This window comes from Pseudorasbora parva, chromosome 8 (assembly GCF_024679245.1).
Source record: "Pseudorasbora parva isolate DD20220531a chromosome 8, ASM2467924v1, whole genome shotgun sequence".
Taxonomy (NCBI): domain Eukaryota; kingdom Metazoa; phylum Chordata; class Actinopteri; order Cypriniformes; family Gobionidae; genus Pseudorasbora; species Pseudorasbora parva.
This window is the reverse complement of record NC_090179.1, coordinates 14,984,612-15,056,700: the sequence shown is the minus strand read 5'-3', so window position 1 is coordinate 15,056,700 and position 72,089 is coordinate 14,984,612. Positions and strand designations below refer to the sequence as shown.

Genomic DNA, 72,089 nt, shown 5'->3' with positions numbered 1-72,089 from the left:
TAAAAGCACAGGAAGTGGCGAAAGTGATGTCATGCGTGGAGAAACTAAATAGCGAACGGAGACCAATGATCTGTAGACGTGTTTTCAGAAATCGCCTGGTGCATTTCATTGTTCTTTCTAGTTCCTTGTTTGTTTGGTGATGCCCTTTGTGAGTTTAAAATCTGGATCTGTTCTAAAATCCTAGTGAGCAGCCTACGTAGACAGCTTTATGTTGCCTTTTAAGATACCCCGTTTCTGTTTACATCTCTATTTGGAGTTTCTCAAAATGAAATCCTTTGTAATTGCACTTTTTAAAGACAAAACGACAATTACATCAAATAATGAAAATCAATAATATAATAAAAAATTTCCAACGTAAATTAAAATAGGACCTAAAAAAACAGCATAAATACAAAACCTTGAACTTGTTCAAATTTGTCATTATACAAATATACTTCCCAGAATGGATTGCAAAAAATATATATCTACAATAATCCAAGATGGCGGAAAAGTCGCACATATAGAGTGTCGACTATAAGTGTAATTCTATTTCATTCAATATGGAAAAAAATCTTTAAAAATGGTTGCATATAAAAAAAAAATTATGTGTGATACATACAACTTAGGCTGGTTTGTTTGAGCAAATTAATATTCAGTTGAATTTCTCTCTTCGTTCCAAATTCGCTCACTTATGATGGACCATTTCAGGTGGGAAGGCAACTCGCTAGGTTTTGGAACAGAACATGAATATGAATCCGTTTTCTATGAATGGACAAAAAAGCACATGTTTTCTGTATCTTCCCAAAAGGTAGTTTTTTGTGTTTGTTTTTTTTAAATGCATTGACTTTTTTGCACTAAACTGATGGATGATACATTATGTTCAGATTTATAGCGGCCCTGTCTGATGCCACATTTGTGTCCCTGAACTGGTAGCATTAATCGGATCCTGAATAGCACTATTTTTCAAGCTGATAATTTCGATGCGTGTGAGTGTTTTAATGGAACGTGGGCGACTCTCTTCTGTAAGTTACGTCTCCCCCTTTTTTGTCTTGTGAAAACATCACGATTGCATATCAGAAAGCCATAAGCAGAATATCATCGCGGTGTCCAATAATGTTTGTGTGTTCACAGGCACTTACAATGCAAGAATGACACATGCCTGTAGTAGCATGCAGTCCAAACCTCCTCCGGTTCTTTACCGACCCAAACCAGAGAAAGGAGCAGAATGAAAGAGAGAAAGCAATAACAGCAAGTCAGAGAGAAGGGAAATGCCAAGTCCTGAAACGGAATACTGAATAAAAGATGCAGGGAAAGAAAATGTAAAGAAAGTGAAAATCAATAAAATATAAATCAAAAGGAGAACGAGGGAGAGAGACGCATGATACTGTGGACCAACTTTGGATTGGAATGGCATTTTGGCCCGAAGGGAACATGATTGAGATGTTTGCCGTGAGCTGATTTAAGAGCGTGCACTGTAATTTTGAATGCCATTGGGCGGATCATTTTTTGTAAAAGCTGTAATTTTGACAAATTGTTGTACAGTGTATATAAGTAAGTTGTTCAAATCCAGATTTTGTAGATATTGAACTGCAATCATGGCAGGGTTTGTGCATCCTGCGAGGGTTTGGCGCAGACGAAAAGGACAAAAACGCAAACTCACATACTTTTGCTGACATTTTTAACAGATGTGCCCATACATGCTTTTGCTTGTGAGCATTTTTATTTTATTTTTCGCAGCTCCTTTTTCACAAAAACTGCTTTACTTTTTTAAAATATTTTCTCCGCCCATTTGTATTGAGTTTATATTATAGAAAATGGATTTACTCTGCTTCGGCCATCTTTGTGCAGGGGGTTTTATTCATGTTTGTCGGTTTCTTTTTAATTTTATATTTGATTCATGTTGTTCTGTTGACTGTGCAAAACAGTATTAAAACATGCCTGTTATATGTGTAAAATGCTTTTCTTCACTCCTGGATTTTTTGTTTAGCTTTTGTTTTGTGTTTTTTTTAATCAATGCTAAAAATAAAAAAAAGAATATTGATCAAACTGAAAAACACTTTGACGTTTATGGGTGATTTTGTATGAGAAAAAAGACTGCATACAAATATTTTATGTATTAACCCTATATTTACTTTCTTACTGTCTCATCTTATTTTTCATGATCTTTTTGGTTAACATTCCTAAAATGTTCTGTTAGCACTTTACTTAAAGCCTTTATACAGCTCTGGAAAAAATTAAGAGACCACGTAACATTGATTTCTCAATGTTAAGTAGTCTCTTAATTATATATATATATATATATATATATATATATATATATATATATATATATATAGTTACGAACTTTTAAAGGTCTAGGGTCAGCACGTAACATTTAGATATTAGTATTGCTTTAGTGGAGCGGGCAGCAGAAGAGACCAGACACAGAAATGGATAATACCAATTGGTTTATTAATTCCAAAAGCCGAAGCCACTAATCCGTGTGTATGCGCTATAATACAATGCATTAAATGGAATATAAGGTAGAAATACAAATAAACTAATGGGGAAAAAGGAACGTGGTGGCGCCAAATTAAAGAAAAGAATAAAACAAAAAGAGTTCCTAAACTAAATTCCCCAAAACCCACTAACCTTCTAACCAAAGAAAAATGTAGAAAGTAAAACCGAAATCTTCAGCGTGTCCGATGCCATAACTAAACCTACACTAAATAAGAACAAATAAATACAAAGAGGGCGCTCACCTCTTACCTGGTGTGTTTAACATTTGATAACTGCGGGCAAGATGTACATCGCGCGACCTGCTTACCTGTTCTCTATTTCCCCAGAAAATAGGCTACTAAATTACTCTTAACTCTCAACATTTCACAGTACAGAATCAAGTGTGGAATCAACACAAGATAACAAGAGGTTCAAACTGATACGCCAACTGAAACACCTGGCACGCACACACACTGCCTAATCAGGACACGCTGGGAGAATTTATCCACCAGGGCGGCACTTGATTGGCTGCAGAGACGGCACCTTGATGAAGAGTGACAGTCGCTTCCTCCAATCAGCAGAGACCTAAGAGCAAGACAGCACAACCACAGAGAAGAAAGGCAGACAAAACATCTAATACACTCGCAGCCCGTAACATATATATATATATATATATATATATATATATATATATATATATATATATATATATATATATATATATATATATATATATATATATATATAAATATATATATATATATAAATTTTATATCTGTTTATTAAGCGAGCAGGGCGACCACCCAGTAGAGCATTACAATAATCTAGCCTTGAGGTGCATAGTGCATATTTCAATGGAAAACTATTAAAAAGCTTACTGTAAACAGTGCAGCGTATTCATGTAATCTCCATACGAACTTCATGATTGGCCCAAAGAAGAATTCTTACGTCAGCGTGTTCTGACCTCATAGGTTCTCATTACCAGTAAATCTTGGGTAATGTGCTCTGTGTGAATGCAGAATGAAGATTTCTGGTATATTACAACTTACCTTACTAGCAAATTGCCAGAACTGATTTACCGGTATTTTTGAAAAGGTCTTGTTCACACATGATCTCATACCGGTAATTTACCAGTAAAGTCTGTGTGGCAGGAGCTATTGAGCGCCCCCAAATGGCATGATACTCATTTCATAACACACCTGCGAAGATTCTACTTAGAGATTGGTAGTCGAAATAGGCTCCTCCTATTGGACAACATTAAACTCTGCCTTATATTTTTTCCTGTTGAATAGTCTTTTACAAGGTAATGCATCCTGTTACAGAATTTTCTTTCATGTTTTACACATTGCAAATGTCATATTTTGAGTGGTAATTTATTTTTTGAGGGTTGATTCTTCAGATGTTTACAATCAGTGTGTGTATAATAAGAGATCGATAGTAACTCGTCAGAGTCTTTCTACAGGGAGGAGAACGTATGCGGTTTGGTATTTAATCAGGTTTGTATGGTGGTGGTGTGTGTGTGTAGTTAGAGTGTAATCAGACTCTCACTTTGAGAGCTTCTCAGGCTCATTATCTTCTCCACTGCTGTGGCTTTTCAAGTGGACAGGGTGCTTCGATTTCTTGTCCTCAATCATTTTTTTGCCTCTAACTTTAAGGGCCTTTTCAGCTGAACTGATGTACATGTCCTCTCAGAGAGCAGAAAAATTGGCGCTCTTTTACACGGTGACTCTCAACCTCTTGATGGGCTTCTAATGAGAAAATCACCCGATTAAACCAGGTGGAGGGTGGATGGTGCAAAACGTCAGGATAAATGTTTGATGACACAAGCGGTTCGGATCTGTTCTAAAACAAGCAGTTTAGAGAAAAGAGATCCTGTTCTTATTTTGAGTCATCATGAAATAACTGAGTTTGGGAGAGTCATGGAAATGTTATAACAGTGATGTTGATCCAGTTAACATATTTAAATTGATATCTGTATAATAAAATTGGCTCAAAAGAAATAGTGATGGTCAATTATTAAGGGTGCAATAGGTGATCTGGGAAATGCTAACTTTAGCCTGCTAGCATTGAAAGCATGCGATTCCGACCTCCCTGCAAATCGCTGTCCAAAGCCACGCTTCCTCCAAAACATGAATGGACCAGAAGCGAGATGACCAGAGACCACGTTATTGGATTACATCATGTGTCGCTCACAAGTGAGAAAACTTTACAGTACATGAGTAACAGTACTAAAATAACGAACATGAGCTACTGTTTGTCTACCATACCTGCTCTGTCTGCACAGCGTACCTGAACACTGACGTATGATGTCTGTGTAAACTGGCTGCACAGTGGTATGCAAACACACATTGACTGACAGGGAATATATGCTTCATCACGGTCCCGGTACCTGTTAGTGAGTGGGATATATTTGGCAGCAAGTGAACATTTTGTCCTCAAAGTTGATAGGCAAAAAATAGGCAAGCGTGAAGAACTGCAGCTCTTGTGGGGTGTTCCTGGTCTGCAGTGATCAGTGTCTATCAAAAGTGGTCCAAGGAAGGAACAGTGGTGAACCGGTGGGTCATGGGCGGCCAAGGCTCATTGATGCACGTGAGGAGTGAAGGCTGGCCTGAGGTTAATGCTGGTTCTGATAGAAAGGTGTCAGAATACACAATGCATTGCAGTTTGTTGCATATGGGTCTGCATAGCCGCAGACCAGTGAGGGTGCCCATGCTGACCCCTGTCCACCACCGAAAGTATTAACAGTGGGCACGTGAGCATCCAAGCTGGATCTCGGAGCAATAAAAGAGAAGTTGGCCTGGGGCCGTTCACAAAACATCTTATGGCTAAAATCAGCTCCATGCCGATTTAGGAGAAACTCTCAAAAATAATGGCCGTGTCAGTCCCAATTTTAGGACTCCAACATTTGTGCTCTAAGAGTATTTCGCAAAGCATTTTAGCACTAAAACTAGCTCCTAAATCCATGAAACGCTAGGAGTAGTCAAGAGGACTCCTAAGTCACTCAGACCAAATCATTAAACTATCCTAATGGCTTGTGCCGCAATCCGCCCAAAGACACTATACAACATTGAGGCAAAAGTGATAATTAATGTATCTTTCATAAAATAAAATAAAATAAAATAAAAAATTGTAATGTCAGATTACCTGTGGTAGTTGTTCACAGGTGAGTTCACACCTATAAATGATTGAATAAAGTAAAACAATATAAGCATATTTGACGTGCTGTCCGAAGCGGCAGAGGGCTCAGAGCTCCCTCACAAACGTTGTTCATAAAACGTACGTTTCACTTGAATTCTGCAATCTTTCGAGATGCAGACATAAGAGGCTGACACTTAGCTGAACATATTTAAATAGTGACACTTTATTTGAATATGGCAACATTCTTTTTTTTTATTTTTTTATTGTATATAGCAACAACCTCGTTCAACAAAATGTTTCACAAAATGTTTGACAGAGACCCCTCCACTATCAGCCAATGCATGAGTGCATGAGTGTCGCTTACCTGGGGAACACATGGCACTAGGATGCACTATCGGATGAAGGAAGCAAGCCAGTGGAGGCAGTCTGATGCTTTGGGCAATGTTCTGATGGGAAACCTTGGGTCCTGCCATACATGAGGATGTTACTTTGACATGTATCCCCTACCTAAACATTGTTCCAGAACATGTACACCCTTTAATGGAAACATTATTACCTGGTGGCTGTGGCCTCTTTCAGCAGGATAATGAAAAAAAGGAGGCCTCGCAACTTACAGGAATGTTGTTCATGTGGTCCATTTACATCATGGTCGTGTAAACATGCCCATGCCCAACATTTGATATGTATAACACATATCAAACTGATTCTAATTACATTGAAAAGTGTAAATATAATAAATACCATATAAGTTAAAGCTGGGGTAGGTAGGACTGATCTAAAACACTTTTTTCTAAATTTGTTTAAACTTTCTTTATATGTCAAAACATAATTAAAATGTAAGTACTCTGAAAAGGAGAGTATACAAATCGAGTGACTCTAGACTTTTTCATCTGCAATAAACACCGCTCATTATTTTCGTTCCGGACGAAACAAATGATAGGCTTGGGCGACTGTCACTCTCTCTCGCTACCATGGCGACCGCCGCTTTCGCTACAGGATCCGCCCACATGCGCGCGCTCGTTTGGTTTGAGCAGTTCAAGAGGCAAGAAACCCAGCCTAAATAATGGCAGAGAAAGAGCATTCAAAATTCACAGTGCAGGGTATTACAGTCAGCAAAGGCAAACAATGCAAAAAAGGAAGACAGTACGAGAAAAGGCAATGCACAGAAAGTCTTTGGATAAACAAAGAAATCAAACGTGAGTAAATATCTGCGTGGCTTTTCAACGATGGTGAGAACTGAGGGACCTGAAAAACGACTCATTGCTGGCTGTATTTCTGCTGGACAGGTAATCTTTCATTTTGATTATTTTTTTGGTTTATGTTTTCATGAAGCATGTATCAAGAGCACATGAAGCTGCCTAATACAGGGAGTGCAGAATTATTAGGCAAATTAGTATTTTGACCTCATCATCCTCGTTATGCATGTTGTCTTACTCCAAGCTGTATAGGCTGGAAAGCCTACTACCAATTAAGCATATTAGGTGATGTGCATCTCTGTAATGAGAAGGGGTGTGGTCTAATGACATCAACACCCTATATCAGGTGTGCATAATTATTAGGCAACTTCCTTTCCTTTGGCAAAATGGGTCAAAAGAAGGACTTGACAGGCTCAGAAAAGTCAAAAATAGTGAGATATATTGCAGAGGGATGCAGCAGTCTTAAAATAGCCAAGCTTGTGAAGCGTGATCATCGAACAATCAAGCGTTTCATTCAAAATAGTCAACAGGGTCGCAAGAAGCGTGTGGAAAAACCAAGGCGCAAAATAACTGCCCGTGAACTGAGAAAAGTCAAGCATGCAGCTGCCAAGATGCCACTTGCCACCAGTTTGGCCATATTTCAGAGCTGCAACATCACTGGAGTGCCCAAAAGCACAAGGTGTGCAATACTCAGAGACATGGCCAAGGTAAGAAAGGCAGAAAGTCGACCACCACTGAACAAGACACACAAGCTGAAACGTCAAGACTGGGCCAAGAAATATCTCAAGACTGATTTTTCTAAGGTTTTATGGACTGATGAAATGAGAGTGAGTCTTGATGGGCCAGATGGATGCGACCGTGGCTGGATTGGTAAAGGGCAGAGAGCTCCAGTCCGACTCAGACGCCAGCAAGGTGGAGGTGGAGTACTGGTTTGGGCTGGTATCATCAAAGATGAGCTTGTGGGGCCTTTTCGGGTTGAGGATGGAGTCAAGCTCAACTCCCAGTCCTACTGCCAGTTTCTGGAAGACACCTTCTTCAAGCAGTGGTACAGGAAGAAGTCTGCATCCTTCAAGAAAAACATGATTTTCATGCAGGACAATGCTCCATCACACGCGTCCAAGTACTCCACAGCGTGGCTGGCAAGAAAGGGTATAAAAGAAGAAAATCTAATGATATGGCCTCCTTGTTCACCTGATCTGAACCCCATTGAGAACCTGTGGTCCATCATCAAAAGTGCGATTTACAAGGAGGGAAAACAGTACACCTCTCTGAACAGTGTCTGGGAGGCTGTGGTTGCTGCTGCACACAATGTTGATGGTGAACAGATCAAAACACTGACAGAATCCATGGATGGCAGGCTTTTGAGTGTCCTTGCAAAGAAAGGTGGCTATATTGGTCACTGATTTGTTTTTGTTTGGTTTTTGAATGTCAGAAATGTATATTTGTGAATGTTGAGATGTTATATTGGTTTCACTGGTAAAAATAAATAATTGAAATGGGTATAAATTTGTTTTTTGTTAAGTTGCCTAATAATTATGCACAGTAATAGTCACCTGCACACACAGATATCCCCCTAAAATAGCTAAAACTAAAAACTAAAACTTCCAAAAATATTCAGCTTTTATATTAATGAGTTTTTTGTGTTCATTGAGAACATGGTTGTTGTTCAATAATAAAATTAATCCTCAAAAATACAACTTGCCTAATAATTCTGCACTCCCTGTATAGCTAACATAACATTACTTAGCATAAAGTTACAATATTATACACTTAGCCATTAGTAGAGATGTTAAATACTCAATATGCATAGCTCAAGTTGATCGCTGTCGTGTTGAATTTCGCAAAATTTAACTTTAGATAACAAAATGCATGTGTAAAAGCTAGTACACCGCATCCAGGAACTTTTTTTTAGAACTAAGTTAGCTTTAGCTAGGCTACTAATCAACAATGCTTTCATCATGGAAACTCTTACATGCAAAACACAGTATATGTTATGAATCTTACACGAAATTCATCTTCATCACAGTATAACTGATGTTATTGGGAAAACATGATGCTACCCGTTTTCGTTGCCTTCTAAATATAACTAGCTCATTACCAAATCAAACAAAAATATATTTTAAACTTTACCAGTATCGGTATTCTAGCTTGATAGTGAGTACTAAAAGACATTTTATTTGTTTATATTCATTCTGATGAAGTTAGATGTTTTATTACATGTGATTCTGACATGATGTCACTACATGCACACTGCTCGTCTGAGGTAAATAATGTGTCTTCCAGCTGATTGGTCGGTGATGCGCGTTCATGTGTTTTGGGGGCGTGGCTTTGAAAGAGACCAGAAGGGAGAAGGAGGAGTGAATGGAAATAATGAGCTGTCTTTAAAACAGTCCTGAGAGGTCTACAGACACTCAAATGTTATACTTTCTGTTTCAGAGTACTTACATTTTAATTATGTATTGATATATAAAGAAAGTTTAAACACATTTGGAAAAAAAAGTTTTTTTAAACAATTCCTACCTACCCTACCTTTAATAATCATACGAAATAACACCTTTTTAAAGCTCCAGTAAAATTGCAACACAATTCTTCAAAATTGTTATTTTGCACTCCACAGAAGAAAGTTGTACAAGTTTGGAATTGCATGAGGGTGAGTAAATTATGTAAATGATTTCTTTTAACCCTTTAAATTCAATTATTGCCTCCCGGTGTGCACCTACAGACTGCCAAGAGCACAACATCTGGAAAGTAGTGCATATTTGCATGCAGACATCTAATAAACATCTCAAGAGCCAATTCACGCACATTTTAAATCACAAATGCCACAAAAACAGCTGCTGAAAGTTGTTCTCACATCTAACAGGAAAGTTTTGCAGATGGGCAAACTAAAAAACTAAAAAGTTATACGATTGCAAGCATGTAAATTGTGTTCTTTCAGGGCTGATCCAATGCGTGTGCATTTGCCTAGGAAATTGGGAATATTTTTCATTGAATTATCATAAACACCTAGAAATGTGAATGGCCTTTGGGGAACAAGTGATTGTAATGTCACTGCCTATTTACATGTTCAGTGTTCTGTTACATGTAATGCATAATTGTTTTTCAAAAAATGAAAATAGCTTATATCTGCATTTTCCAGCATGCTGTCCACTTCGATCATTTTTAATCTCTCGACTGTATTTAAAAATGCAACGAGCGTAGTTGTATTTTCAGCACTCAACAGTATTATTCATGTACCTCTGCTGAGATATTCATGAGTTGGATCTAATCATGCACATGAGGCAGATGCGGACATGTTTGATAATGTGTGTTGAAATATGTTGTGGTTTGACACTGTGTCAGAGTGTATCGTGTGCAGGTGGTCTTCTCCATCTAATTTATCTTTATCTCCTCTGTATGCTTCAGTAATCGCTGATGTGTTTTGTTTCAGGAGTTTATGAAGCAGCTCGTTAAACATTAAAGGCTCAGGTGCAAGAAACTTAATAATAATTGTTGTTGTGCTCACTAATGTCATTATAATCACAAACTAAAGGCTTTTTGCAACTGGCTGCAGATTTCTGGTGTGTTGTCTTAGCTGGGCTCAGTTTAGTCTCAGCCTCAGGCGTAACGCCCACAGACCATTGGCTGAAAGCCGTCGTGTTTACAGCTGTGACAATGAGTGCTTATCAGAATCAGCTAAATACTGGAATTTCAAAAGTGTGAAATTCACAGCATAGACTATCAAATTATATAACCTCATTGGTTCTTGCAGCAGCTCAAATGTGCTGCATAACACGAGAATGAACCTCATTGGTTCTTGCAGCAGCTCAAACGTGCTGCGTAACACGAGAATGAACCTCATTGGTTCTTGCTGAAGCTCAAACGTGCTGCGTAACACGAGAATGAACCTCATTGGTTCTTGTTGAAGCTCAAATGTGCTGCGTAACACGAGAATGAACCTCATTGGTTCTTGCAGCAGCTCAAACGTGCTGCGTAACACGAGAATGAACCTCATTGGTTCTTGCTGAAACTCAAACATGCTGCGTAACACGAGAATGAACCTCATTGGTTCTTGCAGAAGCTCAAATGGGGTGCGTAACACGAGAATGATCCTCATTGGTTCTTGCAGAAGCTCAAATGTGCTGCGTAACACGAGAATGAACCTCATTGGTTCTTGCTGAAGCTCAAACATGCTGCGTAACACGAGAATGAACCTCATTGGTTCTTGCTGCGTAACACGAGAATGAACCTCATTGGTTCTTGCTGCGTAACACGAGAATATACCTCATTGGTTCTTGCAGAAGCTCAAATGTGCTGCGTAACACGAGAATGAACCTCATTGGTTCTTGCAGAAGCTCAAATGTGCTGCGTAACACGAGAATGAACCTCATTGGTTCTTGCTGCGTAACACGAGAATATACCTCATTGGTTCTTGCAGAAGCTCAAATGTGCTGCATAACACGAGAATGAACCTCATTGGTTCTTGCAGAAGCTCAAATGTGCTGCGTAACACGAGAATGATCCTCATTGGTTCTTGCAGCAGCTCAAACGTGCTGCGTAACACAAGAATGAACCTCATTGGTTCTTGCTGAAGCTCAAACGTGCTGCGTAACACGAGAATGAACCTCATTGGTTCTTGCTGAAGCTCAAACGTCCTGCGTAATTCATGAGAATGAACCTCATTGGTTCTTGCAGGAGCTCAAACGTGCTGCGTAACACGAGAATGAACCTCATTGGTTCTTGCAGCAGCTCAAACGTGCTGCGTAACACGAGAATGAACCTCATTGGTTCTTGCTGAAGCTCAAACGTGCTGCGTAACACGAGAATGAACCTCATTGGTTCTTGTTGAAGCTCAAATGTGCTGCGTAACACGAGAATGAACCTCATTGGTTCTTGCAGCAGCTCAAACGTGCTGCGTAACACGAGAATGAACCTCATTGGTTCTTGCTGAAGCTCAAATGTGCTGCGTAACACAAGAATGAACCTCATTGGTTCTTGCAGGAGCTCAAACGTGCTGCGTAACACGAGAATGAACCTCATTGGTTCTTGTTGAAGCTCAAATTTGCTGCGTAACATGAGAATGAACCTCATTGGTTCTTGCTGCGTAACACGAGAATGAACCTCATTGGTTGTTGCTGAAGCTCAAACGTGCTGCGTAACACGAGAATGAACCTCATTGGTTGTTGCTGAAGCTCAAATGTGCTGCGTAACACGAGAATGAACCTCATTGGTTCTTGCTGAAGCTCAAATGTGCTGCGTAACACGAGAATGAACCTCATTGGTTCTTGCTGAAGCTCAAACGTGCTGCGTAACACGAGAATGAACCTCATTGGTTCTTGCAGGAGCTCAAACGTGCTGCGTAACACGAGAATGAACCTCATTGGTTCTTGCTGAAGCTCAAACGTGCTGCGTAACACGAGAATGAACCTCATTGGTTCTTGCAGGAGCTCAAACGTGCTGCGTAACACGAGAATGAACCTCATTGGTTCTTGTTGAAGCTCAAATGTGCTGCGTAACATGAGAATGAACCTCATTGGTTCTTGCTGCGTAACACGAGAATGAACCTCATTGGTTCTTGCTGAAGCTCAAATGTGCTGCGTAACACGAGAATGAACCTCATTGGTTCTTGCTGAAGCTCAAACATGCTGCGTAACACGAGAATGAACCTCATTGGTTCTTGCTGCGTAACACGAGAATGAACCTCATTGGTTCTTGCTGCGTAACACGAGAATATACCTCATTGGTTCTTGCAGAAGCTCAAATGTGCTGCGTAACACGAGAATGAACCTCATTGGTTCTTGCAGAAGCTCAAATGTGCTGCGTAACACGAGAATGAACCTCATTGGTTCTTGCAGCAGCTCAAACGTGCTGCGTAACACGAGAATGAACCTCATTGGTTCTTGCAGAAGCTCAAATGTGCTGCGTAACACGAGAATGAACCTCATTGGTTCTTGCAGCAGCTCAAACGTGCTGCGTAACACAAGAATGAACCTCATTGGTTCTTGCTGAAGCTCAAACGTGCTGCGTAACACGAGAATGAACCTCATTGGTTCTTGCTGAAGCTCAAACGTGCTGCGTAACATGAGAATGAACCTCATTGGTTCTTCTAAAACGTGCTGCGTAACATGAGAATGAACCTCATTGGTTCTTCTCAAACGTGCTTCGTAACACGAGAATGAACCTCATTGGTTCTTGCTGCGTAACACGAGAATGAACCTCATTGGTTCTTGCTGAAGCTCAAACGTCCTGCGTAATTCACGAGAATGAACCTCATTGGTTCTTGCAGGAGCTCAAACGTGCTGCGTAACACGAGAATGAACCTCATTGGTTCTTGCTGAAGCTCAAACGTGCTGCGTAACACAAGAATGAACCTCATTGGTTCTTGCAGGAGCTCAAACGTGCTGCGTAACACGAGAATGAACCTCATTGGTTCTTGTTGAAGCTCAAATGTGCTGCGTAACATGAGAATGAACCTCATTGGTTCTTGCTGCGTAACACGAGAATGAACCTCATTGGTTCTTGCTGAAGCTCAAACGTGCTGCGTAACACGAGAATGAACCTCATTGGTTGTTGCTGAAGCTCAAACGTGCTGCGTAACACGAGAATGAACCTCATTGGTTCTTGCTGAAGCTCAAACGTGCTGCGTAACACGAGAATGAACCTCATTGGTTCTTGCTGAAGCTCAAATGTGCTGCGTAACACGAGAATGAACCTCATTGGTTCTTGCTGAAGCTCAAACATGCTGCGTAACACGAGAATGAACCTCATTGGTTCTTGCTGCGTAACACGAGAATGAACCTCATTGGTTCTTGCAGAAGCTCAAATGTGCTGCGTAACACGAGAATGAACCTCATTGGTTCTTGCTGAAGCTCAAACGTGCTGCGTAACACGAGAATGAACCTCATTGGTTCTTGCTGAAGCTCAAACATGCTGCGTAACTCGAGAATGAACCTCATTGGTTCTTGCTGCGTAACACGAGAATGAACCTCATTGGTTCTTGCTGAAGCTCAAATGTGCTGCGTAACACAGGAATCAGCCTCATTGGTTCAAACGGATGAACAAAAGTCTCATATGTTTGGAACAACATGATATAATTTACACTTTTGGGTGAACTAATCTTTGAACTCAGTTTACTGGACCAAAATTCTAATATTTCCTTTAAAAAAATCCAATATATAAAAATGAAATAAATGTGCATACTTGAAATTGCATTTTGTGAACGAGGAATGTGATTATCTCAGAGTGGTGTTATTCATTTTTTATTTGGTAGAGGCCACTTGGATGAGCGGCCAGCCATGTCCCAGAATTCCTTTGGAGCATAAGGTAGCTGATGAAATTAATCACACACATTGATTTGACCTTGCAAACACCGCACACGTAGTGTTGTTATTAGGAAGAATAATGGAGATGAAGTGAGAGATGAAGAGATGCAGGTCAGTGCGAGAGTTTGTGTGTGACTGCAGATGTGCTTCTGTTTTGACTTTTGTCTGTTTGTTTGTGTGCCTCTATAGATTTAAAAGTTACTTCTCCGTGTTGTTTTATTCTGTCTCTCTCTCTCTCTCTCTCTCTCTCTCTCTCTCTCTCTCTCTCTCTCTCTCTCTCTCTCTCTCTCTCTTTTTCTCTCATCTTCTTTAAGAGAGTCTTTAAGCTTCTCAGCAAATGTTTTTAGCTTTTGGCAGACAAACAGAGAGAAATCAAACAAAAGACTGCTGAAGATGAAGGTGAGAGGGGTGTTTAGGAGAAAAACAAAGAACTGATGCGTTATGCGGAGGGCTGTTTTATTAAGGAGATAAATCCAGCCCTGAGCTCTGAAACAGGTCAATAGCTGCATTTCCATTGGTGGATGGGAGTCCCAAAGCGTCCTGGTTCTTCCTTTCTTTCTGGCAGATGACAGGTCAGTTTTAGCAGGCACACCTGAGCCTCTTTGTCTTTGTCAAAAACGAAAGATTTTACTATAATTCTTCCAGCTTTTTTTATCCTACTGTCAGAAAAATCAGAGGTCCTATATATATATATATATATATATATATATATATATATATATATATATATATATATATATAATATACTGTATATTGCGAACCTGCGGTGGATTATGGGGAAGACCTGTGAATATCAGCTGTATTTGCTTCATAGAACACAGTAAAGCATTTGACTGCGTTGATCATGATAAGCTGTGGAATTGCCTGATGCAAATGAGTATCCCAGAGCATCTTAAGGAATTAATATAAACACTCTTTGAGAACCAGGAAGCTACAGTGAGGACAGCATTTGGCAAAATTGACTAGTGATCTTATCACTGGCCCTGTTCAATTTGTAAGCAGAATCTATCATGAGGCAATGTAATCTGGATGAATCATCAATTGGTGTGAAAAGTGGTGGGAGAAACGTCAATATCCACGATATGCTGGCGATACAACCCAGTTTGCGGAAAGTGAACAGGACCTGGAATATCTGGTCCAAAGAGTCAAGGATGAAAGTGAGTGCATGGGGCTAAGCCTTAAAGAGGTGGTGGCATGCAATTTTTCGAACTTTAGTTAGTGTGTAATGTTGCTGCTTGAGCATAAACAGTACCTGCAAAGTTACAGTGCTGAAAGTTCACTGTCTCTGCAGATGTGACTTCTGCCCGTAATGGTAAGGGGCGTGGTGTTTCTGGCAACCTGTGCTTGGCACTTCAGCCAATAAAAATACAGGAAACTACATTTGGCCATCTAACCAATCTAAGACCATTGCGTGTTTCGGAGGGATGGGCTTCATAGAAGCAGGAAGCAAACGAGAAAAAAAAAAAAGTATTAAGACATGCTATACTGCGCCCCATAAACGCCTAGAAAAAAAAACACTGAACCACCCCTTTAACATCAAGAAAACAAAGGTAATGACAACAGCAGGCAACGCACAGTCCATTTAACAATCGACAATGAAGAAATTTAATCAGTACAATAATACCTCTTCCTTGGATCCAAAATTGTCCATAGCTGCGTTTTGAGAAAAGACATCACTAGAAGAATTGCACTTGGACAAAATGCGATACAAGGATACATTACAACAATGACCCGAATAATCAACACAATCATTTTCCCAATCATCATGCACACATGTGAAAGCTGGATACGTAAAAAGGGGGATATAAGGAAAATTGATGCCATCGAAAATTTTGGATCTGGAGGCAGGGCCGTGTTAAGCCTTTGCGAGGCCCTGGGTTAAGCTTTTGCTTAGATCCGCCCCTGCCACTGTCATATTTTCTTACATTTTCATTCCACATGTTGAGGTGACGATGTAGGCCTACTGGGTGTCCGCTGTGACTCAATTCGGGTGTGTGGCAACGATGTTCAACGTGCGCATACCTACATTGATCAAAAAAAAAAAAAAAAAGTATAACGCAAAAGAGAATTGTCTCGGGGGCCCCCTGGTGTTCGGGGCCCTGGGCTGCAGCCCATGTTGCCCATTAGGATAACGTAGCCCTGTCTGGAGGCGTATGCTGCAAGTGCCATTGACATCACAGGTTACAAACAAGACAATCTTAGAGCGTGTTCAGTAAGGGATAATGTACACCTCCACTTCACGACGAGGTCCTGACCTCTCTGTCAAGGTTTATTCTGCGATAACCGGCTGGGTGTGCATTAACCCGCTCATTACGCATTTTGAGTTTAGCTCTCACGCAAAGCTTCCAAAGAAAAACAGTTTTTGATTTGAGTTTTGACATATTGAGAATGTTGTAGGCTCACCCCTTTATTTATGCGAATGTATGCCTGCATTGTTTTGGATTTATTGATTTTTAATTGGACACAAAAAAAAAATGCTCTGAATTATAGTCTCTCCCATTGATTTCCTATGGGTGGCCATCTTTGTCCACAAAGGACCAATTAAGGAGTTTTGTTTTCTTTTCAACCACTTAACATTGTTGAATAAAGTCCAATTTTTTGTGTGTTCAGGTGGCAAACTTAGGAAACGTAGCCAAGTCTGGTTCAGATTAAGGAAATTATTCATTAAAATCATTTAAAAAAATTGCCCACATTTGTTGCTAAGGACCATTTAGGGTTAAAAAGTTGAATTTTTTTTTTTTTTTTTTTTTGCATGATTATATAATAATTTACCATACCATTGTTTTCCCTTTCTGTCAGTGATTCAGAACAGAACTGTGATTCATCAGTTGAGATCCTCATTTTCTCATAGGCTGAATTGGCACCCGGATGGGTTGTTTGTTTTGTTTTGTGTTTTTTATCAATGTATCACTATGTCTGTTTGCGTGAATGTACAGAAAGGCTGTATGCTGTCCTGGTTATGTCAAGTTATGTGTGCATGTTCTCTCAATAGCTCTTTGTAAATTGTGAATGAAGCAATAGATCACAGTCGAAAGTGCATTACTCTGCCTTGCTTGCTCTCTCCCCTGCACAATTTTCACTCTTTCTTTCTCTCTTCACTTTTTAACACTGCTGTGTAATATTTGCTTTTGTTCTTTCTGTCTTCCTTTCTCTTTCCCTCTCATTCTATCTCTGATTAACCAGGCCAGGGGGAGTACTAAAGCATGAACTGACTTCAGATCAGCTCCAGTTCAGCTTCATTGAGTACACAGATGCTTGGACTGACTGTAGATAAATAGAGTTAAACTAAATTAGTGTAAACATAAGTAAAAACACTGTATCATAGATGAATAACGGCAGACATTTGTAATTTAGACATGACTGAACTGTCCTAAATGGCTTTGCAAAGTTTTCTTACATAATTCTGTGGTGAATTCATCCTGGGACACAGATAGTACGTACCCTTGTGCAATGGCAGCATCAGAATCAGTGGAGCGTCACAGAGAGATTGATGTAACATAAAAAATTGATGTAAGATAGTTAAACCTGATAATGGAGACGACATGTCAGCCGGGAGCAAAGCAAACTGATGACACATCAGTGATGCGTGAAGACATGATCATGGTGAAGCCCGGAGATCCAGTGACCTCGAAATAATTTGGACAATAAAGTCACACTTAAAAAATGTCTTGATGTTATTATATAAAATATGAAATATCAATATCAGCGGCTAACAAATGATGTGACTTTTCTAACCACTCACTTCATCTGGGTCAGTAACTGGTGTGTCAGTTTTTGCATTCAGATAAGCATACTTCCATATAGTTATTATGTCCAAATTCATATTAATAGCAGAATTGCTCATTCCATGGACACTCTACTAACCCATGAAGCCACGGAAGAGGATTGGTGAATGACAGTGAAGCGATACATGACAGTGACAACATGGCAGATGTAGTACATTGAATTCCATTCATACTACCCACATTAATACTATAAAGAATGCTCTTTTTAATGGTTATATACACTATTGTAATATGCGATTTTGGACACAGAGTTATTCTTATTGGAAGTCATTTTTCCTTAAGTGTACCAAGGTGTGATTCTGAACTGAATATCTAATATTTTTTTATATTTCTTTAAAATAAGAAGCACATTAATTAATATTTTGATGACACAGATATTTCCTAAATTGTATAGCACTTTTCATTGTTTGTTAAAGGCTATTGTAAATGTCAAGCATGTGAACACACGACTCAAACACAGAGAATTTGTGCAACAGATTATAAGGGAACTTCAGAAAACCTAATAAACATCCAACATGTATAGTGACACACAGACACACGAACAGAAAGGTGGTGTGACAACTCCAGAGCCGTCAGTACAGACATCTGTGGACACAGGCTGTGAAGACCACCTCAGGTGCAATGCACAACAGCTGTATGACTCCTCGTCTAAGAGTCCTGGGCACAGTAGCAGATGAAGGTAAGACACAAGGACGCACAGCACAGGTAAAACCGTACATAAAACAACAGCATGAAATCAACTGACAACAAGGGGCAGACACAGCAGAGAATACAAGGGGGAAGGGAACAAGCGACAGGTGAGGGCATCTCACTCGTGATCTGCAAACACCTGTGCTGTAAAATCAGCTCTGATGGCCTGGGTCACAGGCTGCAGAAAATGACAGGACAACACATACAACAGAGAAGCCGATGAAGCACCCTGAACCTTGACAGGATCCAACCCTCCCTGCATCCCCGGAGGATGAATCCAGGAAGTGATCAAGAATATCATTAGCCAGAACCAAGCATCTCTCCTCCGTATCATAGCTCTCCTAGTCTACCAGATAATGATGACCTCTACCCCTTCGTCTAACATATTAGGAGGCAGAGAGATAGAAGTCTGTGGCTAAAGGGGAGAGCAAATTATGGGCTTGATCTTAGAGACATGAAACACCGGGTGGTAACTGGGGGTTTAAATTGAGTTGAACTGACACTGGACTGAGCACCTTAATGATGGAAAACGGTCCAATAAATGCAGGCCACAGTTTATGTGAGGGGAGTTTGAGAGGAATGTCTTGGGAAGACAACCAGACCTTCTGACCGCACACGTAAAGTGGGGGCTTAGCACAGTGACGATCCACCGAAACCCTGTTATGGTAAATGGACTGCATTTATATAGTGCTTTTAACACACCCTATGGCCATCCAAAGTACTTTACATTCCCGCGTCCCCGGAGGATGAATCCAGGAAGCGGGTGCCAGAATATCATGAGCCAGAACCAAGCATATCCCCTCTGGACCATAGCCCTCCCAGTCTTCGAGATAATGATGACCTCTATCCATTCGTCTAACATCTTAGGAGGCAGAGAGATAGAGGTCTGTGGCTAAAGGGGGGAGCATATTATGGGCTTTATCTTAGAGGCATGAAACACCAGGTGGTAACTGGGGGTTTAAATTGAGTTGAACTGACACTGGACTGAGGACCTTAGTGATGTAAAACGGTCCAATAAATGTGGGTCTCATTTTATGTGAGGGAAATTTGAGAGGAATGTCTTGGGTAGACAACCAGACCTTCTAACCGCACACGTAAAGTGAGGGCTTAGCACATGGACAATCCACCGATACCCTGTTATGGTAAATGGACTGATTTATATAGCGCTTTCAACAGACCCTATGGCCATGTAAAGTGCTTTACATTTTTGCCTCACATTCACCCATTCATACACCGGCGGTGATGTCAGCCATGTAAGGCACCATCCTTACAACTGGGAAACTGGGCAACCCCAGCAACTGGGGTTAGGTATCTTGCTCATGGACACCTCGATACTTGGTCAGGTGGAGCCAGGGATTGAACCACTAACCTTCCGGTTTGTAGACAATCTACTTTAGCCACTGTTCCTGTCACCAGTCCGAGTGAGGGCTTCTCTGGCGATCCTCTACGTACATTAACATCTTAATAAACTAAACAGTAGCTGGTCGCCTAAATAGCACTGGAAGGTGCTATTTAGCACTATTTAGCACTAAATAGCACTGGAAGGAGACCAGGAGGGAGTTATGCGCATACTCGACCATGGTTAATATGGAACTCCATGATTGACGCCACACAATTACAAGACTCTCTCCAGATCCTGGTTAGCCCCATGTTGCCGCTAGACAGAGGTAGGCTTGTGACGAAGTTCATTGCTATGTGTGACCAGGGTCTGGGGTAGCCCTGCTGGGGGTCGATTGGAGCCCTGTGGCACAGCACATACCAGAAATGCTGTCACGAACTGATGAGCGCTCTACGCCATGGAAGGGCACCAGAACCGCTGCTTGATTAAACTGCAGGTACAAGTCAATCCTGGGTGGCAAGCTAGTACGGATGAGTGCTACCACTTTAGGCCGCTAGTTCGGACTGATTTGAACAAAACAATAGGCTCTCAGGACACCCTGCGGGAAATGTGACGTTGCACAGAGCAATGCGGATTCTGGATTCCACCCCCCAGGTGGCAATCGCTATCACCTGATCGGGAGGCAGAATAATGGAGATGTGCCAGGCAACAGATCTATCATACAGTCAAACGGGTGGAGCGGAGAAAGAGATGGGACTTATTAAAAAACACTTATTCAAGTCATAGTAAGCCTCTGGTACATTCACCAGGCTCACCTGTTCCTCTTGTAACACGGAACAAGACATAAAAGGAGAAAATGCAGGGCCCAAACATTGAGATAAACAAAAAGAGCTCCATGCCAGAATGGAATTAAGAGACCGCCATGCCAAACCTCGCCTTAATCCACCTGATCCATACTCTGATGAGCCCAATTCATGCCATTCCTTTCTATCACAATGTTCTCTGACTTTTTCCAGCCCTCCTATTTTCCCATGGAGCAATCTAAAGTGGCCTTCACCATCATGCTTCTGATTGGACAAGTGAGAGAATGGGGAACAGCCATGTTGGACAATGTACATGAATGTTGCAGCTCATTTAAGGACATTTTGGAGGAGCTCTGCAAGGTTTTTTGCTCGCTCTGCGCTCGAGATACAGGTGCAACATCACTGCACATTTTAGGGGGATCTTTTAAAAGTTAATGGGCTCAGGGGAGGCAAACCTCCCGCTATAACTTTACTTGCAAGTGTTGCTGTTGGGCAGTGTTACTTTATAAAAACATCTGACTTTTACACATTTTAATTTTGTAATATTTTGTAATATTTTCATTTTCTCATCCAGTTCTTCTGAGGAAGCAGTGCCTTCCTTGCCTTCTTGGAGGAACCTGCCCTCCTATAAAGTAGTATACATCACCCTATGTAAGTACAGTTTGCTGTACGAATGCAATCAGGCATAAAACACAAAGACCTAATATTATGTTGGTCCCCCTTTTGCTGCCAAAACAGACTTTAATTGTCAAGACATGGACTCCGCTAGACCCCTGAAGGTGTGCTGTGGTATGTGGCACCAAGATATTAGCAGCAGATCCTTTAAATCCTGTAAGTTGTAATGTGGGGCTTCCGTGGATAAGACTTGTTTGTTCAGCACATCCCACAGATGCTCGATCAGATTGAGATTTGGGGAATTTGTAGTCCAATTTTGCCATGGCTTGCCTTCTTTCCAAAGTGCATCCTGGTGCCATGTGTTCCTCAGGTAAGCGATTCACTCGCACCCAGTCATCCATGGGATGTAAAAGAAAATGTGATTCATTGTTCAGTCCAGTTCTGATGCTTTCGGGGGTGCACAGGGGTCAGCATGGGCAACCTGACTGGTCTGCAGCTATGCAGCTCCATACACAATGAACTGTGATGCACTGTGTATTCTGACACCTATCTATTAGAACCAGCATTAACTTCTTAAGCAATTTGAGCTCCAGTAGCTCGTCTGTTTGATCGGACCACACGTGCCAGCCTTCGCTCCTCACGTCGCGGGTTAACAACTATTCCTTCCTTGGACCACTTTTCATAGATACTGACCACTGCAGACCAGGGACACCCCACACGAGCTGCAGTTTTGGAGATGCTCTGACCCAGTCATCTAGCCATCACAATTTGTTCCATGTCACACTCTGTCAAATCCTTACACTTGCCCATTTTTGATGCTTCTAACACATCAACTTTGAGGACAGACTTTTTGTCTGACACTTGCTGCCTAATTTATCCCACCCATAACAGGTGCAATGATGAAGAGATAATCAGTGTTATTAACTTCAGTGGTCATAATGGTATGCCTGTGTGTATATCCAACTTTATATAAAGAGCTGGGTGATATTTGTGACAAAATCAGAGATGTTGAATAAAATGTATATACAACTATAGAGAGCTGTGCAATGTTGAGGTCACTATAGTTTGTTGTTCAAATGTGAGGAAGAGTAGACAGGGCTTAACCATTTTACTCATTAACCAGTCTCAGAATATCACAAACTCTTAAACTCTCCCACACATATTCACTCTCGCACAGACATGCATGTGAATTCTTTTACATGCCATACAAATTAAACCAAAACACAGACAGTGACAAGCACCGCCAGTCTCGAGAGGGTTTCCTGCAGTTTGACATCAAAGAAAGGCAAGGCCTCTCTCTCTATCCCGGAGAAACCAGACACCCGCTTACATAACTCGATTCTGCTAACAAGCCGCGCGCTCAAACAATCAGCCCCTGTACCCACGCACACACCCGACCAAAAAGTCGCAGCCAGGTTTCCACGCTGTAAACGCCTCCTTTATTCCCAGCGGTGGTGTTGTGGGTGTAAAAAAATAATAATCATTCAAACACCTCGCATTGGACTGATTTGAGTAGGCAGGGCTGTTATCTGTTGTTGTTGAACCGTGTGGATGTGTTGGTTCCCAAAAAAGGGTGGGGGTTGCTGATTTAGCGCGCATGCTGGATGGCATCACTGGCTCGCGGAGATAAAGGAGCACACGCGCCAGGAAACATCTCTACATTTCTGTGCCATATCTGTATTTGTAAACAGGAAGAAAAAAAAAAAAAAGATGTGCAATGTGTACCTTTCTGTAAATAAGGCTCAGTTGTTAAAAAAATAACTCACAAAGTGCAGGCAAAGACTTTTTTTGGAGCTTTACATATTTGCATCACTGTGATAAATTACAAAGAAGGCTTCTGTCTCCATGAAAATGGACGTAAATATCTGTCTGTCTGTATGGCTATCCCTTCATGTTAATGTCCATTAACTTTTTAACATGTTCAAATACATGCATATATTTTAAATAGATATGGTAATACATATAAATTGGTCTTTCATCCTGAGTGCAAAGGTTTGATTTATTCCTAATGCGTTGTACAGATTAATTCAAACCTCACAGGGACAAATTTATTTTCATGTATCCATGCTTTCATTTAATTCTGTATTTGGATGTGTTGTGAACTTTTGCAGCGCATTTAGTTGTGTTGTATTTGCAGCGTGTTTCTGTATTGGGTTGTTGTGAACTTTTGCAGTGCATGTATTGTCAAACTGATGAAGATGTTTTCTTTATTTGCGGGGGTCTTTTCTCTTTGCATGTGTTTTGTTCAGTTGCAGCGCATGGAGATCTCTCAGACACTGTATGTTTTTTTATCCTGGTGGGGACTTCAACCACAGACTCATGGGCACTCGTATCACTGTGGGGACCTAAATTGAGGTCCCCATGAGCTTATAAGCTTAAAAGCTTATAAATCATACAGAATGAGTTGTTTTGGAAAATGTAAAAATTAAGTTTTGTGTGATGGGTAAGTTTAGGGGTACTGTTAGTGTAAGGGGAGAGAATATACAGTTTGTACAGTATAAAAACCATTATGTCCCCACAAAGAGAGTTAACCAGACTGGTAATCCCTACGTTATGGGGACAAAATGTCCCCACAAAGATGGCAATATCCGAAATCCTTGTCCTTGTGGGGACATTTTTAGGTCCCCATGAGGAAAACATCTTATAAATCACACAAAAGGAGTTTTTTGGAGAAAGTAAAAATGCAGAATGTTTCCTGTGATGGGTAGGTTTAGGGGCAGGGGCAGTGTAAGGGGATAGAAAATACAGTTTGTTCAGTATGAAATCCATTACGCCTATGGAAAGTCCCCATAAAACATGGAAACACAACATGTGTGTGTGTGTGTGTGTGTGTGTGTGTGTGTGTGTGTGTGTGTGTGTGTGTGTGTGTGTGTGTGTGTGTGTGTGTGTGTGTGTGTGTGTGTGTGTGTGGCCTGGTAATCCCTACGTTATGGGGACAAAATGTCCCCACAAAGATGGCAATATCCGAAATCCTTGTCCTTGTGGGGACATTTTTAGGTCCCCATGAGGAAAACATCTCATAAATCACACAGAAGGAGTTTTTTTGAGAAAGTAAAAATGCAGAATGTTTCCTGTGATGGGTAGGTTTAGGGGCAGGGGTAGTGTAAGGGGATAGGATGTACAGTTTGTACAGTGTGTGTGTGTGTGTGTGTGTGTGTGTGTGTGTGTGTGTGTGTGTGTGTGTGTGTGTGTGTGTGTGTGTGTGTGTGTGTGTGTGTGTGTGTGTGTGTGTGTTAAACCATAAGTATAAACAAACTTTGCAGTTTTTAAAATAGTATTAGCCAAGTCAAGTGGTTACTCAGGATGAGCCAGAAAGTTCAGAGCAGATGGTTGCCAGGGATGCAAGCTTTTGATTAGGTTGATAAAACAATTCCATAAAAGGTCCATAAAACAATTATTTCCAATGTTGTTTGAAAAGTAGTAGTCTCAGTTTTAAACAATCTTGAGCTGGTCTCAGTTGCATCCTTCATGCCCAAGGACAGCCTAAAGTCGGTCTGATGCATAGTGTGAATAAAACTGGATGGAACTTTATTGACCTATTAATCTTTAAATGGATTGGCTGACTTCTGAAAGTTAGAGCACATTATTTTTCATCTATAGTTTGCATGAAAAAATAGTCATGTTTACCATGATACACAATCATTTTTGAGGAAAGAAATCATCCTTGGATCATTGGAAGTTTGCCCGGTTGGTGCCATCACATACACTCACCTAAAGGATTATGAGGAACACCTGTTCAATTTCGCATTAATGTAATTATCTAATCAACCAATCACATGGCAGTTGCTCAAGTGCATCTAGGGGTGTGGTCCTGGTCAAGACAATCTCCTGAACTCCAAACTGAATGTCAAAATCGGAAAGAAAGGGGATTTAAGCAATTTTGAGCGTGGCATGGTTGTTGGTGCCAGACGGGCCCATCTGAGCTACTGGGATTTTCACGCACAACCATTTCTAGGGTTTACAAAGAATGGTGTGAAAAGGGAAAAACATCCAGTATGTGGCAGTCCTGTGGGCGAAAATGCTTTGTTGATGCTAGAGGTCAGAGGAGAATGGGCCGACTGATTCAAGCTGATAGAAGAGCAACTTTGACTGAAACAGCAGAAGACCCCACAGGGTACCACTCATCTCCACTACAAATAGGAAAAAGAGGCTACAATTTGCACAAGCTCACCAAAATTGGACAGTTGAAGACTGGAAAAATGTTGCCTGGTCTAATAAGTCTCGATTTCTGTTGAGACATTCAGATTGTAGAGTCAGAATTTGGCGTAAACAGAATGAGAACATTGATCCATCATGCCTTGTTACCACTGTGCAGGCTGGTGGTGGTGGTGTAATGGTGTGGGGGGTGTTTTCTTAGCACACTTTAGGCGCCTTAGTGCCAATTGGGCATCGTTTAAATGCCACGGCCTACCTGAGCATTGTTTCTGACCATGTCCATCCCTTTATGACCACCATGTGCCCATCCTCTGATGGCTACTTCCAGCAGGATAATGCACCATGTCACAAAGCTCAAATCATTTCAAATTGGTTTCTTGAACATGACAATAGGTTCACTGTACTAAAATGGCCCCCACAGTCACCAGATCTCAACCCAAAAAAACATCTTTGGGATGTGGTGGAACGGGAGCTTCGTGCCCTGGATGTGCATCCCACAAATCTCCATCAACTGCAAGATGCTATCCTATCAGTATGGGCCAACATTTCTAAAGAATGCTTTCAGCACCTTGAATCAATGCCACGTAGAATTAAGGCAGCTCTGAAGGCGAAAGGGGGTCAAACACAGTATTAGTATGGTGTTCCTAATAATCCTTTAGGTGAGTGTATTTTAAAGCTATTTAGTTTAGTTTGAGGCACTTCAAGTAAACACCATGAACAGAATACAGCCTGTTCTATGTGCTTTGTTTGAATTGTGTATGTGAAATATTGTCTGAAACAATTTCAGTTGGTTTTGTTTTACATTTTTTTTAATTTTCCACACGAGTCTATTATTAAGGTATAATTTATTCTAGGGGAGCCTATACATCAACAAACTGTGATGGACCATGTCAGATGTCTCTAAGTGAAAGGTTTTGGCTAGAATAAGCTGTATGTATTGTGATGTCTGAAGCACTAGGGGCAGGGATTTTTTGCTCCCAGCATGCACTTATGTTTGGCTAGAATATTGAAACAACAGTTATTCGATTTCCCTAATAGTTTAGTTCGACTGTACAGTAGATGTATTATTGTTCCCTCGATGTGCAACTAGGCTAAATACATTTTGAACATGGTGAAACCAGCACCAATTATGAGTCATAATAACCAGGGTCATAAATAAGGTGTGATTCAATTTATTTATTTATTTTAGATCTTGAAATCACTGCCCATCGCTGTGTTTTTAAAGATATATTGTTAAACGTGTTTATATATATATATATATATATATATATATATATATATATATATATATATATATATATATATATATATATATATATATATATAATTTAACTAAATTATTAGTTACTGATTGGTAATTGTTGGTGATTTTAATGTATCGCTCGCTAGAAAAACGCTGCGAGGTCTTTTAATTCAACTCCGTTGACAGGACGCCCTCACGTGCACCTGCGCGCTCTCAGTACAAGTTTAGACGCACGCGGAGGCTCCCAGCGCGTGATGTGAACGGGGCAGCTGTAAACAGCGGTGGCGCGCGCTCACGGATTTTGGTCCTCAATGAGGAGACCGACAGAGACCGGCCGTGCAGAGCAGGTCGAAGGCGACGTCTCTCCAGCTGCCGTTTAACTAGACTTCTCCGAGAACTGGACCGGGAACTCTTCTCGCTTCTCCTCCTCAACCCAGTCGCTGAGGGAATCCCATTTTCTTGCTCATTTTCTAAGTTGGATTCTTGTATTTAACGGCATTCTTGCTCCTCAAACGTGAAGACCACCTTAGATGAAGATAACCGTTTTCAACGACACGTTCCAAAACTGCAAAATATTGCACTTAGGTTTCACACCCCTGAGGCGGGAATTCAACTCCATCATCCGATCTCAAGCATCGGATTCCGTCGCCACCGAGTGAATTAATAAATAAATAAAGTCTGACTGACTGGACATACAAGGCGAGCCGACGCGTCCCACATTTGACAGCTTTTTGGAGGCGTCTCTGTTTAACTCAGCTCAAGCGTCAATGTAAATATGCTGAACGAGAAGAGGAAAAGGAGTGAACCCACGCCAGCGTGATCCTTCCGTTATCAATGGGAAATACCGGAGCGCACGCGACCAGAGCGAGATGCTCAGAGAAGCTCGAGACCGTCTCGTGCGCCGCCGCGCTCTCACCCTGAGTGAGTTTTAAAAGGCGCGCGGCGAGGTGGGCGAACGAGCACCGTGAAGTTGAACATATTCGCCAGTCAAGACAATAGCCGGGTGGAAAATTGTGGCACATTGATGAAAAAACAAAACCCGTCAACGAGCTTCCCAAGGATTGTTGAGAATATGGAAATGTGTCATTGTTGACGAAGGTGAAGATGACAGAAGCTTCGTGAGAAAGATACCGAGCGTGCTTTTTTTTTCTGTGAGAGAGGGGGAAGTTTATTCGACATGCCCGATAATGTCTCCCTCGTCAGGAACCGGACGGATGTCGGGCAGGGTCGCGCATGGGGTAGCGGAGCAGGCGCGCGGCCAGCATGGGTCGTCATGGTGCTGGCCGGTGTGCTGATCTTCACGAGTGTGGTGGATGTGCTCGGTAACGTGCTGGTGATCATCTCGGTGCTCAGAAATAGAAAGCTGAGGAACGCGGGTGAGTGCGCGCGTTTTAGTCCACATTAATGAACTGAAAGATGAGGGGATGTTAACACAGGACGCGTTCTTGCAAACGTATTCCAAGAGGCATTTTTCAAAGTTAAAATAGGCTACAATGCAAGAAAAGTACAAAAAAACGCGTCCCCTGTGAACCGTCCCTAAAAGTGGACGAGAATCATTCACTGGCTCATGAGTTATTAGGATAATACGTGTATGACTCATTTGCAGTTTCACATGAGAGTCATTAATACTGTGAACAGCTGCTTGCCACTAATTCAAGAATAAACCCAGTGCTTCATTCACAGGGTTACCAACCATTCACGTGCACTGTACATATGGCCTGAGCTGAGCATGAATGACTGCCTCATACAGAGAAAAAGCGTGACATTTGGGGGATTTTCACTATACATGCAGCTATAAAACCAATTTGGCATTTGATTGTACGCTATTTAAATACTTGGGTCTATTTAAAATATTTCTTAAAAAAAAAAACGATAATTATTTTCAAAACGTACACAAACTCAATTTCTCTGATTTGTTTGATATTTTTATTTTAATAAATGCCAGTTGTATAAATAGAATAAGCTGCTCAATTGAATTCCTATTTTGCCCACTAATTCATTTTAGTCAAGAATAACAATATGTTTCATGGACATGAGAGGGTTTGACGTTACATAACTCACAGATATCAAAGACGGTCGGAGCCTGAGAATAACACTGTGCACTCAAGGCTGTCTGACACTGATACTTAACGGATGTTTGAGGACCAGAGAGTAGTGGTATGTATGCTCGATGATAAATGTATGTTTGGACATAATAATTCCCCAAAAAATTCTAAAAGCATTTGAAATACAATTTACACACACATATCTAAGAATGAGTACCAGTGTGAATTGCATGTCTGAAACAGCAATAGCCCAGATTGAATTTACCATCAACATCTATTACTTATGGGCTTGATGTGTTCGCGTGAGTGAGTGTGAGAGAATGCAAAGCAATTCCAGTTCATTCACTCAGAAAAGCATTTTATTGGAGTCCCCCATTCATTAATATGAAGTACCATATGGTTTTAAATTATGGATCGTCATTTGCATTTTTTTCATTATTACGATCTGGCAATGGTTCAGGCTTCACACAGCAATAATGTCTTTATATGGTGAAATGTTATTGACAAAACAGTCACACTAAACTTTAGAAAGCATTTTCATTCTCTAAAAGAAAGAATCTAGCATTTATTTGAAAAAGGACAGTGAAGGGATCAGCAAGGGACAATGAAATAAACCAAACCAGAATGTCAGAGGAGGTACCAGGGTTGTGTCCTTTTGTTCTCTTTATAATTTGCATTATCTGACCTCAGAATACCAGAGTTCTTGTCTTCGGTGATTTCTTAAGGGTGGGTTTTAAAATGCATTAATTTTTAGATTTCAGCTTTTCATTGATCTGTAGAGCATATGAAAAACTGTCAATGGGAACAGAAAAAAAAAAAGACAGAGAAAAGCGAGAGTAGGTAAACACAGATGTGAACTGCAATATCTCCAAACAGGCAGTCTGTCAAAACATTCGACAGCGCTGTGTTATTAGGTCAGAGTTTGATATGTCGGTTCTGTAATAGTCATCGGTAATATGGAGTGTGCGAGAGTGTGAACAGGCGCATGGGAAGAGAGAGCTTTTCTATGCATGTCATTGTGTCTTTGGAGATTTTTGATATTTTCTTATCTTGAAATGTGCAGGTGGCATCATCCCGTCACTGTCTTAACAAAGCCACGGTAAACACGGCAATGTGCCGATTTACCAGCACAACCCTGCACTTCAGCTCTCAAATAAAACATTGTTGTCTACAAAGGGATGAAGAGAGACCGAGATGACAGAAATGTTGCTGTCATTTTCCCCCTAAACACTCCCTTTCTTCATCTCTATAATGCTTTCAATCCAGTCCTTCACTGTTAATGTCATGTCTGTTGAGCTGGTGGACCATTTAAATTTGGTCTTTGACCTCATGTTATGGGCTTTTGCTTGTGATTGGTAGGGTGTGTTTGTGAGGACCACAAGGTGACATTCAGTGTCTCATTAGCATAGAGTGATGAGTTTGCTGGTGCTCTATATAGATAGTCAAAGGACATGCGGTAAATGTTGTGTGCGTCTGTCATCCTTGACTGCATCCTTCACTTTGACCTGTGATGATTAATTTGCATTAGGGTAGCACAAGTATTGGAGTGCTCAATTGATGGCATGATTGTGTGTTTATTTTTTTTTATTTTACATGCCCGACATTGTGCTGTGTCCGGGTGAACCGCTGGAGCAGATAATATTGATTAATACATCAGATGCGTTTAGTTCTCATAAAGGTTCCTTTTGCTGTGCTGTGCTGGTCAGAATGAAATCAGCATTAGTGACTATTTTCCCCCATTCATTTTTCCCATAGGGATTCAACACTACAATAAAAAAGGAATTAATTTTTATTTTTATTTTATTTTTTATAAGTGGACAAAAAGACAAAGGTGACTGTGCTAGCAAAATGAGTCGCAATGAGCATTTTACATTTATTATTATTATTTTCACATTCCTGCATTAAATAGACCTTCAAAATGATGTATGATTTGTTTGAATAGAGACAGCAAAGTTTCTCTTAAAATCCCTGGTAATAACAACAAATTTGACACAGACCAAGGCAGCACCAAATATCTACAGGAAAAATATATACTCAGCTTTTTTCCCCATAATACCACAATTCTTTTAATTAACATTGAGACTGACAGTCTATGTAATGCACGGATCTAATATAATGTTACATATCAGATGTTTTTCCTCATCAGTTAACATAAGACATAACCAAGCCTGAAGCAGTTCTCTCAGAAACTGAAGCCTCCGTGCCTCAATCGTCCCCTGATGGTTGGTCCCAGTATCGCTCATAACCCCCACCCCTCAGTGTTTTCTAATGGATGAGAGACAAACAAACAAACAAATTACACTTCAAATAATTTTGTAGGAAGTTTTTTATCACTATGATTTAATTTTAAGGGTTTGGTCTTTAAATAAGTTTAGTTTTAGTTAGTTATTTGATGCTATAAAAATGTGTGTGGGGGGGGGGGCGTCATGATTGACGGCTGAGATTGACGTCTTCTCTGAGTGAAGTTGTCACTGAGGCACTGACTTTTTTTCAGGTTTTTGGGGTGGAGATTGGAGCTTTAGCTTTAATTTCTAGATTTCAATTACTGTTTATTTCACACATATTGCCATATGCAAGAGAGTGGGTGGACTTTTGATATTGCACCTCTACTTCCTGCTCTCTACTGCGCTGCGCAAGATATCAGCGCCATATTCGGACCTCTGGAGTCTTCTTTTACTCCAGCTGAAGAGAATTAAGTTGTGACATCCATATTTTTTTACACTCTATGGACATGACAGATAATGTTTGCGTGAATATTCTCCAAGACAGGCATTTTGAAATACTGTAAATTCTGGGTATATATCGGGATCTTGAGTCTTTGTGCGCATGGGTAGGATCTGTCAGTGTGAGTGAGAGGAAAGGTACTCCTCCCAGAAAACATACAAATGAAGATACTTTTAGATGTTTGATTGTTAATTAGAGCATTGGTAGGGCCATATAATTTTCGCGATCACAGAATCGCGGACAGAATCGCGGAATCTGTGTATTAACCCGGAATCTAGTGTTAACACAGATTTTCCCGGAATTTTACATATTTGTAATTAAATTCTGTTTTGTGTGGGAGGAGAATGAATGTCTGAGGAAAATGCAGACCGGGGGAAGCAAATCTTCGCAGCACAACCCCTCCCGTCATTTCAGCTCCCCCTTCAAAACAATGAAAGTATGGCGAAGTTGGTCTCCACAGCTCTGCTTTCGTCAGCGGAAAAGTTAAGAAACTCGACGCTAACGGCGGTTTCACACTGCACACTTTTACACAGGCAGCATTGGTCGCGCACAGCTGAACCTGCGGCTCGTGTATTGCGAATACAGACAAATATTGTCCATTCTGTCAGATTTTCCGGTGTTCTGCTCGACCCCTGTCATCCTCGTGCTTTGATTTATGATTGGCACATTAGGCAGCAATGCATATCTCTTGCAAATGCGACCGTGTTCCCCTCTGTTCCAAACACATATGCATTTAACATGCTGAATGGGTAGATTACGTTATAAAAGTGACATAAAGGTTAAGATAAGCATCTAGTTTTATTCATTTAAAGAGGCCTTTAGAGGAGGAAGTTGGGGTAAAAAGTGTTGTGGCAGTGTTGTTATTATACCTGTGCTAGAGCTGATGCCGGCAAATTAAAGCAGCTTCCTTCAGTCGTGACGGGCGCTCTCCCCTTGTGCAATTTTGTCATCGTCCTAGTTATTGTTTTATTCTCGTTTTGGTCTTTTCCCTTACTTTATTTACTCTTACTTAAATGAATGATATTTCTTTTTGCACATCACACAACGCGTCATTTCCCTCCTTGTTGAGACTTGCGAGCCGGCCGTGACAAATGGGGGCTCGTCCGGGATTCCATTCAGTTAATGAACGAACCAGATTCATTACAAAATAACCAAACGCAATGAAAACGCTTCCAAATCATGTCGACAAATAACAGGAATTATCAAAAGCTAAAGGACGAGCGGACGAGCTCCCATTTGTCACGGCAAGCAGGACACGTGTGTTTTCTTTTGTCGTGCTTGAATTGTTTAAAAGCATTTGAGTGAATAGGAGCGTGATAATGTATTACTAGCCCAAGGATGACAGAAATAATCTGTTTTTTTATAAAAGCATCATTTATAAAAAAAATATATATATGTTTTTTGTACTGCATTAAAGCATAAAAATACCCAAATATGTTTGCAGATATTTCGGAAACATGCTAAGTTACTAATTTCTCTCAAAAGTCAATGCTACAGCCAGGCATTCTATTCTGAAATGTGCATTCCATGTCAGAATGTCTGTTTCGGACGGTGTGATTCCGCCCACTGCCAATTGGGCAGTAACACAGTGCAACGAGCTCTGGAGGTTGACGTATGCAGCCTAAACTCCGCCATTTTGGCAGGCAATCAGGGGAGCGCTAGAGCGGCTGTAGCATTGGTATCTATAATATAATATAAAACCAGACTGTTTAAACCTTACTATTTCAACATGATGGACAGCTGATTTGTGCCAGGATGCCAGAAGAAGCGGGGAAAAGCAAATAGGAAATCATTTTATCGTAGCAAATTGTCAAATGCCATGAATTTCAGTTTATTCTTCATTTTTAACTAATTTTGCCTCACACAACTAATGATAAAAATAAGTTCCCTAAATACGAAACTTAATCGTGAATAACAAAATTAAGGATCAATAAATAAATATTGAAACAAAAAATAAAAATTATTGATTATGACTGATTTTATTTGACATGCACAGCATGGACCTATGGAACAGATGCACACAGCGGCGTGCTGTTTTGGATGGGCTCATGTTAACCGCTGACATATAACGTTGCTCTATTCACGTTTTCTCTCTTAAAATGTAAGCGCATAGGCCTGTATGTCAGCATTATTACATACGTGTAAAGAATTAAGGAGTGCGTCTCAATCAGCTCCCTGGTTCAGTAGTCAGGGCACTGATCAGGACACAAGTCAATGGGCTGACTCCCTGATCAGTGCCCGGACTACTGAACTAGGGAGCTGATTGAGACGCACCTGAAGTCTGTCAAGTAAAACAAGAGCGTATTGATGCAGCTCAGCCTGCCTGCTATTCTATCGTTTAATGTTACTCCTTTTTGTAGGTTTTCATAAATATTTAGTTGATACATAGATTTTTTTTTTTTTTTTTTGCAGATGAACTGCAAAAATATATAGTAGTGCATAACTTAACCTAGTGCCCATTTACGTCAAAACTAGGCTAGTTGTAACTTGTCCTGACAGGAAAGCTATCCATTCCTTGATCAATACACGTTTAAGATGTTTAATCTAAGTTTTGCTATGTACAAGTATATGTCTTTTGAATTAAAGTGCACAGTAAACTCCATTGCCTTGCTACCACCGGCTGTTCCTGCCTGCTAAAATGGCGTCATAAACAGAATGGGTCACGTGACCTCCAGAGCTCTATCGCACTCATGGAAGCCAAACGAATCAACTGGTGCAAAGATTGCTGATGCTACCCAACCTAAAAAGCCTTAGCATCCTGTGAAATCTCTGTGAGCGGGAGCATATTAAAACCCTGACAAATCATCTCATCAACTTGGTAAGTCTCCTTACCTTCCATTCTCATTGTCACTCCAGATGCATATCCTCAATTGACAACCTGCGTGAGCCTCAAGTCTGAGGAGGAGTGAGAAAACACAGATCTCTTATACTTTTAATCCGGAAAACAGTACCCATTTCAACCACTAGCTGTCAACATTACAAACTGCACATTTAAACATGACTATTTAAAAAACTATTCAGAAAAAAATGCTGGCTGACGGCATCAGCAGAATCAAATGCCATCGATTAGCAACCCATATATCTCACAGTAGATATGTCTTTAAAGGGTAATAAATGACTGTTAAAAATCAATTTCCCTATGGAGAAAAATGAATGGAAATTTACTTTCGAAACCCGACTGTTGCACATTGTGTCTAGGGAAACTGTATGCAAATGAGATGACAGGATCACGCCCATACTTCTGTCCAGGAGTGCTCCATCATTGCTTGTATCTGTGTAATTCGCTAGAGATGTGTTTAAGGTATTATTTCTCATAAATGTGAGGGTCATATCCCTGTAGTGCAGCAAAGGCCTCTTAACATGACTTAAGACAATGTTTCCTGATGCATTGAACTTTGAGGAGTAAAGCATTAAAGAGAGATTTTAAAGCATTTCTTTCTTCTGTGGAACACAAAGGCTATTTTCACACAGTGAATGTACAACACAACACTGAATATAAATGTGACATTCTGAGAAAAAGTATTTTCTCTTTGCAGCAACCATTAAGACTATTCTGCTCTAAGCTTAACGGATAACCTCTTGTCACTTCTTGCTGTGCACACTGCACACATGCTTATTATCGTGAAAACTGCAGTGAGATGTGCCTCATTGTCATTTCTGTACAAAAAAAGGGTTTGAGAGGTCAGAGTTTAAGAGGGTTTTTTAAATGATTGGTGCATTTGAAAAGCAGAGGTCGAGGTGTAAAAGTTATGGAACACAGGCTGCAGAGGTCAGTCAAAAACAGCATCAGTGTCAATGGAGACCGGCCACGTCAGCGGCGTGCAGTGAAACATGATCTGTAGCTGACAAAGAAAAATGTAGCATTTTCTACATGCACGTGTGTGTGTGTGTGTGTGTGTGTGTGTGTGAGCCTGTTTATGTGGTTTATGAGGACACAAATTTGTATAACTACATGGGTATTACACTGGTATTACACTATAAATGTGGTTTATGAGGACATATCAAATGTCCTCATAATTCAAATGGCCTTAAAAACATACTAAATGATGTTTTTTTGAGAAAGTAAAACTGCAGGATGTTTCCTGTGATGGGTAGGTTTAGGGGCAGGGGCAGTGTAAGGGGATAGAAAATACGGTTTGTACAGTATAAAAACCATTACGCCTATGGAGAGTCCCTGTAAACCACATAGACCAACATGTGTGTGTGTGTGTGTGTGTGTGTGGCCATTTAATACAAGGCTGTTTGATCATCCTACAAAGCCACTCCTTTCTACACACACCCACTTTCACACACACTAAAATTTCCTCAGATACAGGGTTATTGGTGCCAAGTGAGATTACAAAAGTCCCTGAGGACACTGCCTGCGGAGCTGCCACAATTGAGGCACTTTACACCTACGTTCATTTATCTTCAGTACACACACACCTAGTTAGTTAGGCAAAAGAGAGATGCTACCGTGGTAGAACCAATCGTGTGTTTTTACCCTATAAAATAGTGATTGTGTTGGTGAAGTCCTCGTTAGTTTGGGGTCATTAGAGATTTAATTAACATTCATGTTGACTAAGCACTACCCTCCATTGCCATCATTAATTGTTGTGTGTGTGTGTGTGTGTGTGTGTGAGCATTTTCTGTTATGCTGCTGTTTTTAATTAAAGGCTTTGTGTATGTTAATGTGTGTGAGAGAGACCCGGAGGAAACTTTTAATGCTCAGCGGCGGCTCAAAACATCTAATGGTGTTCTCAGGTATGTCTCATTTAAAATATCCACTTCCTTTCTGAATTTTCTGCATGATGAAAAATGAAATTGGCTGTTACTGTACCTTGTGGTCCCATTTTGAGACATTTGAAATTCTATTGAAGACATGAGAAGATGCAAGAAACTCCTTTTGCAGTATATTTAATATATATTTAGTAAATCTAGCACTGCTGTTGCTAGATGACGTACATGTAATGCCTATACTTCATATTAAACATAAATATATAGTCTGATACAGCAAAGACAGTGTCGGCAGTACAATGCTACAGAATATTTTGTTCTGTATTGACAGGCAATATTGTTTTTTATTACAATCAGGCCTATATCTGCATTTATGTTAACCTAGAGACTTTAAAAAATGAAAATGTAATTTATTAATATGTATTTGTGTCAAAATGACATATTCCTATTTTGTTATTCTATTTTGCCTGGAAACACTTCCAACATGGTTGAAAAACGTGAAAAATAGGCGTCGGTTTTATTTCTAGCATGCACACGTTAACGTGGGAGCCAAAATTAAAACGGAAATGACACGCAGCCGAGACGCTCATGCCACTCTTGCAGTGTGTCGCCGGCCTTAATGAATTGATGGGGGAAGACCATGATACTAGGTATTTGAATTTCTAGAATTAGCAGTAAAATCAATAGAAATCAGTGTTGTTCTTATGTTGGTTCTCAAGACCAAGAGTCCAAGACCATGGACCGTTTCAGAGACAGGGCTTAGATTAAGCCAGGATTAAGCCTTAGTTAAATTAGGACGTTTAAGTGGCTTTTTTTAAACATGCCTTTAAAAAAATAAAAATAACTTACTGTTGTGGATATTGAGACAAAACAATAGCTCTGATTTAAGATATCAGTGCAAGTTGTTTTCAGTTAAGCCCCTTTCACACTGCGATTCCGGCAAATACACGGATAATGCGACCCGGCATTTGTTCCCGGGCCGCTAGATTTGGTCCATTCACACTGCCAGCGTAATACCGTAATATGTGCGCTTTCACACACAACGCTTAACGGTCCCAGATCGAGTTGACACGTAACATCCGAATGTGATGTATAATGGCGAGTGATCTCAGTTTCAGCACGGATAGTAAGGAGCTCCGTGGTCTCAACTTGTGTCCAGTTTGCGCACATTTCTGCTTGTTAAATTTAGTTTCTTTTGTATACGGACACTCTCTGTGTTTAAAACACCGACGAGCTCTTCTGGCACTGCAGGGTTGTATTATTGAAAAAACAAGATAACGATAACTACGTACACGTTGCTGCATTAGTTTTGGCTTTTGTTCACACAGCGCTAGTCCCGGATCGAACCCCGCATTGTTACTAGGTCCCCGACCCGGGTTCAATTCGGTAATCAACTCCGGGACGTGGCTGCTTTCACACAGAAGGCGACCCGGCAATGTTCCGGGAATATTGCGGGTCTGACGTGCAGTGTGAAAGGGGCTTTTGACAGCTCAAACATGCATTTCAGTCTGGGACTAGTTTATGATTTGTCTATTAATCCAGACATAAACACTATATTTCCAAAAGTTTTGGGATACCTGTCTTTGCATGCACATGAACTTTAATGACATCCCATTCTTAATCCATAGGATTTAATATGGAGTTGGCCCACCCTTTGCAACTATAACAGCTTCAGATCTTCTGGGAAGGCTTTCCACAAGGTTTAGGAGTGTGTTTATGAGAATTTGTGACTATTCTTCTAGAAGCGCATTCGTGAGGTCAGGCACTGATGTTGGACAAGATGACCTGGCTCACAGTCTCCGCTTTAATTCATCCCAAAGGTGTTCTAATGGGTTGAGGTCAGGACTCAAGTTGTCACTCCAGAGAACATGTCTCCACTGATCTAGAGTCCAGTGGCGGTGTGTTTACACCACTGCATCCGACGCTTTGCATTGCGCTTGTTGATGCAAGGCTTGGATACAGCTGCTCGGCAATGGAAACCCATTCCATGAAACTCTACGCACTGTTCTTGAGCTGATCTGAAGGCCACATGAAGTTTGGAAGTCTGTAGCTATTGACTCTGCAGAAAGTTGGCAAATTCTGCGCACTGTGCACCTCAGCATGCACTGACCCTGCTCATGTTTTACATGGCCTAATACTTTGTGGTGAGTTGCAGTTGTTCCCAATTGCTTTCACTTTGTTATATTACCACTAACAGTTGACCGTAGAATATTTAGTAGTGAGGACATTTCACGAATGGACTTATTGCATAGGTGTCAACCTATCGCCGTACCACACTTGAATTCACTGAGCTCCTGAGAGCGACCCATTCTTTCACTAATGTTTGTAGAAGCGTCTGCATGCCGAGGTGCTTCATTTTCAACCCGATCACACATAAATGCGTATAAATAGTACGAGTGTGCAATGTCGTGGAATGTATACGCCAAAACTCATTTTGGCGTGCATATGATACGCTGTTTTTCGCGTGCATAGTATACGCACTTTATGGCGTATATATGACACGCGCTTGGGTAGGTTTAGGGTAGTGGGGCGTATATATGACACGCACTTGGGTAGGTTTAGGGTGGTGGGGTGGGGGGTTCGTATGTATAATACGCCATAAAATGCGTATCATATGCACGCGAAAAACAGCATGCCATAGACATGCCAAAATTAGTTTTGGCGTATACGTTCCACGACATTGCACACTCGTACTATTTATACGCATTTTTGTGAGAATACGCTGTTCATTTTATACACCTGTGGCCATGGAAGTGATTAGAACAATAAAACCTCCCAAACTGCCAATAAAAAATAATTAGTCGAGACGAGCTCATTTAAGTCTGACACCAGGCTGAATTTAAATGTCCCTGAAAATATTAGTGTTGGATTTGAGTCAGAGTCTGGTTTATTCAGACTCAACTCAACACTAAACCTGTTTAAGTAATTTTCTTTCTTGCCCTTGCGAATCAGCTTTCCATTTTCCATTTCCACTGTTCATCATGTCGATTTTCACCCAAACTAGAACAATTTTCAGTCACAATTTTTTGACTGAACAAAACATGTGACTAAGGAGGCAATTGCAGTTCAGTTATTTCTGGCTTATTTGTTGCTAAACAATTAGCCATTCTAACTCTGCATTTTTCCACACTGTATAGCTGTGGCAACTAAAATGTAAAATGAATCCTACAAAAGTGACTAAAAACGTAAACTATGATGAAAAACAGTGAAATCAATGGCATATTCCTTATTAATTGAGTAAACGCAAGTAAAAAAAAAAAAAAAAAGATCTGAAAATGAAAAAAGTATTTAAAAAAGTTGATCTGAGTAAATGCTTTTGATACCATGACAAATAATGATACCATGAGTTTTGTTTGGGTGAGAAGGAATTACGGTAACTCAAATATTTGAACCCAGTGATTTAAGGTAAGTCAAATATTTAAATCATAATAATTTAAATGTATTTCCTCTAAACCAGTTTAAATTATTGCAGTATTTATAGCAGATTTGATTTTGGCATTAAAACTGTTAATCTCAAATTAAGTAAACAGTTACATGACTCATATTCAACATTGCACATGACAATCTGTTCAAGTTATTGTAGTTTGGATGGCAACAGAGGGTAGTGCAATTTAGAACAGATAGGCTTTGGCATAGAAACTATTTTTTGTTTGTTCGAGTTTTCAGTATCAAAGAGGAGAGGGACAACCTATAACCTTCTGTGCTGCGGTGATGACCCTCTGGAGTGATTACCTTTCCACAGCTGTGCAGCTGGAAAACCACACACAGATGCAGTATGTCAATATGCTCTCAGTGGTAAAAGGAAAACAACAGTGTTTGTGTGAGCTAGTAATTCTGAGTATTCTCAGAGAAGTGCTCTCTCTGCTGTGCCTTCTTTATGATAGCAGTGGTGATGACAATTCAGGTCAAATTGTACTCTATATGGAAGCCCAGAAACAGGAAGTCTGAGACCCTCTCCACACAGTCACCACTGATGAACAGAGGCTGTTTAACTCCAACCCTGATAAAAACTGACCTGCCTGTAGCTTTCTAGTTACTCGGAAGACATTGATTAGCTGGTTTAGGTATGTTTGTTTAGCATTGAACAGTGGGTTTGATTGCCCATCCCTGGAATAGATAAGGGTAGGAGAGCCTAAGGAGAGCCTGTACTGAGGTTGATGGCTGAGGTAATGTGGGAGCTTACTTTTACCCTCTGGGAGCGATCAGTAAGGAAGTCCTTAACACAAAGGCAAATAGAGTGAGATATATCCCAGGTCTAACAGTTTGAACTCTATTATTTTGGGGAGGATAGTGTTAAAGAGCTAAGGAGCTAAAGTTTACCAATAACAAATGATTTTGATCATTTAGCAGAAATTTTTTTTTTTTTCATTCAGCAGACGCTTTTATTCAAAGTGACTTGCAACTGAGGAAAACAGGAAGTGATTCGTCATGAAGAGGTAAAAAAAAAACTAAGCTTTGGACATGGCTTAGAGTACTATAAGTTAGAATAGTCTTTTAAATGTTACCAGTGAATCTGCATTCCGGATTGAGGTGGGGAGATCGTTCCACCAGCAAGGAACGGTGAACGAAAATGTTCTGGAAAGGGATTTCATGCCTCTCTGTGATGGTACCATGAGCCGTCACTCCTTAGCTGAACGAAGGCTTCTGGTGGGGATGTAGACTCATAAGAGCGAGTCGAAGTATGCAGGCGCTGTGCTTGGGATAAATTTGTAAGCAAGCGTCAACGCCTTGAACTTGATGCGAGCAGTGGTAGCCAGTGTAGGGAGACAAAGAGGGGTGTGACATAGGCCCTTTTGGGCTTGTTCAAGACAAGACGTACCACTGCATTCTAAATAATTTGAAGTATCTTGATGGCAAACGATGCCAGTCCAGAGTCCAGCCAGGAGAACATTGCAGTAGTCATTGCATTGCAGTGCATTGCAGCGAGGTACAGAGCATTCCTCTAGATGGGACAAAGTAATATAGAGAGTTGTTACTATGCGGTCCTCTGTGAAAGTATTGGCTCTGTAAATAAACTGGTATGGGTCAAACCTGGGTGGGAGATTGGAGTCTGAACCAGCCTCTCAAAGCACTTCATAATTCATAATCAGCAGCCATATCACCCTGTAACCCAAGACTGGTTTCCCACGGAAGCTAAGCAGGGCTGAGCCTGGTCAGTACCTGGATGGGAGACCAACTGGGAAAACTAGGTCGCTGCTGGTAGAGGTGTTAGTGAGGCCAGCAGGGGGCGCTCACCCTGTGGTCTGTGTGGGTCCTAATACCCCAGTATAGTGATGGGGACACTATACTGACAAAGAGCCTTCTGATGAGACATTAAACCGAGGTCCTGACTCTCCATGGTCATTAAAAATCCCAGGATGTCCTTCGGAAAAAGAGTAAGGGTGTAACCGCGTCATCCTGGCCAAAATTTGCCCATTGGCCCCTCTATCCATCATGGCCTCCTAATAATCCCCCTCTCCTGATTGGCTTAATCACTCTGTCTCCTCTCCACCAATCAGCTGGTGCGTTGTGTGAGTGGTGGTGGTTGAGGAGATTCCCCCCTTCAATGTAAAGCGCTTTGAGTGCCTTAAAGCGTTATATAAATCGAACAAATTATTATTATTATTATTATTATTATTATTATTATTATTATTATAGCCGGTGTCAGTGCTACAGGACGGTAATTGTTAAGGTTTTGTGGATGTAGTTTGGCTTCCTCCTGTGACACCACATTCTCACTATTGCAGATTTAACTGCAAACACCAAATTTTTATAGCATCAAATAACTAATTAAAACCAAACACTTGAACATACATCAGAATGATAAGTACTACGTAAAGTGACAAAAAACATCTTTAGAAAAAAAAAATGAAAGGCCCATGAAATTTAGATATGATATGTAAATTTGATGAAAATACTAAAGTCACTCATACATTTTTACCAACAATTGGTTATTTTTGTGTTGAAAAGCAAAATCGAAGCAATGTGAGGTAGAAGTGTGCTTTTACAAATCTGAGAATTTGCTCAGTATTGCTGCGCTGTATTATGCATGAGATTGCATTACAGCAGATCATTCAAACAACATGTGGAGCATGCATGAGGACGGTTTTGTGTGGAACACTAACATGATTTTCGAGTCTATTCAAAACAATGTTGTGGTTGATGCTATCAAATGCAGCTCTAGGATCCAGTAACACTAATAGAGAGATTCAACCACAATCGGATGATAAAAGCAAATTTGTAACTTTTATGAGAGCAGTCTCGGTACTATGATACGGGCTAAATCCTGAGTGGAAATCCTTGCAGACACTATTTCTTTCAAAAAAGGAACATAGTTGTGAGGATACTTCCATAGATGAATTCATAATTTTAAGAAAAAGACCTATGACAAAGATGAATTCATGACCTTAAGAAGAGGACCTAAGCATCTCCTTCAGTAGCTTAGTTGGTAGAGGGTCTTACATACATGTTGTTGATTTAGACAATTAAACAAGCTTAGACAATTCTTCCTGTCCTATAGCAACAAATGATTGTAATTTTCCCTCAGGGACACTACAATGCACTTTCTGCCTTTACAAGAAAAAAAGACGAAGAAGAAAACATGTTAACCACAAATTAACCATGGCTTTGCTACTGTAACCATCGTTTAACCATGGTATTTGTGGTAAAACTGTGGTCATATAAATGTAAACAATTAGCCAAAAAAACATGGTTACTACACTTTTACTATAATTAAACCATGGTTCATTTTTGTAAGGGTGATGCAGTACTGTGGTAGACAGTTGCATAAGTTATAATTTTCTCCGTAATATTCCAAAACAAGTAACTTCATAAAACAATTACTTTTGTGCTGTTTGGAAACATCAGAAGCTTTATTTCTTGTTAATTTAGTCACTATATCAAATAAATACTTAGGGTTATGTTTGCGTTATTCTTAGACAGTTTAAAATTAAGCAGATCTAATAGTTGTTAAGGCCTTTCTGTATGTAATTGTGCTTTCTTTCTACAAAATGCGAAAAACCTTGAGTTTGTTTTCATCCAGCTGCACTACCACTCTTTTTCATTATGAATATTAAAATCGCCAACAATTAGGACTTTATCTGTAGCCAGTACTAACTCTGATAGAAAATCAGTATATTCTTTGATAGAGTCTGTATTGTGTCCGGGTGGCCTTTATACAGCAGCCAGCACAAATGTCAAATGGGATTTATCATTTACAACAAATAGTGTAATATTAAGCACCTATACTTCAAATGAATTATATTTGAAACTACACTCTAAATAATGCTGGGTTATTTTTTAACCCAAAATGCTGGGTTAAGACTGTTGGGTAATTTTTGTTGGTTTGTTTGATCACATTTGAAACACCATTGGGTAGTTTCAAATTTCCAGTCATTGGGTTAAACCTGCTGGGTCGCAATGCTTGGTTGATTCTACCCAGCGCTTGGTTGTTTCACGTGCTTCCCGCCTTGATTTGTTTAAATTCGCTCCCTCCCAAACTGTCATTTTGAGGACGATGCAAAAGGCAAAGATAAGTTCATATGTTTTCATTAATAATCATTTTAATTAGCATAATTATAGTTTTTTTTTTCTTCGCGGCAACAATTCTTAAGCTTACATGACGTTAAGACGACAAAAGTTTTACCTCAGAATCCAATGCAATGTACTGACTCGTGTTAGTTTAGGTGGGCATGTGAGACGATAGATTAATACAGTTTGTGATTACACAGAACCATGATCCCCTTATGAGAATTAAACATGGTTGTATGTAGGGATGTCACAAGTACCGGTACTTCGGTACCAAGTATGTACTGAAATGTTAAAAATGTGACGATAGTATCTGTATAGCATCGACTCACAAGTAGACTATATTCGGTCCCGCAGCTGCGTTCAGTCGCGTCACGCAGGGCTCCAGACTGTAGCCGAATATATACGAGTGTCTGTGTAGATTAAATACTATTTAAATATTACTCTTCCATGTTTTGCCTTGTCTTCCATGTCTCTGTGTGAATGACAGGGGCGCGTGTCATATCATGAACACAGAGACCCAAAAGTCACGGCAACCCGTCAAAATAAAAGTTTGATTTAAACGTGAATAAACTGACAGAATATATTAGGTTTGTAGTTGTCATTGTTGCCAATTTTAACACATTTGTGTATTGTACCATTTGTCAAGCAATAAAAATGATTGTTTTAAAAGTCTAAACATGCATTCTTCATTTGTTCTTTCACGATTGCCTAGTTTTACAGTAGGCTAATGCACAGGATATTTTTTAAGAACAACCCAGCAAGAATAACCCAGAATAGCAAATCCATTAATGGTAAAAAAAATTGACTACATTTTGGGTTTTCTCAACAGCCCAGGCCACTGGGTTAAAATGCCACTGGGTTAATTTAACCCAGCATGTGTTCTGTCCAATATTTACCCAGCACTGGCTTGCCATTTGGGTTGTTTTTAACCCAGCCATTTTTAGAGTGTAGACTTTTCTACAATAAATTACAGCAGCACCTCCCCCCATGTATATAACAATAATCTTGGGGGGTGGATTCAATGTCAGCATCTGACATGTGTGAAAAATGGTTTCTGTCTATTTGTTGTTTTTTGTCTCAAGAATATATTTATGTAATAAGACAGGAGTATAATGATGAGCAAGCAGCAATTTGAATCATTATACGTTGGGATACATGTGATTTATGTGTTGCATGCACTCGGGAGTTATAGCTCTGCTGCTATTAGCTTTCTTCTCGAGGGAAAAAAACTCAATAAAGAATCTAGTGGTTTGATTCCCCAATATATATATATATATATATATATATATATATATATATATATACATACACTCCTGAACAAAATCTTATGACCAGGGGATGCACTGCAAGTTTTACACATTTCGCACTAGTGGATCATAACCGGGTTGTAAGTGCTGCTTCAAAATGCCAAAAGAAGAAACAGGAGCAAGAGACAAAAAATAGAAAGTAGGCAATTTATTGAAAACTGCATTTAAACTCAAACAGGCCGTTCATCAGCTGATCAAGACCATAGCCATAAAAAGGTCAAATCTGCACAAAAATATGGCTTTCACGTCATTGTCCTTCAAGCAGTCATACTGTCAAGATCTCCTGATGGCAAAGGCAAAAAGGTTTTCTCTCTTTGAACGTGGCAGGATTGTTGAGCTGCACAAGCAAGGCCTTTCGCAACGCGCCATCGCTGCTGAGGTTGGACACAGTAAGACAGTCATTTTACATTTCTTAAAAAATCCTGAGAGTTATGGGACAAAAAAGTCAAGTGATAGACCCAAAAAGATTTCACCTGCACTGAGCCGCAGGATCCGACGTGTTGTCCGTGAAAACACAGGTCGATCCTCAACCCAAATTAAGGCCCTTACTGATGCTGACTGCAGCCCAATAACCATAAGACGTCATCTGCTAGAGAAGGGCTTCAAGAACAAAAAACGTCTTCAAAGGCCACGTCTCCTCCCACGACACAAACTTGCCCGTTTAGAATTTGCAAGGGCGCACCAAACATGGGACATTGAAAAGTGGAAGAAAGTTTTATTCTCTGACGAGAGAAAATTTAACCTGGACGGTCCTGATGGCTTCCAACATTACTGGCATGACAAGGAGATCCCACCTGAGATGTTTTCTACGCGGCACAGTGGAGGAGGCTCCATCATGATCTGGGGTGATTTTTCCTTCAATGGGAAAATGGAGCTTCAGGTTGTGCAGGGGCGTCAAACGGCGGCTGGCTATGTGGACCTGTTGCAGCGGGCATCCCTCTTGACCGAGGGCCCCCGTCTGTACGGTAATGACTGGGTCTTCAACAGGGCAACGCTGCAATTCACAAAGCCCGCCTGACGAAGGACTTCTTCCAGGAGAATAACGTTGCTCTTTTGGACCATCCTGCGTGTTCCCCTGATCTAAATCCAGAGGTGGAAAGTAACGAATTACATTTACTCGCGTTACTGTAATTGAGTAGTTTTTCTGTGTACTTCTACTTTTTTAAGTAGTTTTAAAAATCTGTAATTTTACTTTTACTTAAGTACATTTTGATTAAAGTATTGTACTTCGCTACATTTTAAACCACATCCGTTACTGAGTAAAAATAAATCATTAATGCAAAGAGGGGAGGAAAAAAAACGAGATCCGGAAATGACTAATATTGAATAGAGGGCGCGGGACACGGGAGAGAACATGCGCGCAAATATCAGATGGAGACGAACAAGACAGACGTCAGTGACGCAGACCCAGGTGAAAGCAAAACGCCGTCGTGAACTCCTGGCTAGTATGGAAATACTTTGGATACAGAAAAAAATAATGTGGTGTTGTCCTGGAGGATATCATATGTGCACAAAATGTGGATGCAAATGAAAAAACACATAGAACATGTTCGGGCACACATCCATCTGTGCAAATAAAGGTATGTTTATAACTTAAAGGGATCCCCTGGTGTTGAGACTTGTATGGCTTAATATAACATAAATGATGTCTCTTACTGAAATATGTAGTAGAAAACCCATGAAAGATCTACGTTATTTAAAAAATCGATTTTATATTTGGACCATGGGCGGCGCCATTTTGTTTGCGTTCTAGGTTGATGACGTAGAATGGTTGAACTCCTCAATCAGCTGGCGCTACCCGTAGCTATTTTTACCACAACGCAACTCGAAAATTGTTTCAGAGTTAAACAAAACCAATGAATTGCTTTGTAATTGTACTTAAAACACACTCAAACATACATGTGCAAACAAACTCACCTACACAAGTCACAAACAGATCGGCGGGCGGGCACACACACCTGACAGACTGCGCTGTCTCAATCGAGATGTTGGGATGCTCAGTCTCCACGACAGGGGCTGAATCCGAAATCGACCCCCTTTACCTTGAAATAGGGCATTATTTGAAGGGACGGCCATTTGTAGTGTTGTCCGACACCATAGGGACATGTTCAAGTGCAGTCATTCAGTCTCACGTTCACCGCAATAACGAGTGTACAGCCGATTTACAAACAGCTGTCCGACTTCACGCACTCGATCGTCTTCATTAACTCCTTCAAGTTGTATTAGTGAACAAAAGTAGCGAAAGTAATTTGTGTCTTAAAAGTGAAAGTTTAAAGATTGAGGTTAATTCACTGAGCTTGTGCTCAAACTTTAATGCACAAACCAATCCCATGCATCCTCACCAAAACATCCTGCCTCTCTTCCTCACGTTACCCTATCCCATCATCCTACCTAGATATTTCCCTCTGCTGGATACATTAGGCATTACAGTTAATCTACTGCATATCAACAGTCTAGATATCAACTCAGGGAATAGTGATTGAGGGTTATGTATGCGCGCACGCAGTGCGTGTGTGTTCGCGCCGATCTGTTGGGGTGTGTGTGTGTGTGTGTGTGTGTGTGTGTTCGCGCCGATCTGTTGGGGTGTGTGTGAGTCTGTGTGAGCGAGAGAGTTTGTGTGCACATGTATGTTTGGGTGCGTGAAGTCGGACAGCTGTTTGTAAATCGGCTGTACACTCGTTATTGCGGTGAACGTGAGACTGAATGACTGCACTCGAACATGTCTATGATGTCGGACAACACTACAAATGGCCGTCCCTTCAAATAATGCCCTATTTCAGGGTATAGGGGGTCGATTTCGGATTCAGCCCCTGTCGTGGAGACTGAGCAGCCCAACATCTCGATTGAGACAACGCAGTCTGTCAGGTGTGTGTGCCCGGCCGCCGATCTGTTTGTGACTTGTGTAGGTGAGTTTGTTTGCGCATGTATGTTTGAGTGTGTTTTAAGTACAATTACAAAGCAATTCATAGGTTTTGTTTAACTCTGAAACAATTTTCGAGTTGCGTTGTGGTAAAAATAGCTACGGGTAACGCCAGCTGATTGAGGAGTTCAACCATTCTACGTCATCAACCTAGAACGCAAACAAAATGGCGCCACCCATGGTCCAAATATAAAATCGATTTTTTAAATAACGTAGATCTTTCATGGGTTTTCTACTACATAATTCAGTAAGAGACATCATTTATGTTATATTAAGCCATACAAGTCTCAACACCAGGGGATCCCTTAAAGGCCGATTGATTTCTGTGACGCAGAGGGAATCCCGGAATCCAGTCATGAACATTAACTTTACATTATAACGTAGATTTGGCGTAATACACGCAAACTGGTGGATGAACGAAAAACTCGAATGTAGAGCTGTAGGCCTTAGAAATAAATCAAATCGTGACATGGTCTGTGAACATTAAAGCACAAAACATTGCTATATGAATATATGATCTGCTTGTTCTCTCTCTGTGAATGAGCTGCTCCGTCTACTACATATGGACTTTATTATTCTTAAACATTTATACAAATTAATGATAAAAATAAGTTGTTAATCTAATTCATAGTAATTTATTGAATTTAGTTTATTAGACATGTTTTATTGAAATTTTGATAAACAAAATAAACAAATGGTTTTAAGTTTGTTATAATAAAGCATTTGTTCAACCAAATAAAAAAAGACCAATCTTCTTCATTCATTTAACATCATTTTAACAAGTGATAATAACCATCATTTAGTAATAGGTACAGTAAATGTTTAATTGATGTTTTCTGAGATAGTTGTCATATCGTGAAAATCTCATTCTATCACAACCCTACAGGGGAGAGTCCCCCACCCCCACTGTTAAAAAAGTAACTAAGTAACTTTTACTCTGAGTACATTTTAAATTAGCTACTTTTTACTTTTACTTGAGTAAATTTTTAGTCCAGTAATTTTACTTGTACTTAAGTAAAATTTCATTGAAGTAACAGTACTTTTACTTGAGTAGAATATGTTGTTACTCTTTCCACCTCTGTCTAAATCCCATTGAGAACATTTGCGGATGGATGGCAAGGGAAGTTTACAAAAATGGACGTCAGTTCCAGACTGTGGATGCCCTTCGTGAAGCCATCGTCACCACATGGAACAATGTTCCCACCAGCCTCCTGGAAACAGTCGCATCAAGCATGCCGAAACGAGTTTTTGAAGTGATCAACAAGAACGGTGTGGCTACTCATTGCTGAGTCCTTTTTTGACACTTTTAGTACTGTTGTGCGTTTATTTTTGGGCTATGGTCTTAAACTTTTGATCAGCTGATGAACGGCCTGTTTGAGTTTAAATGCAGTTTTCAATAAATTGCCTACTCTCTATTTTTTGTCTCTTGCTCCTGTTTCTTCTTTTGGCATTTTGAAGCAGCACTTACAACCCCGTTATGATCCACTAGTGCGAAATGTGTAAAACTTGCAATGCATCCCCTGGTCATAAGATTTTGTTCAGGAGTATATATATATATATATATATTAGTGATCGACCGATATATCGGATTCCCGATATTTTCGCGATATTTAAGCATTTTCCCATAATCGGGTATCGGTTTTGTAATATCGGATTTTCCGATAAATGGCGGCATCTTGTGCACGTTTTGAGAATTGCATACAAGCGCACCATTAAAGGACTGCGTCTGAAGGGAGATTATCAACAGCTATGTTCAGAGGTAAAATAACCTGCATCCCTTAATTAATCAACTTTGTTTAACATAACAGTTATGCAAAATTGAGATAACCTCAAATAAGATGTTGATATGTATAGGTAGTTTAAACTTGGCGCTAAAGAAGAACTCACTGACGGAGTCAGTCAGGTAATCCGCCATCATGTCACAATAAAGATGAAACTTCACATGAATGAAATAAAACAGCCATGAATGAGAGCATGTTGGAAATAAAAGCGCCAAACTTATTTCTCTCTTTGTGTTTATTCTCAGTCGCATTCAGCCGTTCTCTCACCGAGTTGTTGCTCTAGCATATAGGCTATCACCATGTAAACAAGACCGACTCGTTTAAAACTCCTTAAATTATATTAACGTCTGCTATATAACATTTATATAATAAACATCTAATTAATTACAGCTCCGTGAAAATTAATTATTACGCCACGAATGAGAGCATGTTAGAAATTAAAGCACCAAACTCTTTCTCTCTCTGTGTTTATGCTCAGTCGCGTTCAGCCGTACTCTCGCCGAGTTGTTGTTCCAGCATAGGCTAGTCACTGTACATGTAAACAAGACCGACTCGTTTAAAACTCCTTAAATTATATTAACGTCTGCTATATGACATTTAACATTATATAACAATTCGTTGTTTTATAATAAACATCGAATTAATTACGGCTCCGTGAAAATGAATTATTAAGCCTATCTCCGCGAGACGAGTGTTAAACGCAGAGATGAAAACAGCACCCTGTCATCAGCATAATTCAGAGACTGACACAAACATTCATTTTGATACCTTACTAGATGAGATTGACATAAACAAACCGGCGAATACATCAGCTTTTACAATGTTTGCATAATCCAGAGAATATTCACTCTTTAGTCTATTAAACACATAAACATTTTTTGCTTATATTTATGCTCATAGTTATGGGGAGTTGATAGACTCAACTCTCATTTATATTCTCCATTTGAAAACATTAGACTTTATAAATGTATTTTGCCTGTTGTTAATATGGCTGTATTTATAAATAAAAAAGATAAAACAGCATTAATGTTAATAAGACTTTGCACTGTATTTAAAAAAAAAACAATTCTGACTATTTATTGATGTAAATGTCTTTTGTTCTGTATGTAAGTGAGTGAAACTGCAAAAATTACAGTGTTTAAAAAGCTCAGTTCAGTGCAATTGCTGTAGTTTTAAAAGACAAAAATAACACAATAAGTAAATATCGGTTCTATATCGGTTATCGGCACATAAACATGCAAATAATCGGTATCGGTTATAAAAAGTCAATATCGGTCGATCACTAATATATATATATATATATATATACGGGGTGCAAACTACGGAGGAGCTAGGGGGAGTTCGGCTCCCCTAAATAAGACATGGGCTCCCCTGAAAACATGATTTGTGAAATTTTGGGTGGCTCTCAAAAAATATTCACACTGTTATTTTAAAGGGGAAATTTCAGTTTTGTGTAATGTGATATTATATGTAAAATTGCTAAAAATATATAATTAATTCATGCATGACGGTGATTTAAATCTAATTTACTTCAATAAACATAACTATACATGCTGTTCTTGTCATGACCATCAAGGTGTGGTGGCGCTGCGGTGCAAATTCCACTCATGATTAGAAGGCCTACATTTCAACAGAAAAAACATAAATGAATATCCACTTCTTGATCTTGGATTTCTGGACGAACAGCAAACAAAGCTGACCCCAGGCCTTTGTGGTCGATTCTGTGTTACGGCATGTTATTCCCAATTATGTGTTGTGGCTGGGTTGATATAGGTCTGCTTGACTATCAATGTCTTAAGCCTAGTTGAATGGAGGAATTATGGTATTCTTCTGTAGCCTGACAAATAACTTTAACCGTTGTTCATGTGAACTCAAAGACAGCCGGATGCTTTGTTTATAGACTATTTGTGGGTGGCTTTTTGACCTATCAATTCTTGTTTTTTTCCCTTCATTAAAATCAAAGAAGTTCTTCATTGATTGTATATTAAGAGCAGGGACACGTTTGTGTGCATTTTGTTTTGTGATTTCACCGGAAAGAATAGAGTCTCTCTCCGCAATGGCATTAACCGATAGATTGACGCGCTTGTCTGTGTGTGAAGGAATATACAAGTTTTCTTTGAGGCATGCACATTTCATTCTGAGGAAGATGTCTATTTAAAACTGAATCTCACTACTCGAGCCCCCCTCATAGAGACTGGGAGTCGAGGCGGCACTTGCAGCTGGAAGTCTTCTCAGGGGCAGACTGTAACCTTGGTTCCCTGAAAAGGGAGCTAGACGCTGCGTCGCCCTGCCATACTTCCGGCGTGCCTGTGATCGACTACTGAAGCTGACATTGTTTGGTCTGGGTGCACTTTATAGCTTCGGGGTCTTTGCATCACCCACCTATAGCCTCCGTCACACATTTTGATGGATTTCATATGTGCTTCAAGATGCTATCACACAGACGTTCCAACAGCGCCAATTATCGATGGAGCGTCTTGTTCCCTTTTCCAAGGAACCAAGGTTACAGTATTAACCAAGACATGTTGTAGGCCAAAAATCAGAAATAAATTAGCTATTTTATCACTTCCAGTCTCATTGGTCTGTGGATTTTTGGTTAACCACTTCTCTCACTCAACCATTTTGGCAAGTGGGGCATAAATGACAAGTTGTTGAAGGTTGTTGATCATAAGTCATTCAGAATATATACATAACCAATATAATATTTATAAAGCCAACACTTGCGAGTTTACAGTTCAAGTCTCAGAATTACTCAGACTGTTATTAATATGGATATATATAATCTCAAACAAAAATTAAAATATTAAAAATATGTTTTAAACGTAGGCTATAAATATGGCTGTGTTGTAGAAACTTAAAAAGCACAATGTAGCTGAAGCCTCGTGTTCATGCTTCATTTCAAAGCTGAGAATGTTATCTCTAAAATAATATTGTTTAAATGTTATGTATGACCATTTATAAGCAGATAATTGCTACACCTGCTTTGCATTTATAATGTAAACATCCTTTATTTCTGACAAGAAAATACCCTCATGAAAATATATATTGTATTTATGAATATATATATATATATATATGATATACTATCATAATTGTGGGTTTATTAGTTTCTTATTTTACATTTAGAGTTGTTTCTTAGGGTTTCTTTTTTACGGAGCTCAGAACGAGGAATTGTGCTGGACATTGTCATCCAGAAGAGCAGGAATCATGTTCACATAATGTGATTGACAGCTCTAGACCGAATGACAACTCGCTGAGGTCACAACTCACAAAAACCAGGAACAGGACAGAAAAAAAACAACTCAATGTAAGCTCTTCAAAATGTTCAGGTTGCATAATTCAGTGGGATATTAATATAAATTCAAGACAAAATATTTTGCAAACATGTTAATAAATTATTATTTCTCCATATATGTACACTTTGGACTAAAAGCCCTAACGGATGCCTTTCAGTGCAGCTTTCAGTGCATTTACATGCAGTAAATGCTGAACAACAATAATCTGGGGCTGTCTGTGATGCGGTGCAGGTTAAAGAGTTAAATGCTAGAAATAAGGTCTACAGTGAACACAAACTCGAGATATTTTCACCTTCTTTTTTTATATAAAATACATCAGTAATACTCTCTTATATTTTTGTTTTTTATATTTTTACTCATCATCACTGCACCCCACTATACCCCATTTTACACCTGGCATTAAGAGCTGAAATATCCAGCTATGCTCTGTGGATGGCATCTGTATAATATTTGTAGAGCTTTAAACATTTATTTTCCACAAATGTCTTCATTTCTAATACCTATTATTTACTGAATGTTTCTGATGTAAGGAAACACAGTAGACCAGACAGTCTCTTAAATGACAGAAAGCATTTTACATTATGCATTAGGCATCCATCTTTATCCATAGCAACTTATCCTGTATACACAATTTAAATATACATTTTAACAGTTCATGCATTCCTCAGGAAATTTATTTTGGAATATTCTGAATATAATGTTTCGGTTGACTCAACATCTTATGTCATTTGTAAGTGGTACAATATCTGAAAAGCATGTAAATGCTAGGTGTAAAGGGGACCAATCTGCTTTTGAGTATGTGAAGGCAACAGTTTACACATCTGTTTAGCTAACAAACATTTTATTGTTCCAAATGTCAAAGCCCAAAATCCCACAGGAAGCATCTGTGTAGCTGGCACAATTTTCATCTCCTGAACACTTATTCATTCACTTATTCATTATTCCTCACATCCTTGTCCTCACATCAGCTTGTGGCAGGTTCACAGAAGTAATGAGCACAAGCGTGTGCGTGTGTGTGTGTGTGTGTGTGTGTGTGTGTGTGTGTGTGTGTGTGTGTATTATGCTCTATTAAAGCCAATTTTTATTTGTCTCCAAACTTAAAGAACATTCATTCTGGCCTAGCTTCCAGACAAGATATTAGACCAAATTTCTCTCTCAGAAAGCCTTTCAACATACCAATTAAGACATTTAAAAGTTCAGAAGCTTTCTTCCTCTTGCCTCTTAATCTTCTTTCGAGTAAGGACGAAAGAGAGCGAAGGCGAATTGAGTTGTAATAAGTTAGAGGAAAAGAGATGGATTGGAAATCAGATACGCTGAGAGATATTGGCACAGGGCGAGAGAAAGATAGCAGACATTGACGGATCCTGATGAGGAAGGCAAAATGGAGAAGAAGAGGGAGAGAGATAAGAGGGAATGAGCAGCTGTGAAAGTTGACGGCCATTTGCATGGAGCGTAAATCATTCATTTTCATTTGATTTCTTGTGACATAAGAGACAGTGACCATTCGTGATGCAACCTGGGTGTGTCCTGTGATGCGACAGTTTAAAAAAGTTTAAAAGAAGAGCAACAGAATGTAACCTGTGCCATAAATGCATGTTCTAAGCATGTTTGATACATGCATTGACATTTATCATGATATAATACACTGCTGCAAAATCTATATCAGCTTATTAAAGCAAGAGGAAATGGCTACTAGTGACCTGGTGATCTCCATCGATATATTCAGTGTGAATGGAGCATAAGTCATTTGGATGAGATATGATATGGAATATTAACCTAAAATGATTACTTTCTATATGGACTCTTTTAGCCAAATGCATTCAATCAATATGCACTATATCTATGTATCCATTGCAAAACGTATTTGAGATCTGTAACACATAGGTTTAGGTGCACGAGTGTGTCCGTGTGCGAGTGTGTGTAGAGTACTGTGTTGAACTATATCTGAACTCCATCTGAGCTGTAATGCTTACACAACTTTGATCCGAAGAGAACACAGTCTCCTCTTCCAACAAACCAGCACCCAACACATGCATGCAAGAGACCCGACTGGCAAACCAAGCAAACATGCACACACATATAGTGTAGAGAACTCAGTGTCACAGACACCACTCTTAATCTAATGGATCTGAACTTTGTGTGAACCTCACAGTTAAAATACTAGTGCACCTGAGCCTGTCCTACACACACAAACGCTTCTACACTCCCGGACACGCAATATGTCAACAACAGTTCAGGTTCTTCTGTCAAGTTTACTTTCTTGCTTGACCTTCCTTGTGTTTGTGTGTTTTTAAGAAACTTTTATAAAAATGTGTACACTTCATAAAATGATTGTAGAGCCACTGTAGTGAGATAGGCTTTGTGACGACGTGTCTTTATGGGTCTTGAGAGAGGAAATGACATTGGTGTCAATGAAGGCCTTTCTGAGCCATCGGATTTCAACACAAATATCTTCATTTGTGTTCTGAAGATGAACGAAGGTCTTACGGGTGTCGAACGACATTAGGGTGGGGAATTAATGAGAGAATTTAAATTTCTGGGTTAACTAACCCTTTAACCAGTACTTACACAGTAAGTACATACAAGTGCACATATTCTAAAATAAAGTGCCACCAGTTTTATTTTCTAGTAGCAGATAAATGCTGCTTCAGAATCAAAATTTCATGGATCTGAAGGTGACCTCATGTATTTTAATTGGAGTCTGTTTTATTGCAATTGACAAAAAAAGAAATGTACAATTTGTTAACCAAAACCAGTGACATGTTTCTTGTAACGCCGTGTCCTAACCAGATGTAATGTGATAAAGTGTCAGGCATCATCTCTTCCATAATGAAATCATTGTTCTGACCAGGGGTCGTCACAATGAGAAGCCACACCCACAGTTAACTCTCATTGGTTTCAAATCCTGCTCCATACAACTGTATTACTTTTTTCTTTTCTTTTTTTCTTTTTTTTTGATTGGCTGTGCTGCATTACACAGCATTTTCTCTTTCAATGGGGACCTAATTGTGGGACAGTGTAAATCTATAGCAGCGTTCGATTTGACAGGGTTTCTACGTAGTGTTCACTGCTCCCTACTCCCTGAGCTGCTAGAATGATTTCCGAAGGTTCATGTGACACAGAAGACCAGAGTAATGATAATGAAAATTCAGCTTCGATCACAGGAATAAGTTACAGAAAGTGTGTGAATAATTCACAATATAACGGTTTTACTGTATTTTCAAATAAATACAGACTTGGTGGCATGAGGACTTTTCTCAAAAAATGACCCCAAACTTTTGAAAGGTAGTCTAGTTCCCTCTCTGCATCATTCCTAATTTGCTGGCTTCTATATGACAACCTGATTAAGTCAGTGAAGATGGAGCTATAAAAAAGTCAGATTTCTCACTAACTATAGCAATTATGACATGATGTGAATGTAGCAAAAATAACTTTTTACTTTGCTCCAAAGCCATAAAACAAGGCCTTGTATTTAATTTCCTTCTCTATGTGTGTGTCCCTTAGGTAATGCGTTTGTAGTGAGTCTGGCTTTCGCCGACCTTCTGGTGGTTTGCTATCCCTACCCTCTGATCTTGCACGCCATGCTGCACGCGGGCTGGTTGCCGGGGGAAATGGAATGTAAGGTCAGCGGCTTCCTGATGGGAGCGAGCGTCATCGGCTCCATCTTCAACATCACCGCCATCGCCATCAACCGCTACTGTTTCATCTGTCAGACCAACACCTATGAGAAGATCTACGGCCGTGCCGGAACCCTGGCCCTTCTGGTCTTAGTCTGGGTACTCACCGCCTTTGCCATTCTTCCAAACCTGGCGTTGGGGTCGTTGACGTACGACCCCCGCGTTTATTCATGCACCTTTAGTCAGACGACGAGTGCGGGATACACCATCGCTGTGGTGACCGTGCATTTCCTACTTCCTATCGGTGTAGTTACGTTCTGTTACCTGAGGATTTGGGTGCTGGTGCTCCGTGTGAGGAGGCGAGTCACAACCGACGTCAGGCCGCGCCTCCGTCCAAACGAACTGCGCCACTTCTTGACCATGTTCGTCGTCTTTGTGCTGTTCGCCGTCTGCTGGGCGCCGCTGAATTTGATCGGCCTGGCTGTAGCAGTGGACCCGCCCCGCGTTGCGCCCATGGTCCCTGATTGGCTGTTTGTGGTTAGTTATTTCATGGCATACTTTAACTCCTGCCTGAACGCCATAGTGTACGGACTGCTCAATCAGAACTTCCGTAGAGAATACCGCAGAATACTTCTGTCACTTTGCAAGCCACGCCTCTTCCTGCAGGAGACATCAAAGGGCGGGACTGAGCGTAGCAACAAACATTCACCCGGCAACAACAACAATGACGATCAGCCCAAAGCAAACACAATATGATTCACCCACAATACATTTAACTCTTGACAGATAGATATCAAAGAGAGAATGCTGCAAAAAGGTTTTAAATGGCACCCACAAATGTTTTCAAAACTAACATTTTTATGTCTCACTGTTTCACTTTTTTCTTTAGATGCCACCATCAGCAAAAAATACCTCATTTGTTCAAAAACCATACATTTATATTAATTCTCTCTATTACAAAAGTGCATCTCACATATATTAAAATTACATGCAATTAATGCATGCTAATTATTGAGAAGAGTGCAATAAGTCATTATCAAAACTCCTAAACATTTTTGTCTTCTCCAAACATATGCCCCTTGCAAATAACTTATTTTTCTCACTGATAGTTGGAGGCTGTTTTCTCCAGCCATCCATAAATACTCACCAAATAGATCTCTCACAAGGCAGTACCCAGAGGCACAGTTTCACAAGTGCTTCCCTAATGATATAACAACATTAAAGAAACGCTCTCCCCAAATGTTCACACATTTGTGACCGTTCGGCACCTTGACATAGGCTTTCCCAGTGCTCCAATAGCGTTAGCACTTTGGGTGCTGTCAGTATGCTAAAGCCTCCCCTTGTGCTATGCAACCAATTAATCTGAAACTCTATGGAGAAAGTGTAAAACTAGGGCTCCCTTAGGTTTGCAGCAAAGGTTATCCAAATGTTCTCCTAAAACACTGCAGCAACACACGTGTAAAACTCCCCTATTGCTATGCAAACTCAACATGAGCAACTCCCACTGTTGAAATCTTCCTGTTACCTTCCAACAACTTTCTTCAATTAAGCCTGTGGATGCGGCCATATGGGAATATGCCAAAGTGCTGCAAGAACATGTTCCTATATTCTCCATAGTTTTACATAAAAATCATACGCTCTCTATGTCTGTGCATCAGCAGAATACTGCACATACAGTGTGTTATGGCATACAATTTACATTAACTTTACACACCATTACTCGAATAAACAAAGTAATGCACCAGTTTAGCAATTGGATTTATTAACACGATTCAAATGATCATGACCTTTATTAATAAAAAACTATGAGCATAGGGCTTCGCATTTATGTAACATGATAAATAGATTATTCGTTACTTTCCTACTTCCTTAACAGTCCAGTTTCAATTATTATTAAAAATAATACCAACATTAAATTCATCTTCATTAAAGGGTTAGTTCACACTAAAATGAAAATTCTCTCATGAATTACTCGCCCTCATGTCATTCCAAACCCGTAAGATCTTCGTTCATCTTCAGAACACAGATATATATATATATATATATATATATATATATATATATATATATATATATATATATATATATATATACTTTTTTTTTTTTTTTTTTTTTTTTTTTTTTTATAAAATCTAATCGCTCTCTGACCCTCTCCATAGACAGCAATATAATTAACATTTCCAAGGTCCAGAAAGTTAGTAAAGACATTATTAAAATAGTAAGGTGGTTTAACTTTACTATTATGAAGCAAAGAGAATACTTTTTGTGCGCAAAAAAACAACAAAAATAACATCTTTATCCTATGCTCTTACGCTATTCACGTTATTGGGCTATTCAGTATTCACGCAGGTGCGTTCTACAGCAGAATGCTAGCTCACTATTGGCTGTGCACCACATGCATGCATTGTAGTGCTTACGTGAATCTTCTTTTCCATGTGACTCTCCTACGTGATTCACGAATACTCAATAGCCCAACAACGTAAATAGTGTAAGAGAATGACACGGAAGTCGTTATTTTCGTTTGTCAAAAGTGGTCGTTGGTCTATGGAGGAGTCAGAAAGCTCTCGGATTATATGAAAAATATCTTACTTTATGTTCCGAAGATGAATGAAGGTCTTACGGGTTTGGAATGAGGCTGAGTAATTAATGATGGAAATTTCATTTTAACCCTTTAATATACCAGCATGCTTTGAGTTGGAGGGAGGAGGGGGATGGCTGTCCCTGATGTATTATACAAAGTATCTGATATTTTTAAAGATTTGCTAATGTTTCTCTTCACAAATAATGTAGGGTTTATGACTTTTACTTTGCTTACCCAGTACTTGTAATCCGTTTGTCCATGATGACTGTGGCGCACTGGAAAAAGATTGACAAATAATTGAATACATTTCACAAATAATTACGTAGAAACATCAAGTAACACGTGAAATTAAAGGTGCAGTAAACGCTGTTGATATTTGAAATTACCAAAACAAACATGGCCTTCTCGATGTGCCGCCATCACATTCACATACACGCTATGCAACACAGCCAATCTGTTGTGCTTACGAATGTCATCCGTAAGCGAAAGCAATTTGTGTTACTATGATAATTCAGGTTGAATGTCTCCTTGTTATTTAGCTCCTCTACTCCTTCAATAGCATAGTCGTCGCTTCCATACCAACAACCAACACAAGTTTTTATGCAGAGCTTCCTAAATAACATGATAGTCCAAGTGACTAATATATTACAAATGTGACAAGATTAAGGGTGTTCACACTTTAGTTTGCTTGGTTGGTTTGGTCCGGACTCATTTTAACACCAAACCTAAAGATACCAAACCTAAGGACAAAATGATATGTTCACAAGCTGATTGGTTGGCTTTTATGACGTGTATCTCGCAACAGAACTTAAAGGTGCCCTAGAATGAGAAATTGAATTAACATTGCCATCGTGAAATAATAAGAGTTCAGTACATGGACATCACGTACTGTGAGTCTCATACACCATTGCCTTCTACTTCTTATGTAAATCTCGTGCATGAAAAACACCACTGAAAAATAAGTGATCCTCAAAGTAACGCCACATGTGACGCAATCGTTGGAGATCATTAATATGTATGCCCCCAACATTTGCATATGTCCGAACATGTTCATTGTCAAGTGGAACTGCAGCCGAATCATCGGGACTGCAGATAAACAAGCGGCACTCGAGGATAGCGAAAACGGCAGCTCTCATGGACACAAATGAAATGTTCCAGGCTGTGCAGGAGACGTGAGGACTTTTCATACCCTTCCCACAGAGAAAAAATGTCACCAGTCATGGTTGATTTTTATAATAATCGATACCACAATTTAATTCAAAATTGTTAGTTTGTTTGGCCCATTTCAAGCAAGCTTCGCTCAGCGTCTTAAACTGAAGAAAGTGCCAACTGTATTCCTGCAAGCAGTAAGTAGTGATTTATCCACTTATTGACTGTTTAAACAATTTCTGATTAAATTGAAAGTTTCTTAGAGCAGCGGTTCCCAAACTGTGGTGCGCAGACTGACCACCGGGGGTGCGCAATAAAGTTTGTAATGACAGAAAATTGTATCTTTTATATTGAAATTTTACGTGTCTAACTTGGATAAAATTCACACGTCATAGTATTATTGATAAATACAAAAAATTTCACATTACAAGCTGTAGTAAATTATAGTAAATCATATTTTCATTTAATTTTACAAGCGCATCTGCGTCAAAGCCCTGCCCTTTTCATTTTTGGTCGAAAGAAAAGTGTGTTTTTTTTCACTGAGCACATTCTCTGCAGTCTGAGCATGATTCACTGCAAGCTCACTCTCACTCAGGTAAATAATTAACACCATCACCGCTTACAGTACATGTGTTTTATTGCACTAAATACATTACAATCGGCTAAAACTAATACCAAGTTACTTTTCTGAACAACAGCGCTCTTGAGTCCGTGTTTCTCTCACTGTTTACGTGAATCGCGGCACAGTTCGGCGCGCACACAAACAAAATACCGGCAGTTCAATAGAGTGCCGAAGTCATGACGTCACTTTGTAGGCCAACCCGGAGGTTAGCAGCGCATGGGTTCCCTCGATCAAAAGCCTATGCATTTTCCCCATAGACTTTTGGACAATCGCAAAAAATAAGATGTGTTCAACAAAGAGTTATGACCCTTACACGTTTTGTCTATCAAGATAATCTTTACAAGTGAATCCAAAATGTATACCGTTGGAAGCCTAAATAAAGCCGTCAGATATAAAATGCTAACGGTAGGCTATAAACGGACTACAGCACACAGTCGCGGATCTACGTCATCATCAAGCTTCCTCACACTTTATTTAAAAAACACGTTTGCTCATTATGATCTGCGCTGTGTATGAACACTTATCCACTTTTTCATGAGAAATATTGCCCATTCGTTTTTTCCAAAAATGTTAGAAACGAATTGGGTTTATGCGTGCCTCGCTGAGATTTCTTTTCTCGTTTGTTAATGTTTTATTTATTCGTTTATTATTTTGTTAGTTTATATAAACCTTAATATTATTGTCTTTGTGATTAAGATTAGGCTATAATGCCTGATCCTCGTGCCCCAAATAGACTTTAAAGATTATCTTTCACTCTATTATGTTTGATTGTATGTTTTCATACCATTTGCTAATTCACCAGAAAAAAAAAACGTGTTTTTACCACCTCAGAAGCACTAACGACGTAAGCTATAACTTAGCCGTATCAATTTACAATCGTATGTCCTTTTCCTTAGACGATTGATCATATATCGAGGAGAGAACCACTATAAATCTGGACATGTAGAACAGCGCAGCTTTCATTCCACGACTTGTGGTTCCATCTCGGGACAAAACAAAACACTACAGTCTCTCCACAGAAATGAAGAACTGGTAATCAGTTACCTATCACATATTTCTGTGTACAACAATATTTGGAAACACTGCTATTTGAAAGGACTAAATGTATAACTTTATGTATATTAACTGAAAGGTAAACTTCTAAGAACGTGAGACTGAAACGCAGGCTAGTTTTTAATTTTTTTATTAAACATGTACTTACAGAATTCAAAAGTGAATGAAACGCGGGCTGGTGAGATTTCCTGTTTGTCACGATAACGTCTAAAGTCCCGGCCAAAGGATGTAGTCCCTTTTAGCAACTTGTTAGCAACCGCCGTTTTTAAGACTCAATAAAGTTCAAAAAAATCACAAGCAGGTTAGAACTAGTGTGTTTTATGTCATAGATCAAAACGTGAAAATATTTAGAGGCTTTGTTAACCACAGACCTTATTTCAGGCGATTTAGCAAAAACCCATTCAAAAAACCCATACACTTTTGAGCGAGGGAACCGGAAGTGCTAAAATGCTAACTCACTTCCGCGTTTTGGCCTACAAAGTGACGTCATGACTTCGGCACTCTTTGGGGAACACGCTGCTCTTAAAGGGGCCTCACTATATTCCTACTCGTGGAATATGGACCTCCTCCAGGTATGGTGTGGTAGCTAAACAAAGCATTTCATATTTTGCAGCCGTTTTAGGATTAAAATGTTAAATTACTGATAAAAATAATCAGGCAAACTAATAAACCTTTGTTTAATTTATAATGTGATTTAATGTGATAATTAGCTATACTGTCAATGTGAGAGGACAAGAAACATTAATGAATATGTTTTCTTCAGATAAAAAAATATTCTAACTATAAATGTATCCTATGTTTTGTTGAATACATTAGGAGGGGAAGAGACAGGGCTTAATAAGGAGTGATGGAGATGAGGAGAGAGCAGGAATTGACAAATAATTTGCTGCCCACTGACTTAGTTTTAAAGCTATTTCTCATAATTTTTTTGGCTTTCAAATGTCTTAGAATGCTCATATGTAGATCAGAAACTTAAAAAAAATATCGGGGAAGCATGCCCCCGAACCCCCCTAACTATGCTGTATATATATATTACAACTGAAATGTTGATTTTTTTTCTTATATACAGAGGATATTTGTATTTAGTTATTGCTATTAAAAAGTTGATGTTTAACCAAAATAAGGTGGTGGGGGTGCTTGACAGGTATCAAACATTAGAAAGGGGTGCGTGCTACAAAAAGTTTGGGAACCACTGCTTTAGAGAGACAGCATTGTCTAGATAACGCAAGATGCTAGTACAGTAACAATAGGAAACTCCAAGTACCATACAAAACTAAATAGTGTGTCTAATGACAAAGATTCATTTTATTTTGTATTACAAAATATAACCGTAGATACGTTGCTTACAGATCGTTCACTCGATCCTTTTATCAAACGTCACCTTTTCCACCATATAAGTTAAAACGATAGTCATTTGACAAGGCTATTCATTTTGTAAAAATATATATATTTATATTTTTGAAAACTGAAGTAGGCCTATGATGGTTTTGCATGCTTGTATTTCAGAGTACATCACTGTCACTGCGTAGCCTACATTGTGACTAACGTTATATAAACATGCAATATCGTAGATGAAAAAAGACAAGTCTAAAATGTAGTTTAAAAAATAAAAACTTGAACAAAAACCAATGATTTTAGTTTTGTCGGAGGGAAAGAAGACTGGTCGTGCTTGCGGTTGCCACATTTCATTTAAATCCCCCAATAAGAGCTTTTCTGTGAAAAGAACACGTATACTATCCGGTGTTTTACCTAAACATGTACAATCTGGCAACCATATGCACGTGAGCTCTCTCTCATGTGTGGATGATCTGAAAACACCAATAAACAAGTGAGCTGCATTTCATCAATCTCCATTTGAGATGTTCTGCTTAAAGTGTCATTCAGTCGGTCTGTGTTCTGTCAGGACTCAAGAGTCGCTTCGCTGAACAGCTGAACTGCATAAGCCAATCAGAGCAGAGCTCAACATTAATATTCATGACTCTTCCAAATAAGGCAAAAACAGAGCATTACATCCTAGGGACAATTTATAGGGTTGTAAATGGACCTCTAAAACTGTATCTGGACAATTTATGCTCTTAAATAAGCCACATATCCTCTATGTAGATATCAGAGAACAATTTAACACATTGTTTCAACTCATTCAAGGGCACATTTAAACATCCAAAACAATCCTGTGTGCTGGGCTAAATGCACTCGTTGTTTGTGTGTAGTCTGCATATTATGGTATTTTGACCAGCTGAGAACTCGTGAGGAGCTTATAAAATGTTTTAAGGAGTCATACCAGCAAAAGGAATCCCTCTGTCACACACACACACACACACACACACACACACACACACACACACACACACACACAAACGTCGGATCTTGTGACATGTCCTGTGTTTGGTTCGTTTATATGTCTTTGGTTCATGTTGCGTTCATATTTCAGTCGCACCGTACCACAGTTTGATTGGAAGCGGACTGAGACCCATCTTTTCTGAGGTCTCTGTCTGATGTTTGGTGCAGGTTTAGATGGCAGCCTTTACACGTATTCAAGTGAACCGCACTAACCGAGCAATCGCATGAATGAACCAAACATGCTAAGTGTGAATACCCCAAGGGGTTTAGTGATCACAAAAAGGTGGATCCAAAAGACAAAACCAACATTACTCACGTATCGAGAAGAAATAAAGCAACCCCTGCTTCCACTTTCAGGTTGTTTTGCTTATTGGCTCACTCTCTCTCCTCCACCATCATGAGTGTATACGCCTCCACCTGCTGATTGGCTCACTCTCTCTCCTCCCCCATCATGAGTGTATACGCCTCCACCTGCTGATTGGCTCATTCTCTCTCCTCCCCCATCATGAGTGTATACGCCTCCACCTGCTGATTGGCTTACTCTCTCTCCTCCCCCATCATGAGTGTATACGCCTCCACCTGCTGATTGGCTCACTCTCTCTCCTCCCCCGTCATGAGTGTATACGCCTCCACCTGCTGATTGGCTCACTCTCTCTCCTCCCCCGTCATGAGTGTATACGCCTCCACCTGCTGATTGGCTCACTCTCTCTCCTCCCCCGTCATGAGTGTATACGCCTCCACCTGCTGATTGGCTCACTCTCTCTCCTCCCCCATCATGAGTGTATACGCCTCCACCTGCTGATTGGCTTACTCTCTCTCCTCCCCCATCATGAGTGTATACGCCTCCACCTGCTGATTGGCTCACTCTCTCTCCTCCCCCATCATGAGTGTATACGCCTCCACCTGCTGATTGGCTCACTCTCTCTCCTCCCCCATCATGAGTGTATACGCCTCCACCTGCTGATTGGCTCACTCTCTCTCCTCCCCCGTCATGAGTGTATACGCCTCCACCTGCTGATTGGCTACATCTCTCTCCTCCCCCATCATGAGTGTATACGCCTCCATCTGCTTATTGGCTAACTCTCTCTCCTCCCCCATCATGAGTGTATACGCCTCCACCTGCTGATTGGCTACCTCTCTCTCCTCCCCCATCATGAGTGTATACGCCTCCACCTGCTGATTGGCTACCTCTCTCTCCTCCCCCATCATGAGTGTATACGCCTCCACCTGCTGATTGGCCCATTCTCTCTCCTCCCCCATCATGAGTGTATACGCCTCCACCTGCTGATTGGCTCACTCTCTCTCCTCCCCCGTCATGAGTGTATACGCCTCCACCTGCTGATTGGCTCACTCTCTCTCCTCCCCCATCATGAGTGTATACGCCTCCACCTGCTGATTGGCTCACTCTCTCTCCTCCCCCATCATGAGTGTATACGCCTCCACCTGCTGATTGGCTCACTCTCTCTCCTCCCCCGTCATGAGTGTATACGCCTCCACCTGCTGATTGGCTCACTCTCTCTCCTCCCCCGTCATGAGTGTATACGCCTCCACCTGCTGATTGGCTCACTCTCTCTCCTCCCCCGTCATGAGTGTATACGCCTCCACCTGCTGATTGGCTCACTCTCTCTCCTCCCCCGTCATGAGTGTATACGCCTCCACCTGCTGATTGGCTACATCTCTCTCCTCCCCCATCATGAGTGTATACGCCTCCATCTGCTTATTGGCTAACTCTCTCTCCTCCCCCATCATGAGTTTATATGCCTCCACCTGCTGATTGGCTCACTCTCTCTCCTCCCCCATCATGAGTGTATACGCCTCCACCTGCTGATTGGCTACATCTCTCTCCTCCCCCATCATGAGTGTATACGCCTCCACCTGCTGATTGGCTCACTCTCTCTCCTCCCCCGTCATGAGTGTATACGCCTCCATCTGCTGATTGGCTCACTCTCTCTCCTCCCCCGTCATGAATGTATACGCCTCCACCTGCTGATTGGCTCACTCTCTCTCCTCCCCCATCATGAGTGTATACGCCTCCACCTGCTGATGGGCTCACTCTCTCTCCTCCCCCATCATGAGTGTATACGCCTCCACCTGCTGATTGGCTCATTCTCTCTCCTCCCCCATCATGAGTGTATACGCCTCCACCTGCTGATTGGCTACCTCTCTCTCCTCCCCCATCATGAGTGTATACGCCTCCACCTGCTGATTGGCTACCTCTCTCTCCTCCCCCATCATGAGTGTATACGCCTCCACCTGCTGATTGGCTCATTCTCTCTCCTCCCCCATCATGAGTGTATACGCCTCCATCTGCTGATTGGCTCACTCTCTCTCCTCCCCCGTCATGAGTGTATACGCCTCCACCTGCTGATTGGCTCACTCTCTCTTCTCCCCCATCATGAGTGTATACGCCTCCACCTGCTGATTGGCTCACTCTCTCTCCTCCCCCATCATGAGTGTATACTCCTCCACCTGCTGATTGGCTCACTCTCTCTCCTCCCCCATCATGAGTGTATACTCCTCCACCTGCTGATTGGCTACCTCTCTCTCCTCCCCCATCATGAGTTTATATGCCTCCACCTGCTGATTGGCTTACTCTCTCTCCTCCCCCATCATGAGTGTATTCGCCTCCACCTGCTGATTGGCTACCTCTCTCTCCTCCCCCATCATGAGTGTATACTCCTCCACCTGCTGATTGGCTCACTCTCTCTCCTCCCCCATCATGAGTGTATACGCCTCCACCTGCTGATTGGCTCACTCTCTCTCCTCCCCCATCATGAGTGTATACGCCTCCACCTGCTGATTGGCTTACTCTCTCTCCTCCCGCATCATGAGTGTATACGCCTCCACCTGCTGATTGGCTAACTCTCTCTCCTCCCCCATCATGAGTGTATACGCCTCCACCTGCTGATTGGCTACCTCTCTCTCCTCCCCCATCATGAGTGTATACGCCTCCACCTGCTGATTGGCTCACTCTCTCTCCTCCCCCATCATGAGTGTATACGCCTCCACCTGCTGATTGGCTACATCTCTCTCCTCCCCCATCATGAGTGTATACGCCTCCACCTGCTGATTGGCTCACTCTCTCTCCTCCCCCATCATGAGTGTATACGCCTCCACCTGCTGATTGGCTACATCTCTCTCCTCCCCCATCATGAGTGTATACGCCTCCACCTGCTGATTGGCTACATCTCTCTCCTCCCCCATCATGAGTGTATACGCCTCCACCTGCTGATTGGCTCACTCTCTCTCCTCCCCCGTCATGAGTGTATACGCCTCCACCTGCTGATTGGCTCACTCTCTCTCCTCCCCATCATGAGTGTATACGCCTCCATCTGCTGATTGGCTCACTCTCTCTCCTCCCCCATCATGAGTGTATACGCCTCCATCTGCTGATTGGCTCACTCTCTCTCCTCCCCCATCATGAGTGTATACGCCTCCACCTGCTGATTGGCTCAGTCTGTCTCCTCCACCATCATGAGTGTATACGCCTCCATCTGCTGATTGGCTCACTCTCTCTCCTCCCCATCATGAGTGTATTCGCCTCCACCTGCTGATTGGCTACCTCTCTCTCCTCCCCATCATGAGTGTATACGCCTCCACCTGCTGATTGGCTACCTCTCTCTCCTCCCCATAATGAGTGTATACGCCTCCACCTGCTGATTGGCTACCTCTCTCTCCTCCCCATCATGAGTGTATTCGCCTCCACCTGCTGATTGGCTAAAAGTGTAATGCGGTGCTCAGTCCAATCCACTTTTCCAACAGTGTTTTTCGCTTACTGCACCTTTAAATGTGATACTTCTTAAGTAGAAAGACTGAAATTGTTTTTAAATGTACTCCAATAATCTTTATTCTATTTAAAACAAATTTTACAGTGTAGATTACAGTTTCACACAAAACACACATTCACGTTCCACTGTGTTGCTTCTGAATTGCTTTTCTATGTAAACATGAGCTTGACATTCAGCGTCTCACTTATTCAGCGTCTCTCTTCTCTGCTACACTGCACTTTGTCTCACTTAATATACATTTTTTATAAAGTTCTGTATAAACGGCCTCTTGCACGTTTGGTTCTGACCGATACGTGGAACTGTCAACCGGCAGGTTGACGAACCTTCATTGATACAAAGAGCTCGATGAGGTAATGATAAAACTATTCAGCGAAATTGAAAACTACTGTATTTTGAGAACTTTTTCTAGAGGATATTTAATTAGCATTACTAATGCCTTACTAATTTGACCAATTTATTCCAGACATTCATGCAAAGAAAAGTGAATGATTTGAATGATTTTTTTCTTTAGAAATGAATCTCCACAACCTGTGCTCTCCTAACTTTTTAATAATTTGACATTTTAGATTTTCATTTTTCTGAAATGGATTTTGCTAAGATACATTTCTTTGAAGTTTCTTCAGATGTAATTAGCATCAAACAAAAGGCTGTAAACTGTGTTTATTGTATATGTGTGTGAATTCTTTAAGCCTCAAAAATGTAAAAACTAGAATCTGCCAAAAAAAAAAAAAGAAGAAAAGAAAGAGGGGTGAATTCACTGGAAACAAAAAACACATTTCAGCGCTAAATCCCTCGCTATAAATACCCAAAATTCAGTTTTCACAATTCTAGCACTCAAAAAAACGACGTGAAAATTCCATTTAGCACTGATTTTGTGGCTTTGCTTGCATATCCTGATCCTTTAGTGAAATAAACATCGCTATCAGTCAGTGAATTCCCTCCCGATTCTTAGGTTTAATTCTATTCACATTAATCAGTGGATCTTCAAGTTCAGGGTCAAATGTAAGCCTCAAATTTTAAAGACTTTGAATTATGAATACCAGTAGCAGTAACATTTTATTGGGAAGAACTATAATGTTTTTTGGCTCTTTTGCCAAAGGAGCGTCAATTCAAGAGTAATAATGCTTTATGAAAGACATCAATGCACTTATTGAAATCTTAAGTATATTACAATCTTAAAATTTTGTACGACTTATCATTTAATGTAATTTTATAATCTGTTGAACCATAGTGCCCTTTGGCTTCTGTAACGTTATTCTTATTTCATATGGATAAAAGCAGATTTAATTTTGTATCCCAGTAAAATTTGAAAAATGTTAGTGAAACCCAAACACCATACGCTCCGAGAGTGCTCAGGGTGTTAAAAAAAACTCTTTCCAAGAGTTAGAGTTCAAGTTTACCTGACTATTTCAAGTTCTTAGAAACAATCATCTATTTTAGCTGTGAGTTCATATCAGACCACGTGACATCTTTACCTGGAGTATTACAAACACAGTAGGCTGCAGTCGCCCTGAGGGTGATTCAAAAGCACAATAAAGATGTTGTGAGAAAGAGAGTGACATACTTGTTCTGTTTACAGTTCCAGTGTTATCTTAGTAATGGAGTTTGTCGCAGTTCAGTGAACGACTCCATGTGTCTCTATGCATTTAAAACGCATCACACCATCAGTCACGATATCTTAGTATTCCAACCGAGTGCCCAAGCGCTCGCATAATGTACTGTTTCTATGGGTATTCCTGTTTTATATCAGTTTCACTCATGGGTAACCTGATCTTAGTATTTACGATGAGAGTAGAATAATCTTAGTAACTTCAAGGAGTATCTCGCCCTTCTTACTGCGACGAGATCACATGCTCATTTCTTAGTACCTTTGATGATGAATAATCTCTGTATTTACGGCAAATGCTTGTTCAGTAATCTATCTGTCTTGGTAAACCTGATCTGAGTGCTGGCATCTTTGTATCTGCAGTTTCTTGTCTTGGAATTTTTGATGAGTACTCCTACTTTAAAATTGAAGAGCTTTTATCTAGTGACATTCCCATCGGTGGAATAATTACAATGTGCTTCGCTGAGAATGAAGAAATATATTTATTATTGTATGTATTTGTTATTTTTATGAATTATTTTTTCAATGGTTTTGTTGTTATTGCTACCTTCCGTGCTTTGATACCATTTCCCAGTCTGTGAGTGTTAATTTTCATCTTTGGACCTACAGTAAACTGTAATTGTACTGTATTTGGCCAGTTTGATTGATTTTCTTTTTAATATGGAAAAGTCTTCTTAACTGAGTTTACTTAAATGGTTTATGCCAAATGATTATCTTTGCTCATTTATTTCCAATTGTGTATCCCCAGAAGAAAACACTGTGCGGATTGTGTTACCTCAAGTTAAAGAACTAAATTCAGTCAGTAAACGAATAAACCTTTGAAGTAATCTCAACCAACAGGTGCATCTTATCAGTGTGTCTTAGTACTCGGGTAAGTTCTCTCATCTTAGTAATGCTGCTGTAGTGTTGAACATGAACTGATGTACTACGTTTGTAAAACTTAACTTAGTAATCAATTAATCGGGTCAAACTGTTACAGCCCCAAACACTTGTGATATTTATACCGCGAAATGAATGTGCATGAACATTGATTGTTTTCTTTGAATTTTTTGAATTTCTGAGCTTAAGGAACAAGACAGCATTATCTTTGGACAAATGATGGCATGAGTGATACATTGCTAAGAAGAGGAATGGACTGATTCAAAAGGCTCTAAAAGTTGTGTATTATTGTGAACGGGTCTAAAAATGATTTCAGAAGACTGATGGTGTAAGATTGTACATGTGAATAAAACTTTTATTTTTAAGAAGTGTCTGGTTTTTGCTTTATTCTGACGTGGAGTAAAATGATTAAAAACACCCTCAACCACTGGTGGACTGGAAACAAGCTGCCTGTGGTCCGCTTTTCCTCTGAATACTTTAATAAAGGGCTTTTAAATGTTCATCCCTCCAAAGCCCTTTTCTTGTCAAATGTATTTTTCCATCATCACTCAATCTCTCTGAATGTCACTCCTTTTTACAATCATTCCCTCCCTGTTGTCACTTCTTCCTCTACACATCACTCTCTCACCTTTTTATTTGTCTCCTCATGTCTTTCTCTTGTTCTTTTTCAGATCCCACATGGTAAAAATTCAAATGTAGTTTTAATTCAACCTTATTTTGTAGAGTTCTGTTGACATAATTATAGAGATCATTGCATCAACTTGATATTGTCTGTAATTTGAACTAAAATGTCTGTTAATTCGCTTTTTTCGGTTGTAGTAACAATGAAATTGTCTCGATACCTTTAGAAAATTAAGCAGTGGATTTCTAGTTCCCAGCATGCTTTGCATATGACTGGATATTGAGAATAAATTAAATGAAAACTAGGTGTGTTCAGGCGCATTTTTGGCGCCTTGCTATTTTGAGGCAACTGAAAAAGACTGTGCCAACGACCAACAAAAACCTGGTCTAAAGTCAATAGCAGAGTATTTTTTGTGTTATTTAAATGGCGCATTAGTAATATTTGCCTATAGGTGGGTGCACAATGCTCACGCGCACTCAGCTTATTACACACACCGTGCACCGTGGTCCAAAGTACTTTTTTCGGATGAAAGCAAATTTTGCATGTCATTCGGAAATCAAGGTGCCAGAGTCTGGAGGAAAACTGGGGAGAAGGAAATGCCAAAATGCCTGAAGTCCAGTGTCAAGTATCCACAGTCAGTGATGGTCTGGGGTGCCATGTCAGCTGCTGGTGTTGGTCCACTGTGTTTTATCAAGGGCAGGGTCAATGCAGCTATCAGGAGATTTTGGAGCACTTCATGCTTCCATCTGCTGAAAAGCTTTATGGAGAGGAAGATTTGGGTTTTCAGCACGACCTGGCACCTGCTCACAGTG

The 72,089-nt window shown here is 40.2% G+C and overlaps 2 protein-coding genes across 6 annotated transcripts in view; both read left to right on the top strand.

The window, feature by feature from the left end:
* fat3a (FAT atypical cadherin 3a) overlaps positions 1-2,035 on the top strand; it is a 211,446-nt gene extending 209,411 nt beyond the window's left edge. For all 5 annotated transcript variants that reach the window (XM_067450195.1, XM_067450198.1, XM_067450196.1 and 2 more), the window contains one exon: positions 1-2,035. This exon is cut by the window's left edge and continues 697 nt beyond it. The gene's annotated coding sequence lies outside the window, so the exon portion shown is untranslated.
* Positions 2,036-27,054: 25,019 nt separating this feature from the next.
* Positions 27,055-57,670, top strand: mtnr1ba (melatonin receptor type 1Ba). Its single transcript, XM_067450193.1, has 2 exons — positions 27,055-28,098; positions 56,525-57,670. Exons 1-2 carry the CDS (start codon positions 27,900-27,902, stop codon positions 57,391-57,393), a joined length of 1,068 nt encoding a protein of 355 aa, XP_067306294.1. The 5' UTR covers positions 27,055-27,899; the 3' UTR covers positions 57,394-57,670.
* The last annotated feature ends 14,419 nt before the right edge of the window (positions 57,671-72,089 follow it).

Excerpts from the sequence above, each read along its gene's own strand:
- mtnr1ba (XM_067450193.1), top strand. The coding sequence starts at position 27,900 with ATGCCCGATAATGTCTCCCTCGTCAGGAACCGGACGGATGTCGGGCAG. Across the intron at positions 28,099-56,524 it reads TAGAAAGCTGAGGAACGCGG|GTAATGCGTTTGTAGTGAGT; the intron begins GTGAGTGCGCGC and ends TGTGTCCCTTAG.